The following is a 69431-nucleotide window of genomic DNA, read 5'->3' as shown; positions in this document are numbered from 1 at the left end:
CGATAGAATCTCGATTTGCGTATCTAACAACGCCTTCTGTCACAAATTTTCACACAAACTACTAAATCCAGTCTATAGAATTTTTCTAGAAATTTTTTGATATTTTTCTCTCTCTATTTTTTTTTCTTTCTCTTTTTCAAATCTCTCTCTCACTCTCAAATATTTCTTTCTTCCAATCTTTCTCTTTCTAATATAAGTTCTCAAACCTTTCAAATTTTCCCTATTTATAGAAGGTTAAATTAAGTTTAGCATAATTGTATTGACCCACTATCTTTAATTATTTTTCACTAAATCTCACTTAAAATATTTAATTATTTATCCACACCTTACTTTATCTCCCACATTTCTCAATTATTTCACCCATTATCTTTAATTATTTGTCCACACCCTACTTTGTCTCCCACATTTCTCAATTATTTCACCCATCATTTTTAATTATTTTGTCACATTTCTTAATTATTTTTCACTAAATTTCACTCATAATTTTTAATTATTTGTCCACATTCTACTTTTTCTCCAACATTTCTCAATTATTTCACACATTAGCTTTGATTATTTGTCCAGACCTTACTTTGTCTCCCACATTTCTCAATTATTTCACCAATTATCTTCAATTATTTTGTCACAAATCCCTGGGGCACACTACCGAATAATGTCGGGAACTGCGAAACTAGATTGAGCAGCTCATCCGAGAAGGGAAACTCGATCGATTCATACTGGACAAGCCAAAAGGCCAACAGGGCCGGAGAGAGGAACCTAGGAGAGAGAACCAGAGGAAGCCCCTTCGCCTAAGAAATGACGCCCCAAACAGAAGAGCAAATCAATCGCCCAGGCAGAGAGAAGAAGAGAAAAGCAATCAGATGAGGGAAGAAGCCAGACCAAGTGTAGAGGAAGATGGTAATGAACCTGTTATGGAGAGGATACACGTGATCTCAGGAGGAGAAAATTTGGCAGGTGATTCATCCTCTGCTAGAAAGGCCTACGCGCGCTAGGCACTACACGTGAATACGGTGGAAAAGGTTCAAGAAGATGAGGACCCCATTATTTTCACACCAGAAGACCAAGGGGATGTATTGCTCCCCCATGATGATCCTTTGGTTATTTCAGCCGTCATTGCCAAACACCCGATTGAAAGGATACTGGTGGATAGCGGAAGCTCCGTTAATCTCTTATATTGGAATTGCTTCGAGAAGATGCACGTTGCCCATAACCGGTTGAGAGCAGTCACCTCCCCCCTGTATAACTTCACGGGAGAAGCAGTTCTAGTGGTTGGATCAGTCCAGTTGCCCATTACGCTTGGGGATCACCCTCAAGTAATCACCCGACATGTGAACTTTATGGTAGTCAGAACTTTCTCAGCCTACAATGTGATCCTAGGACATTCGCTCATTAATGTTATGAGAGCTTCCATCTCTCCGGGATACCTATTGATGAAATTTCCCACCCCGCAAGGGACAGGACAAGTAAGAGGTGATCAGAAACAAGCCAGGGTATGCTATGTGAACTCCACCCAAGGTGCCAAGGGAAAAGAAAAAAGGATGATCGAAGAAACTTTACTAATCGCCGAGCAAACTCTTGAAGCTAACAAGCCCCAGCCAGTAAAGTCACTTGTAACAATCCCTTTAGACCCTGAGGATGAAAGCCGACAGGTGCGTGTGGGAAGCCAGCTAGAAAGTTAGGAGAAAGAGGAAATCATCAGATGTCTGCGTTCCTATGCGGACATATTCGCCTGGACGCCTGCCGACATGCCTGGGATCGACCCCGAAATTATGTCCACCGACTAAACGTCCGTTCCGAGGCTCGACTGGTCAAGCAGAAGAAGAGGCATATTGCCCCAGAAAGATTAAGGCACCTGGAAGAAGAAATAGACAAACTCTTGGAAGCAGGATTCATTAGGGAGGTCCAATATCCCGAATGGCTGGCAAATGTCGTAATGGTACCCAAAGCCAACGGGAAATGGCGGGTATGCATTGATTTTACTAACTTGAACAAGGCTTGCCCTAAGGATTCCTACCCGTTCCCTCGAATAGATAGGCTAGTTGATGATACTTCTGGATATGCTGTATTGAGCTTCTTGGACGCATTCTCAGGGTACCACCAGATCAGTATGTATCCGCCCGACGCCGAGAAAGCGGCTTTTATTACCGAAAAAGGGACGTATTGTTATAAGGTGATGCCCTTCGGCTTAAAAAATGTAGGAGCCACGTATCAGAGGATGGTCAATAAGATATTCAAAGATCTACTAGGGAAGGTGATGGAGGCCTATGTGAATGATATGATAATGAAGAGCAGGCAAGGGGAGTCGCACGCCAGTCAACTTGAAAAGGTTTTTGCAATGCTTAGAAAGAACAACATGCGTTTAAATCCGGACAAGTGTGCATTCGGAGTAAAGTCGGAAAAATTCTTGGGGTACATGATCACTCATAGAGGGATAGAAGCTAACCCTGAAAAGGTGCAAGCGGTGATTGACATGTAGTCACCCACCTCAATGAAGGAAGTGCAGAGGTTGAACGGTCGCCTGATAGCATTGGGCAGATTCCTTTCGAAACAAGCTGAGCGTAGCCTTCCTTTCTGCAAGGCCTTGAAAGGAGGGGAAAGCTTTCAGTGGACTCCCGAGTGCGAGAAAACCTTTCAGGAATTGAAAGAATACCTCAAGGAGATTCCCCTACTGACACGACCAGAAATGGGGGAAAAGCTATGCTTATATTTGGGAGTCAGCCATCAGGCGGTCAGCGCCATTCTCATCCGACAACTGGAACAAGTTGACAGTCCGGTATATTATGTGAGCAGGGTATTGCAAGGAGCAGAGATGCGGTACCCCTACGCTGAAAAGATAGCTCTGACACTAGTGATGGCAGCTCGAAAATTAAGACCATACTTTCAAGCCCACGCTGTGACAGTATTGATGGATCAGCCGTTAAGACAAATCCTACAGAGACTGGAATGCTCTGGAAGGCTGACCAAATGGGCAATTGAACTTAGTGAATATGACATCAGCTTTGAACCTAGAAAGGCAATAAAAGGGCAGGCATTGGCGGACTTCATAGTAGAATGCACTCGCTTACTAGGGGCAAAAGAGGTTTGCATGAATGAATGGATGTTGTTCGTAGATGGGTCGTCCAATACCAAAGGGAGTGGAGCAGGGGTGGTATTGATTTCTCCAAAGAAAGAAGTGCTAGAATATTCCCTACGCTTCACCTTTCCCAGATCGAACAACGCAGCAGAATACGAGGCCTTATTAGCTGGAATGAAATTGGCAGAAAAATTGGAGGTGAAAAATTTAATCGCCCATAGCGATTCTCAGCTGGTAGCGCAGCAATTTCAAGGAACCTTCGAAGTAAGAGAGCCGATCTTGGTCCACTATCTACAAAAAGTGGAAGAGCTCGCCCACAGGTTTGAACGCTTTGAACTTATTCAGATCAATAGATCCCTCAATCAGCACGCGAATGCATTGTCCAAGCTGGCCTCCGCTCGAGATACCCCGGGACGATCAATTCACATAGAGGTCCTATCCCGACCCAGTGTGGATGAGAGAGACAAAGGAGTTCTCTGCATTGATATGACTGATGATTGGAGAACCCTAATGTTGAAGTACTTGCTTAATCGAGAGCTCCCAATAACACCCTTGGAGGCAAAGAAATTGAAGGCCTATGCAGCTCGTTTTACCGTAATTGGACAAGAGTTATACAAGAGAGGATATTCATCGCCATTACTCAAGTGCTTGGGCAACCAAGAAGCAGAGTGGGCCCTGGAAGAGGTGCATGAAGGGGATTGCGGAGAGCACCTCGGTGGAAGAGCATTGGTTGGCAAGGTCCTATGCGCTGGTTTCTTTTGGCCCACCTTGAGGCAGTACGCAGCCCGGAAAGTGCGGACCTGCGATAAGTGCCAAAAGCATACCCCCTCGATAGCCCCCCCTCATCCATCCAACCAATATTTCAACCATTGCCATTTGCACAATGGGGGTTAGACATTCTGGGACCGTTTTCGATGGTGTCAGCGCAAAGAAAATTCCTATTGGTAGCTACTAATTACTTCACAAAGTGGGTCGAAGCCGAACCGCTAGCAACCATAACCGAGAAAAAAATGGAAGGAATGGTGTGGAAAGATATAATATGTTGATAACCAGAGTTCTTTTTAATTTCTCTATGTAATAATTCCCCCGTGAATGAAAGAGCATCCCCATGTATTCCCGTGGAGTAGGCAAAATTATAAGCAGAACCACGTAAAATTGTATGCGCCTTGGACATTTATATGCATGATAAAACATGATGCAGGTACAACAACTTGACGATGGCCCCTGACGAGATTAGGACGACCTTGTGTAGATCAGGCACATATGACCAACAAGCTGGCATGGGATCATCGGCTGCTCCGACGCCTGTGCCCGCAGACTCACCTAGATTCCTCGATTGAGCCCGGTGCTATGCTCTTAAGCTAGACCCGACTTCTCGATTGATCTGGAGCCTAGGTCTCCCGGCAAGCTCGGACACCTTGAGAGAATCCCGAACCGGACGGGTTATTGAACCTGAACTTACCCAGGACGAACTAATTCTCATTAGGGGACGAAAGGTAGTGGAATTGCCGGATGGTAAGTCGAAAAGTGCCCTCGCCGTGCGAGGTTTATATCGCCCAGGCACGATCTGGTGCTTATGACTTGAGACCAACTCGAAATTGCCGGGTGCTCTGACACCTGTGCCCGCAGACTCACCTAGATCCCTCGATTGAGCCCGGTGCTATGCTCTTAAGCTAGACCCGACTCCTCGATTGATCTGACGCCTAGGTCTCCCGGCAAGCTCGAACACCCAGAAGGAATCTTGGATTGAATCGTTGGTTAAAGCCAGATCTCTCGGGACAGACCTGAGCATAACTGCACATGACGATAGATCACGCGGGATCATCTGGGGCTCCGACGCCTACGCCCTCAGACTCACCTAGATCACCCGATGGAGTCCGGTGCTACGCTCCTAAGCTAGACCCGACTCCTCGTTCGATTTGGTGCCTAGGTCTCATGGTAAGCTCGGACACTAAGGAGAAATCCCACGTGGGATCTTTATCTCAATCTGGCTTTCCCGTGGCGAACGAAAGCTCCTCCAGGAAGTGTTCGCGGATGCGCGACAACCACCTAACTTGGTAAAAGCTGAGAGCTCGATGACTGTCGTACGAGTCTCACAATAATGCCAGGGGTGCGAGGCCTATCCCGAATTTCCTGGAGTTGAGAGGCCTTGAAGAGAAGGTAAAAGCCAAACTACCAAGGCAAATAAATAGAAGTTTAAAATTCACATAGCCAACAAGCAAATAAAGATAATATGACCGAATTACATAGTGATGTAAATAAGACAATTACATGAGGCACGTCGAGAGGGCCTCAAAAAAAAAAAGAAAAAAAGAGCTGCATTCACCCCAAATCCGATAATGAAAGAAGCAAAGGCGAATGAAGTACGTCAAAAAATTGTGAGCATGCTACTTTGAGATAAAACTGGCAAAAAGATCGTTCCTTACAAACAGTTTAAAGCACGAATTAAATTACAAAGTCTATACTAATCTTCGACTGGAGGACGGTCCACGTGGCCCGAACCCTCTCCGTGAGACAGACCTTGGGAAGCATTAGCAGCCGTATGCATCTCCAACTCTCTCTCAATCATTTGGGCGGTGTTAAATGAGCTGGCACCTACTTCGCCCTCCTCGAATTCTAAGACATAAGGGCTCCATGGACCTTGCAAATTGCTAAGGTCATCTTCCAGCGCCTGTCTTATGCATTCTTCAGGTCCAACATCATCCAGCTCGTACTTTCTCCAATTATGGGGGGTACCAGCAGACATGGCATTATCAAAGGTTACGTCTGAGAAAGAACCACCTTGGTGCCTAGTCTCCATATAATTTCGGCAAAGATAAAAGCCAAACTTTGAAAAACAGCTGGCATAGCTATCCTTCCGGCGAAAGTAATCCCTTGAAAGACGGTACTGCTTCATGGCATCCCTCGTCGCTTCATCAATCTCCCACCGCCTATTCTCACGCATCTTCTCCATTTCTACCTTGATATGAGCGACCCGCTCCTCGGCGTAGGCCAAGTCCCCTTTCAAGTGAGACACTTCCCCTTGAGCCTCTGCCAGAAAAGACGCCTTCTCTTCATAAGCCCGGTTGCAAACCTCCAGCGCCTCCTCCCACTTGCGGGCGTTGTCCTCTGCTGCCTGGTGACTTATAGAGAGGTCATGGAGTTGGGCTTCGAGACCAGTCTTATCCGACTCTAGATGGTGGATTGTCATGTTTAGAACTTGCTCGTCCTCTTTCCATTGAAAAGACTTCTGTGTTAAGTCATAAATTTGTGCCTCTTGACGAGTTAATCGAGCCCGATTCATGGCATTGGTCACCACAGCACCCTGAGCACCCTACGAAGAAGAGCATACGAGGGTAAAGGAAAACATGTAAATGAGTAAATGAAAAAGAAAATAAAAGACAAAGGGGTAAGGGAGCTTACAATTGTGAGATAACGTTCAAACTCATCCATATCTTGCGGAGAATTGCGAAAGTATCGACTCTCGTCGCTAGGGAGAATGGAAGAATAGAGAAGGCGGGCATCAACCCCAGGCATATCGATGGTATCTATGTTAAGAACCCCAGGTTGCATGTCGAATCTCTCGCCGCGGACCCAATAATTAGCATCCAAATGTATGGCCCCTTGATGAGGATCGGGTAACGCAGGCAAGATCGAAGCCAATCCTCTGGAGGTCGACCCCTTCTCCATATGTAATGTCCGACGATCGCCACGCTGAGGATTGATCACGGCCCGACGATACAACCCCCGACCGCTCACGTGAATCGCATCCACAGCAACCTGATCGAACCAAGAGGTAACTTCGCCCTCGAAACTCGCTCCATGCATGGCTGTCTCACGCAGAGTATGGTGGTGGGCCCCACTCATAGCAGCGGATGCCTCCATCTCAAGCGGGGAAAATGTAGGGATGCCAAGGATAGGCTCAACTGGCGAGTTGAAAGCTTGGGGATCATCAACAGGCTGGAATGTCGCGAGATCTTCCTCGGCTTCTTGGCGACGATTCCTCTTCCTCCTTCGATGGCGGTGGTGCGGGGGAGCCCAAGTCTGTCCTGCCCCCTCACCTTGTTCGGCGTTATGACCGCCGGGAATAGGAGTCCCATCTTGGGGATCAAGTTGGGGCGACCCTTCAACCGGTGTAACTCTAGGGGCCACCCGTTGGTTGGCAGCTCTCATTAGATGTTGCATGGCTGCAAGAAGAGGACATAACACAATTAGGTGTCATGAAAAAGCTTGAAAGCAAAGATTAAACCAAGAGAGAATCGCAGAGAGAGGGGGGGTCCACACCCTCAGGAGAAGGTTGCTCCTGGAGAAGGGCATCTTCCCCTCTCGTTGTGACATCAGGTGTTAGGTTGACTGGAGAATTGGGACGTAGGACCCTAGGCACCTGGCGACGAGATGACTCACCATACTCCGAAATCCAGCCTACCCTTGTTAATCTATCCACGGTCAAGAGGTCAATGAGATGCTTAGGACCACCTCTAATAATAACGCGACGGCTATCCTCGTATCTCTCCCTAAGTACAGAAATGAGAGTGCTCAATACAGGTTTTCCTACCCTCTCCGGGTTAGTGTGCCATTCGCGGGGAGCGTTCCACACCCTGTTCGGAGGTTGGACCAAAAACCATCGGGTGTCGAATGAAGCTTCTCGAGGAGGGGACTGAGAAAAAAGAGACTCACCCCGAACCCGCTACAGGGTGTACATATGGAAACGTTCTTTAACCAAGCGTAAGAGAAAGAGATAATAAAGGAAATCAACTGTAGGGTCTATGTCGTTCTCATGACAAACCACAAAAAAACTAGCTAATTGGGCCCAACCGTTAGGGTGTAGCTGACCCGGAGCTAGTCCACTAAGCCGAAGAAACTTAAGGCCAAAATTATGGAGAGGGAGATGATAACCTAAGCAAAAACTAGCCTCATGGACGCTCATCCAGCCCTTTTCTATGTCAACTGCACAATTTTCCTCAGGGCGGGGAAGCCTAGTTCGGTACTCCCTAGGGATATGGTGATTTTGGCGAATAACCGCGACATCGTTCTCATTCATACGGGAGCATTTACCCTTAAGAAAAAGTGTTCAACCCCATGAGAATTGATGTTGTGATGATATATTTTCCCACTAGCCATATATGAAGTGAAAAAAACTGAGTATGGAAGGAAAAGGCTAAAACAATTTGTTTTAAGCAAAAAGATAGTGTTTTTCGGAAGGCTGTCCTAGAGGTATTTTCCTTCAGAAGAGATGCTGGCTTCAGAAGTCGCGGAAGCTTCAGAAAGGAGATACAGGTTGTTTTAGAAACATCCCAAAGCTTCGGAAGAGAGGAAGCTTCGGAAGGCAAACAACTTCGGAAGAGAAGAAGCTTCCGAAGATGGGAAGCTTCCAAAGACAAGACAAGAAGAGAGCGTTTGAGAATGCTTTACGGATTACCTAGCAAGTAGCTTCAGAAGATTGGTTGCTTCGAAAGAAAAGTTTGCGAGAGAGAAATTGAAGGAAAATCAGCCGCATACATGAGGCATTTGCGGAAGTCATGATCTTATTTATAGTCTATTAACGGAAGCTTAAGAGCCTCGCGAGGTTGTTCAAAAAGGAATCTTTGGAAGCCTATCCCAGATACAATTTCGATTCTTGGTCCATTGTGTTTACTAAACTCTTCATTTTGCCGAGCAAAACAAAGACTGGGGGACAAATTGTTATGCCCCAAAAATTGAGAGGCTTCCAAAGCTGTCTTCAAAAGCTGGCTTCGGAGGCGCCCTTCGGAAGCGCTCTCTGGAGCTTGCTTCCGAAGCTACCTTCGAAAGTTCCATTCGAAAACTTGCTTCCGTAGTTTCCGAAGACGGTTTTGGAAGTACCACATTCGGGAAAGAAATTCATATTCCTCGACATCTATAAAAGGCCCAGTTCAACCCTTTGAGGAGTGGACACACATCGGTATTTTTTCTCAAAACCCTTATTCAGAAGATTTAATTTACTTTTCCATTCCTTGTGATTATCTACCTTCCATACTAACTTAGGCATCAGAGGGTCTTAGTGGGAGGAAATCCCATGAGCCTTCTGACTTTTGATTGCACCAGACAGCACCTGCTGAAGCATTGCATACCTTCGAAAGTCTCAAATACCTATGGAAGCATGAAGGGAAGTATTAAGATTCAAACGCCTTCAGGAACACCATTAACCTTTGGAACCATAGCTCGAGTTCGGAAGCATTAATTCCTTCGGAAGTCCCTGCTATCTTCGGAAGACTGAGCGACCTTCGGAAGTTTTCACTTTCTTTGAGAAGCCTGGTTCGGAAGCCTTGTTCTACCTTCGGAAGCACCACCTTCGGAAGCAGCACCTTGGAAGCACCCCAGAGTTCAACTGTTGACAGAAATCCCGACACCGACGGCATCCACAAGCATCCCATCTAGAAGAAATTTTAATTGTTATATTTTGGCAACAACAGTAGGTATGAAGAATGTGGGCTTGGAGATTCAAATTGGATTGAAAAATGAAGAATTCAAACTCAACCCATGAAGAATTAAAACCCAACACATGCTCATTAAATTGAAGGCCCAAGGCCCAACACATGTTCAAGGCCCAACTTGAGCAAGCTCATGGAAGACATCATTTGGAGAAGGCCCAAACATTTTTTTTTTAATCCTAATGAAGACCAAAAATCCAATTGTACAAATTTATTTTATTTTTTTTAAATATGTATTTTATGAGTGCTTTATTAGGTGTATTTTTTTAGCTAAAATCCATTTAACTATTAGGTGTGTATTATAGCTAAAATCTATTTAACTTTATGAGTGTTTTATTAGGTGTGTATTATAGCTAAAATCCATTTAACTTTATGAGTGCTTTATTAGGTGTGTATTATAGCTAAAATCCATTTAACTTTAAATGTGTGAGTGCCCATTAGATATAATTATGTCTAGTTGAATAATTGAAATTGTGTGGTTTGTGTTGCATCTTGTGGGCTATAAATAGCTCACTTGATTGCATTTGTAAGGGTAATTATTATTCTTGAATCAAAGTTTAGTTGTTTTCTTAGAGTTTCTCTTTGAGAATTGTTTTTGTTCTCTTTTATTTTCTCTTGCAATCTTATTTTTTTTCTTTCTTCTCTTGAATTCTCATGTCATTTATTTTTATTTTATTATTTACCGCCTAAATGGCCGATTAATTTATGCCTTTAAATTTCTGCAATTTTAATTCTTGTCATTTTATTATTCACCTTCTAAATTGCTGGTTAATTTCTGCTATTTTAATTCTTGTCATTTAAATTCCATCATTTAAATTACCCCATTTAAATTCCTGTCAATTAATTTACAAATAAAGATGAGTAGCTAAACCCAATATTGGGTTAAGGCAAAGACAGTGTCCAACGCCAATGATTCCCAAAGAAAGCTGCACTTTAAATGAGTGATGTTAATTTAAATTTCAATATGAGTGTGTAGTATTAATTGAGAAATCACTAGGTTTGAATTGGAGCGTAAGCCTAACTTAGAGCTTTCATGCCACGTATGAGAGTTATTAGAATTGGAAACCCTATCATACCCAAATCCGGATGATTAATTTTGTTGTTTTGTGTATTAATTACAATCGAATTTATGGTAGTTGCTTAAACTAGAATATCACATATCATGTATGGGGATTGCTTAAACTAAAACTATCATCATTTTTAATTGTATTTAAAAGTAGACCCTCATATCTGAAATTAAAAATTAATGTTGCTAATCTTTTTGCTAAAAATTGGGGATCAGCGGGTTAGTGCTGAAATTTCCTTAACTCAAGTCTTATCTAATTCTATATTTTTATATTTAGTGTTTATTTTAACTTTCGCCTTGCTTTATTTCCTAGTATTTATTATTTGAAAATCCATAAAAAAAAATCATGTTGCCAATTCATCCAAATGTGTGTGTGTGTTTGTGACATTCTTTTTCTTTTACCATAAATAAATCTCTCAGTGGACAATCTGGACTCATCAAAAAAATAAAAATTTAAATTTGGACTACAACTGCACTCGTATACTGACGAGTATAAACTTTTCACCTAAATAAAGAAAAAAATATAAAAGTTTTATTGTGTTTTTATTGCAGGGTGAGAGTGCAGCCACTTACAAACGAACCGGCTCGGGAGCTGTAACACCCCAATTCCCGGGAGCGTTAACGTAACGTAAGATTCTGGGGATAATTTTTTTTTAAACAAAAACCCATCACAAAAACCATTCCCCAAAAATCCCGTTACACCTTCTCAGTATATCAATTATGAACCACTAATAAACCAAGACAGGTTCACCAACACAAATGCGGAAGCTAGATCGAAACCTCAACAGGTCATAACCGAAACCACTTTATTTATATATAAAGTTGCACCAACGTTTACATGACGTTTTCAAAAATAAATAACATAACTGAAAAGACATAATGTAAACTATCCGCTAATCGCCGTCACTCCTCGACGATTCCTTTCCCTTTTGCACCGCTGCCTTCACCTGGAACGTTTGAATATTCCAGGGACAAAGTCCAAATTAGATGATGAATCATCTAAGTGAGAGTTCAAAACACATTTTTCATGAATAATGCAAGACATGAAATAAACCAATATACCCGGTAAGCCCTAGCTCAAGAGAATTCCCACGCGCTTAACCCTACCATGGGGAAAGAGCAATCTCTCTAAAAGCTATGCCACCACACCGACTCGACGACACGACGACGCGACGCGATTCTAGCTTAAATGGGGCTGCCAACGCATCTCACCAGAATACGTTCCCACCTTAAGCATCCAGGAACCACCATACAATCCCAACTCCAAAATTTCACATGGACCACCTAGTCGTCCTAGTGCAACTTCCCTGGCCAAACGGCCTGGCACGGAAATCAAGGCGGCTATCCTGACATGCACACCTAGCATCAGATACCCCTATTATTCCGTCACGCCCTTGGAGAATTACGGCTACACTATCCAGACAACATCCTAGGCTGACATCCCACATGAACAACACAGTATGGACCACCTAGTCGTCCTAGTGCAACTTCCCTGACCAAACGGTCTGGCACGGAAACCAAGGCGGCTATCCTGACATGCACACCAGCATCAGATACCCCTATTATTTCGTCACGCCCTTGGAGAATTATGGCTACACTATCCAGACAACATCCGAGGCTGACATTCCATACGTACACATAAAACCCAAGACAATGCCACAATTCACAATTCAATGCATCGTATAAACAACATTTATAAAATGCAATGCACAGTTCAAAACGTTTAGGGACAAACCTCCCTCATAAATCCAACCGTCACTGGTTACCATTTTAATGCACAAAACCATTTTGCATGAAATCACCATATGTTCAGATAGAACAAGCACAATAAATCAAGTTTTGGAGGAGAACCACTCACAAGAAAGCCAAATTTTGGTAGCGAACAACTCACCTTGAACGAAACTCAGAACACCTCGAATCTTGTGCCCAACCTCAATTTTCGTGCAACTCCTCAAGTCTTTTAACCAAACCACCTCCTTACAGGTCCTCACGCGCTGCCTAAGTGCTCTACGCGTGTGATGCCTCGCGTATGCTTTAAAAACCCTCTATCCACTAAACCCGAAGCACTCTCGTCTAGCACAAATGTATCACAACTTCGAATGAGAGAATCCTTAGCCTTGAGCCCCTATTTATATGTTTAGGAAACTTAGCCACCAAGAAATATATATTCTGCAATCATTTCAAATCTTTCAAAATCTTTTCCAATCATTCCAAATCTTCTAATATTTTCTATAATCATTCCAAATCTTTTGATATCTTTTGCAAATCATTCCAAAATCTTCTAAGATTCTCTACAATCATTGTAAATCTTCTATAATCATTCCAAATCTTCTAATATCTTTTGTAATCATTCCAAAATCTTCTAAGATTCTCTGCAATCATTGTAAATCTTCTATAATCATTCCAAATCTTCTAATATCTTTTGTAATCATTCCAAAATCTTCTAAGATTCTCTGCAATCATTGTAAATCTTCTATAATCATTCCAAATCTTCTAATATCTTTTGTAATCATTGTTATCTAAATCAAATATTTTCTTATCCAATCAAATCTTATACAAATCTTATCCTTAAAGTCATCATGAGCCTTCATCTTATCTCTAACGTCATCATGAGACTTCATCCTTATCTCTAAAGTTATTTATGAAGCTTTTTCCTGAATCTCCCAAATGCCCCTAGTAAAAAGATTTCAAGAATTACACTTTGGCCCGAACTTTTGGATAATTGCACTTAGACCCTTTTCAACATGGTCCCCGGGCTAATTTTTAATTGCATTTTAGTCCCTGAAAAATGGACTAATTGCGCTAATGCCCCTAATTTTTCGATAAATTACACTTTTACCCCAACCTCAAAAATTACGATTTTGCCCCCAGCTCAAAAACTGAACTTCTCTTTAAAGACCTTTATAACCCTTTGAAATATCCCAAAACACTCTCTTTAAAATTCCAAAAAAATATCGTTTCGATCTCCCTCCGTCAATTTCGAAAAAACTGCACTTAGGCCCGAATATTCGTTTTAGCTACAAACCCTTTTGTTTCTTCCAAAAACTACTGAAGGGTTACTCTATATGCCAAATATGAACTTCCTTGGGGTTCCATTGACTTCCCGGATGCCCCGTACGATAATTCGGTATTTCAGCCTAAATCACAATTGCCTTTTTTTAGCTGTACCGGGAATCGTTCTCGATCCAACTTCTTTTGATGCCTAAAATCATAACTCGTATTACTTGTCGATACTATACCATTTTCCTTGGCTATCTAGGGTCCAGGGTATTCCCTCTGACTAATTCGATCGTCCAAAGTTGCGTTAGTGTACCCTATAGTCTTATTTTCCACAAAGTCCATTTATGCCCTTCATCAAATATTATTTATGACCTCAAATCATTCTCGGGTATTACAGGAGCTAACAAGCCGAGCATTCAAACTTTAAATCCAAGCTCAACCTCAGCTCATTTAACTATTCAAACTTTAAATCTAGGCTCAACCTTGGCTCGTTTATGAATCGAGCCGAACACAAATTAGCTTTTTTTGAGCCGAATGTCGAGCCGGTTAGCTCATTTACAACCCTATTTGGAGTTAATTTATTATTTCTAAATGAATGAATAAGGGAATAAGTATTGCAATTCATTTCACAACAAGAAGAATAAGTAGGTTGTCCAAACACCTTAAAAGCTAACTTTTGAAGAAAAATAGCACACAAACTATAACATGCCCACCACTTTCTAAGTTCAGTGTCATATATACCTGCTTATGATAGAATTTGGATCTCCAAATGACCCACTTTTGAGAGAAAAATTAGCAAACTCATTATTAGCAATAGCACGTTTATTTTCATTAGAAAACAGTCTTCATTTTTTGGAGACTTTTCCATCCCTATATGAAGGCATTCTATCTTATCTCTATTGAAACCATTTATCATTATAATATCTTCAAAAGACAAAATTAACGAAATTTAAAAAAAAATAAGTAATACATAGAGTAATAAATTATAAAGAAATGGATATTGAATTTGAAAATTATCTGAATTCAATGAATGAGCTAGGCAATATAATAGAGTGTTAAGTTTTGTTCAATGAGAAAGAAAAATAATATGATCAATGACATGATAAAATGATGAAAAATCACTTAATAACTTTCATTCGTGATCGTAAATAACATTCTTCATATTGAAAATCATAGAATCCCATATCTCATAAACCAAATGAAGACATGGTTTGTTTGTATCACAAACTCTAATCATGTCATAAATAGATACTGTGAAAGTAAAAATGTAATTAATTTTTCCACCAATCCTCATTCATAACCAATTCACAAACAAATTGAGCTTTTCTTTTGTCATTATCTTGATATTGTGCCCATTTATAATTCATAACAATTGCTTCAAGTGCGTCTAAGAAGTTTAAATCTTTTAAGCATAACAATAATAAAAGCAAATCAAATGTCAACAATTACAAGTAACTTAAAAGAACTAAACTGATTGGACACAACCAATCTCATTGAATAATTCATTATAATTTTTTTGATGACCAAAGCATCTCGATGCAATGATCCAATGACATTCATCACATAATCTTGATTGCTTTCTAAATTTATAATTGCACATATATTCTTCAAAACAAGATTGAGTGTATAGACAATACAAGGAGTCCAAATGTGGAAACATACCTTGAATAATTTTTCCAACTCTCTTGCAATTAGCAACATTATCAATAATGATATGTAAAACTTTTTGGTGACCAACTTTATCTATTACCTTTTTCATCAAATTAGTAATAAATTGTTTATACTTTATTTCACTTGAACAACTCACAGATTTAACAAACATAAGACCATTTTTTAGAAACAATCATAAAACTAATCAAAGGTCTTATTTGTGGGTCACCCTAATAATCAATAACAATGTTAACACCATTTTCCTAATTAACCAAGTGTTTTTAATAGGTTCTAACAATTTTTCATTATTTGTCTTTTCTTATTGAAGTAATGTTGTCCTAAACTTATTATTACTCGAGGGGCACATAACTACCAAATGGATGTGTAGCATCAAATGAATAAGAATTCAAAAAATATGAATTTCTAGTAAGATTAAAAGCCAAACCCCTAGTATAGAACATTATAGCAATTTCAGAATCTAATTGTGTCATAGTTTGCATGTCAAAAGCTCTAACAATAGGTGAATGAATGGCTTTTCACTTCTTTTAATTGTTATAAAACTCTTGATTCATGTAAAGACAAAGAAAGTCTCAAAGAAACACTACTAGTAAGTAAATACACTTGCTTAGATTGTAAATTTGACAACCCTTCTACAACTTTTTCTTCAATTTTTTTTTTTCATTTTAGCTATAATTTCATGACTCACATTTTTACAACAAACAATCCATTTTCCATTAATATTTAATAGATGAGCCATAACTCTTGTGTATGTCCCAAAGCTGCTATTTGAACACACAACACTAACAGTCTGTGTAGTATTTCCATTCAAATATCATCCTGTTCCAATTACATTTTATGTTGGACAATTTCCCACTTTTTATTTAAACATCCAAAATATATATCAGGGGAGGGAGTAGATTATTTTGCATAAAATTCAGCTCGATCGATCTTGATGTGCAATTCAACACGATAAATACAAACGCAGTAGCCATATTTAGGTTGAGAATATATGGCATTCCCTCGAAATATTAACAGAAACACCTCTCACTTGAACATATATATATATATATATATATATATCTTGATCTTCAAGAATCGGTGGTGGCAAATAAAGAGATGTAAACCTTCTACCATGAACCTAATTCCCCTCCACAAGCAAAACATAAACTACATATCAAACAATCTCACGAGTAGTCGAATCTCACTTTAATATAAATCACAATGAAAAGCCTCCGAAAAGTTTGTAGGCACTTGAAGTTGTGCGGTTGTTCTATATATTAATCTTACTGCAGTTAGCGAAGTAGGGTTAAATGAGAAAGAAGAAAGTGCAGCTCAGAAGTCAGAAGATCTTTTGAAATATCGACCTAATCCAGACATGCTTATTAGGAAAATGAATCCAACTCTTGAGGTAAACAAAGGGTAAAAATAAAATTGGCAGTTTATTGTTTAGCTTTTTTTGTTTGTTTATTTGGGGGGTGGGGGTTGGGAATGGGTTGAACGTTGAGAAAGAGAAAGCCCAAGTTTAAACAAGTATGAAGTTTACATGTTGAAGTTAGTATCTTGTTCTGTTCCTCTTTGTTCAATTCTTTTCCTGCAAAAGTGGTTTGATAATAAGAGAATAAAATTAAAGTTTCTTCTTTTATTAAATCCACCTCATTGATCCATAGGATGGTATTGGGGTTTATCGACCACCAAAATTTGCTCCTAGCTCTATGGAGGAAGATAAGATCTCCAAACAGGAAAGAAATGCACTGAGAAAGGAGAAAGAAGCTCTCCGGCAAGCTAGGCAGAGTGCTTAATGTCAGAGAATTGATGGATGATATAGAGGGAAGACCTGAAGAGGTGAGTTTTTGCATTGATTTTGTTGGTAAATTCCAATGGCTACAAAAATATTCTGTCATTCTCAAATGAGATTACGAATGAAACACAGGTGAGAGAAATTGTTGGAACTGAAAGCAGGGAAGTTATTCGATATAAGGCTAAGATGGAAGAGCGTGCAAGGCGAGAAGAGGATCTATTTATCCGTGCGCCTCTAGCAAAGATAGAGAAAAAGAAAATGAAGCACTTGTCGAAGTCCAGAAATGGGTATGGGGAATGAGATATGAATGTCGATATAATGCTCCCTTTAAGTCTTTAATTGGAAGTCTGCAGTATCTTTTAATCCGATGACTGAGTTCCTCATCATTGTATCTTCCATTTAACTGATATATATATATATATTTTTTATATTTTATTCTTTATAGTATTCTGTACTTATTTGTTTTGGGTTGATGGTGCTTGATTTGTTTGTTATGCCAGGTTACTTGGTCTGACAGACAGTTTCTATGATGAAATTAAAAGTTTACCCTTGGAGGGTACTGATGGTGAGCAGGTAATAGGATTTGGCAGTGAAAGTGGTGAAGGACTAAAAATTAAGAAGCGCAAGGTGATTCAACGTATTTTTGTGGCATCCATTTCTTAAAAGGTAAAGCTTCTTTTTTTTTTTTTCCCCTCCAGCTATCCATTTCTTCAAAATTAAGGCTATAAGCTGTTTCTATATCTTTCCTGAATGTTTATGTGTTATCTTGTCTCTTTTATTTGCTTATCTATCATCCCTGTCATTGTTTAAAACTTAGTATTTCTGTTGGCTTCCATTCCTAAAATCAGTAGAAGAAATTGGTAGGTTTTTTTTCTGGGTACTTCAGTATAGATTCAATCATTGCTGATTTTATGTCTCAGAAAGAGTGTGTAGAGTATAATTCAAATGAAATAAGTTTAATATTTTAAATAATTATTCATGTTTTATATATTGGCTCATTGTCCCAATTTTGCCGTCCAACCAAACCACACCCCCCCCGGCTGATCTACACAGGATGACTTGGGCCTAAAAAACTGTGCGGCTGTCATTTTAGAGAGAGAAATGGTAGATGAAGAGTTGAAACCAACACACAATATCAAGTGATAAACAAGATGAAAAACCCTACCTATGAAGCAAATTGCCAGTGACTGATGATATTAGCTTAGGATGCATGGATTTTATTTTTGCAATCTGTTGTCTTCTGTTCCTGTTTTGGACAACCTTGATTTCCTTGTCAAAATGTCTTTACATTTAAAATACTTGGCGGGGACTTTTAGGTATGAGATAAATTTTAAAGGCCTTACAAAAAATATTAACTATAAATAGAAATGATTGGTGAGTTAGAATTTATGCAATCCACGTCACCTAGTGTGATTGAGACTTGATATGTTGTATAAAGAAATAATAAAGATATGGCCATGGATAGAGAGGATTGGAGAGTTAAAATTCATGTTGTTTACCTCACCTATAGTTTGAACAAGGCTTGTGATGATGTTGGTTTATAAAAGAAACAAAATAAATACAGTTGAAGCAAGAGCTTTAATCATAGCATTCACACTTCTGAAGGAACATGAAAGAAATGAACTGAGGAAGGAGAAAGAAGCTATTAGCTAGGAACTCAAGTGTTAAGAAGTATGCACCACTTGATTGTTATGATTAGAGCACGCCTTTACTTGTTAAAAAAAATTTAAAAAGAAAGAGAAGAAGAAGGCACTATTCTACAGAAAACCTTGTACCCCTATCAGACTTTGATATGCAGAGCTCTTGGGGGGAAAAAAAGAGCTTTCTGGTTTGGTTTAGCATAGAAAGTATTTCAATTCTTACTATAATGTGCAGCGTGTATGAGTATGAAAACCCTCAAGCTGTTTTATATTCCTTGTTTCAAGTTTATGTTGTTGAAGTGTTAATACATGTTTTTAACATCTCTCATTCTGTTGTTAGTTTTTCACATTGTGCAGAAACATGTAGATAAATTATGCTAACATAACATTTTTGAACCATTTACTCTTTTGCAGAGGAAGCATTGAAGGATCAGAAACTTGAATTTTTTGCTGTTAAATTAAAGCAGTTGAACACATGAAAGCATCATGGAAGTCCTGCACTTGTCCGGTATATAGAGGAACAGAAAGCTGATATTTGAACTATTTTGTCTGTTTTACAGAAGACACTTTGAAGAATAGAGAGGCCCATTGGGGCGTGAACTTAGGTTTTGTTGGATAGTTTTATTGTAATTTTCCTAAACTGCTCTAATTAATAATTAAAAGAGGAAGAATAGGTTGGTGATTTTAGTCATCATTTTTTGTTTATTTACCTTTGGAGGTCTTCTTTCTTCACCTTCTTTTATCCTTGGTCTGGTTGAAATGTGGTGTGCTAAGAGCAAGCAGCAGCAGCAGCAGCTCAAATGGACACTAAAAAAACATGCCTTTTTTGGGGGGGCAATCAAAGTCCGATGTGACTCCCTCCCTGTTACTAACTCTATGGATATGCTAAGTAAAATGAAAAATAAACTGCCATTTATATATTTGATCAAATAATTTTTAAAAAAATCTTACAATTCTTATAATTTATGATTTATGTCAAAACAATTTTTTTTAATTTAAATATTTTCTTTATTTTCATAATATATTTATATATATATCATCATTGTAAGTCTTAGGAGACATTTTATGACACTTCTAAATTGCATGAAAGTTTGTAAATTTAATTTAAAAACTTTTGGGATATTTTTTATTTACTGAGTGATGAAATTCCGGTTGAATATATAAATACATAATGGTAGTTAATTTAGAAAAAAAAGAGTAAAATACAAAATTAAAAATTAGAGAAGAAATTGAGAAAATGAGAAAATACTTGGTCAGAGAGTTGGATCCTTTATTTATGTTCCCAGATTCAATGCAAGTTTTTTTTATGATTTTTCTTCAAATTATTATTGAACCTATTTATTTTGAATGATTTATTCCTAAAATTAATTGTATTTCTCAATAAAAAAAAAAAAAAACTTGGAGGTCAGAATTGGTGTTCTGCCACCGACCCAACCCCATTCTCTCATTTGTTAAAGGGTTTCTTCTTCCTCAACTTCTCTCTATATTGCTCGTTGTCGCTTCTTCCTTCTAACCTTCAATTATGCCTCGCCGAAGCTCTACTCTCTCTTTCTCTCTAAAGATGAGCATATTAACGTATCCTAACTTGAAGATGTTTCATGTCGTGTCCTTGCTTTTCCATTAATTGTTATTATATTCTTGTGATATTTCTATCGTTTTCCACCTTTGTAGTATCGCAGGATGTTAATTTGTTGAAAAATGACTGAATAATGGGAATTAATTAATTCTTTTCCGTTATGATTAATATATAGAACAGTTGTAACCTTTGTAAGCTTCTGAATTTGATATTGCATCTTTTTGTCACTTGGACGAACATGCAAAAAAACAAAAGTAAGGGTGCGTTTGATTGTAAGGGGGGAATTTGATTGGAAAGAAAATCAATTCCAGAGAATTGAATTGTAAGGAAAATGAATTCTTGAAAATTAAGAGTTTAAGCTGTTTGATTGGTATAATTTTTTACTTAGAAAATGATGTAATTTTTCATTTTTTGCTGTTTGATTGGTAATATTTTCTATAGAATTTGATAATTTCTTTTTTCATTTCTATACATTTTATTTATAACAAAAAATTAAAAACAATAATAAACACTCTCTATTTATTAATTTGTGATGAAATATAGCAAAAACATAAAATAAAAATAAACCCAAAATTACAAAACCCACGATCTCACCTTTTCTCACCCCCAAACCCATTTTCTTACCCTCTTTGTCTCCCTCCCGCCACCGCCGTTGCTGGGCGTTTCTGAAAGTGCAGAAGATTGGGCCGACAACTCCATCGTCAATCTTCTGGGTCAGCGTCGATCTCCCGCGACCATGGCCAACAACCAGATCCTCGCCATCAGCTCCTCAAACCCCATCGTCGATCTTCTACACCATCGGCTCCTCCAACCCCATCATCGATTTTCTGCACCATCGGCTCCTCCAACCCCATCGTCGCCATCTGGGTCAGTCGCAACGTTGCCGCTGTCACTGTGAGTCTCTATCTTTTTCTCTCTCTCTCTTATGTGGAGATGGCGATGAAGCCGAATACGGGGCTCGACTTTGGCGATGGATGGCGACGAAAAGGAAGGGGACGAAGCCGGCTCGAATGGGAGAGGAACTAAAGAAATCGAGGTGGACAGAAGTGAATGTATTGTGTGTGCGGTGATTGAATTGCCTAGAAATGGAAAACAAGCCTTCCCTTAGGAAAATCATTTCCCGCAAAAGCTAGAAAAGAGCATCACGTGACTGAAAATAGGAACTTAATTTCCCTAGAAAATAAGTGTAATCAAACATTGCCAAAGTTAGAACTTGGATGGAAAATACTCATTTTCCATAGAAAATGAGTGCAATCAAACAGACCCTAAATTCTATTCGTTGCCATATTTTTCCACTTTTTAATATACTTAAAATAGTTTTGAACAAAAATTTAATTTTACCTTTTATTTTATTCAATGTTCAACTACCCACATTACTGATTATGCAACCACTTACCATCGTACTTTTTTTCTCACCAGCCAAATTCTATAATTCATTTCTTATTATTTTATGCTTGTCATTATAAAGTTATTTTCTCCTCACCATATCAGATAGGTCACTCATTCCTATTGTTTCATGTCCACCATTACTTAGTTATTTTCTCTCAACCAATCGAAGTTAGCCATAAATTACTATAATCAAATGTTGACGATAATGTGAGTAGAGTTTGATGAGGAAGATAACAACTACTCAAAAAAACACCACAAATCATTTGATAGACAAGTAAACGAGTTTTGAGAGTTATAGTAATATCTGTATGTATGTATTAGTGTCTATTGTAAGAGGTCGAAAAGTTAGATTCAAAAAACTTCAAGATTCCTGAACCCCAAGATTCGGCGAAGCTGGGCTTCCCCGAATCCTAGGGTTTGAGGAAATTCCCAACTTCGTTGAACCTTGGGGTTCAGGAAACATGGTATTTCTCGAACCCTAAGAATTTTTTTGTATATTAAATAAAATTTATGAAAAAAAATATGCATTTATTTTTTTTAGAAATTAAATTATTCAAGTCCAATACTTAGATAAAAAAATTAAGTATAAAAAAATATGTTAATATAAATATAAAATATGTTAATATAATGCATAAAATATGTTATATTAAAAAAATATGTTAATATAATTGTATAAAATATAAAAAAAATAAAAATAAAAGATGTGTTCCCTGAACCCGTGAGTTTGGGGAACTATGGATTTCTCGAACCCGTGGGTTCGGGACGAGTTCGGGAAATCCATAGTTAGATAAAAATAATTAAGTAAAAAAAATATGTATTTGTTTTTTTAGAAATTAAATTATTCGAATCCAATACTTAAATAAAAAAATTAATTATAAAAAAATATGTTAATATAAAATATAAAATATGTTATATTAAAAAATATGTCAATATAATTGCATAAAATATAAAATATAAAAAAAATAAAAGATATGATCCCTGAACCCGTGAGTTCGGGGAACTATGGATTCGTGGGTTCGGGAAATCCATAATTAAATTAAAAAAGTTAAGTAAAAAAATATGTATTTATTTTTTTAAATTAAATTATTCAAGTGAAATACTCAAATAAAAAAATTAAGTATAAAAAAATATGTTAATTAGCACTATTTAATTAAAAATTGGGTTTGCCAAATATTTGTATAAAAAATAAAATATAAAAAAATTAAAGATATAAGGTTCGGGAACCATGAATTTTTTCACCGTGCGTTGAAACCTCCGAACGTAGACCTGTTGCAAAATCGAAAATCCAAATTCATTACCTGAAAATTTCGATAAGACGAGGTAACTCCTGTAAGAACCCATATTTTTATGAGGTTACCATGTAATTTAAGTAAGTTTAGAATACCAAAAATTGGCTTGATAACAGTTATAAGTACCGAATCAACTGTAGGGAGTGCCCTGGAGCCGAAATATCTAAAGAAAATAATACAGAATTGATGAGCATTTTGAGGCATGATTTATGGTATCGGAAGAAATTGGACTAGGAACGATTTTCGGTACAACTAAAATACAGCTATGATTTGGGCTGAAAAACAGAATTATCGCAGAAGACTTTCGAAAGGTTAACGGAATCCCAAGGAGGTTCATATTTAATATGTAGAACAACCATTCCGTGGTTTCAGGAAGAAACAAAAGGATTTATGGCCAAAATGAAGATTCAGGCCTAAGTGTAATTTCTTGAATTTGCTCGAGGGAGGTCGAAATGAAATTTTTTTGGAATCTTAGAGGATGAAATGAAGATTTCTAAGATTGAGGGACTCAATGGAAGTTATAGAAAGCTCATGGGCTTCATGGAAAGGCCAAAACTTGGAAGCAGCCATGGTCGACCAAGCTTCTAGCCACTCTTCCTATCACCGAATTCGGTGGTGGAAGACTTGAGGTAAAGGTCCAAGGGACCCTTAAGCTTGGCCTAGGGTGATCAATGGCCGATCAAAGTGATCATTTTGGACAAAAATTGATCGAAAGAAACTAGAAAAATTAGCCACTGTAAATTGATTTTGGAGCCATTTTTCGGTGGATTTTGATAGATCTAAGTCACGAGAGAGCCTTAGTGACCTTGGTTGAAGCAAGAGTTGTCATTTTGGGGCTCGAATTTGTGTATAAATAGAGATCCAAAGTGGCCGAAAATTTCAAAATTTTAAGCTTCAAATTGACATAGTTTTTGAATAAATTGATGGACCAAACCATAGGGTTTTTGTTGCCCATGAGGTGAGAATCATTTCTGAAAATTTTGAGAAATTTTTGAATTCATTTGAGGGATGATAGGAGTTTTGCCGGAAAAATCGAATCTTACCGAACTCGAACTAAGTTTTGCTCAAAGAGAGGTATTCGGGGTGTTGTTTCAAACTTAAATTTGTCCAGAGTGATCAACTCAAGGTGGAATATTTTTTGGTATAGGAAGTTTTATTTTCTGATGTGCCAGCACCGGAGAAGACGACTAGAGATAATTTTTATTGTTTTTAAATATTTAAAATAAAGGAAAATAGAGTAAAAATAGAAATAAGAGGGATAAAATTATGAAAAACTAGAAATGCAGGAAAAATGAATAGTTACTTTTATGATTTTTTATTTGAGAAATTTTATGAGGAAATAATTATTTTAAATTTTTTAAAGAAAAATTAATTAGAAAAAAATAGTAAGAGGTTATGGAAAAATCTCCGAATATTTACAGAGATTAAAAATGTATTTTAGGAATTTTAATGAATAAAAATTGAATAAATTACTTTATTAGGTATTTATTTTGAATTTTGGAAGAATTTATGACTATAAAAAATAGAGAAAAATAAGAAAAAGTCTGAAAAAAATTATATTATTGATTTTCCTTGAAAATGATTGGCTAGAAAGTGATTTGGCCAAGGATCTTGACGATTTGCGTCATTTTTGAGGTTGCACACAAATCGAGACAAGTCGAATTTCTGTTTTAAGGTAAGTGGTTCGACCCAAAATCTAATTTTATGTAAATTATTTTGTTATGTCTTGATGTGAGCATGTCATGTAGATTGCATTTACATGTATTGATGATGAAATATGCATATGAGTATGATGAGATTCATGGTCATACGTTGCATAGGTTTGGGATTGGGTACTAGCGCCGTTGCTTTGCTAAGGGTGCACCCATACACTTTGGTCTAGCAGGGAGATTATAAAAATAGCGGGTAATCTTAAGGTGCAGTCGACCCAAACAGAGAGTTACGATGTTATGTGCATTGCATACATACATGAGCATTAAATATTTTGTTCTCTTACTTAGATGATTCATCATCTAACTTGGGTTTTGCCCCTGGAATATTCAAACATTCCAGATGGAGATTGTAGCAGAAACAAGGATGAATGAGGTATGAAATGACACTTAGCAAAGTGCATGATGAGTTGTATGATGAGTTGAATGTATATTATGTAGTAGCCAATGTATTTAAGTTCTGCTACTTTGAATTCTGAACGTTTTGAGAAATGATGATGTATAACCTTAATTATGGTTAATGAGGATATAAGAATTGATTTATGATTAATGTTAAGATGTTAGGTTCGATTCTACCTTCTGCATTTGATGTTTTTGATAATTCTCTTTCAAGATAGATGTATGAAAATTTTGAAATGGATATGAGAAATGATATGGTTTGACAATAATTTTTAAGAAAAAAAATTATTATCCCAAAATTGTCCTAAGTTATAACACGCTTGAGAAAATGGGATGTTACAACTCCGGCGACAAACAAACAGCAGGCGACATAGTAGAGAAGGTGATGTGTGGGTTGTGACTGTGTGCGAGGTATGAGATATGTGAGAGAGGGTAATTTTGGAATATAAGTGGCTGCGAGAAGTAATAAAAGTGGTTGTTAAGAGTAATTATATATATATATTTTATGGCTGCGAAGAGCAAAAACTTGGCTGCAAATAGAATTTCCCAAAACAAAATGATGAACAGTATGAAATCATTAATCATGCATAAAAATTGATAAGATAAAAAAAGAAAATGTGTATACCTTCTCCAAAAATAATCTTATCTCCACAAGGCTCCGAACAACACTATGTCCCTCAACTGACAAACCTTTTGCCTTGCGAAGCAAATAATATACAAGAAACTGGCAATAGTTAAGCAGCAGTAAATGCTTAGCCTCAAGATAACTTATTCCATCTGCAGTTGGAAAATGAATTGCCTTCACCTAATGGACAAGGCATATAATATTAAATTAACAAGATAATGAGTCAAATGGTTTCTCTACTATTGTAAGAGGTGGAAAGAAGAATGAACAAATGGAAGTGATATCACATCTATAAAGGAAAACCCTAACTAATATAAACCATGTAACTCTTTAGATATTGGAGTTATTAGGCATGTCAAACGAGCCGAGCCAGCCAGGCCTGGGCCTGTTGTTTAGCCTTGTTTAGCGAGTTGGGTCAGCCTAGCTCGCTAGTGGAATGGGCCGCACATAGACCCAACCCGTTAACCAAACCAAGGATCTGACTCAGCCCATGAGCCCACCTAGAGTAGGTCAAGCTAAGCCAAGTAAGCCCGTTGGGCTCTTAGACCGAGTTGGGCCCGAGCTCGCAAGCCTTAATGCGTTAAGCCCCTCGGAAGCCCACCAAGATAGCCCATTTTTAAAATAGTTTGAAGCTAATTCTAAAAAATATATTTACTTAATTAATATCTAAGATATAAAAATATTTTTAAAAACACAAATTCTACTTGTAAAATAAAAATCTAGAACATCAAATGTTAAAAGTCTAAATTGAAACTTTTAAAAGTTTCCAATTCCATTTTAAAAGTAGTATTAAATTTTATAAATATTTAAAAAGTTATAAAATTACTTCATATTTTGAATTTGAACTCCAATAGCTGTGTATGAAATATATATTTAGAATTTTTTTTAAGGTGATTATGGCTTTTTTTGTATGAGATATAAATTTTCTTGTAAAAAGTGTAAAATTGTGTGAGATAAAAATTATTTGAGATTTATTGATCGTCATTGTGAATTTGTGCCATTGTCTACATAATTTTGAAGTATCATAGTTATTAAATTAAATATAAAAAATTCATTACAGTTTTCAATTCTGTTTTCTATTTTTGTTAATTGTGATTGAATCGGGTGAGGGTGTGTTGTGTATTTGGCTCTGATTAGAGTGATCCTAGTGCTCCTAATTGTAATAGTATTAATTCTATTATAGATTGAATGGTATATTTATATTGGACTAATGCTACCATTTCTGTATCAATATTTTCCAAGTGATTATGTTGACAAATATTCATCATCACCACCCTAAATCTTAATCCCACCAAGTAGAGTCCGCCGCCATTTGGATTATAATTCTCCAATCATCTTTATCCATGGCTATATCTTTTACAAGGTTATTATATCACGCCATGCCTAAAAGTTTCACACCAAATTTTGTTAGTCTTCACCACCTCTTTTATTACAAGCTTCTTCTATTGCAACTCGCATCCATTCTCACATAGATTCATCTATTGGTTTTCTTTCTCATATGTTCAAACCATCTTAAGTGCATCATGCATCTTATCTTCAAGAAATCTCACATTACTCCAACCTTATTACTAATAATCTCATTTTTTTTAATTTTGTCCTTTTGTAGGACTGCACATCTATCATACTAACCTTATAAATGTAACATTTAATTATGTTCATTAACATTACTGAGGGCAATTTTTGGTAGCAACAATAAGGTTGCTCCTTCGTGACTAAAAGGTTACAGGCTCAAGTTATGGAAATTACATCTTGGAAAAATAAAAGTAAAGGAAAGATCACATACAAATATGACACTCCTCATCCTCATAAAGTGGGGAGCTTTCTACACTAGTGTCACGACCCTAGGGTTTGGCTAGGGTTTAGAAAGGAATTTGGAAGAATTTGAGAGAGAAATAGAGATAAATTTGAGGGAGAGACAAAACTGAACAGAGGTAGTTGAGGGAGAAGAGAAGAAGGAACGAGAGAGAGTTAGGAGAATTAGGAGAGAGAACATAATTATAATTCATTCATCAACAAAACATCCATCCTCCTACAAGTAGCCTTTTATAGGCATCAACTAACAACTAATCTGAAAGCATATTCTAGACTAACAACACCCATGTGCACTTCAACAAAATTAATAGCATCTCCTAACGAACATTTGTAACTAGTTACGATACTGCCCCCTACTTCCCCTTGGGTTGTGACAATCCCCCCTCCTTGAAAGATTTCTTATCCCCAAGAAATTGACAGCTGCTGACCTTGTTCTTCATCCTATTACAGTCTTCACAATCTGATTTCTTCTTTGCATTTCCTTGTTCTTTTCTTCTACATGCTTTGGCTTCTTTTTCTTTCTCCTCCTCAACTTTATCTGATGAATGAAAGAGGAAACAACATCTCTTTGTTCAGAAGGTATTTCGAACTCTCTTAAAGTAACTCATTTATTTTCTTCAGCTAAAATCAACACCAACTCCCCTGCATGTTCAACGGCTAAGAAATAGCCAACACTATCGGCTGCTTTGGTTTCCTTCGTGGTGCCTAAAAGACCAACAAAATCTTTTGCCACACTTTGACATTTTTTAACTTCTTTTTCCTCCTTCCCACTACCACTATTCTGTAGATCCTAAAAAATTAGCTATGTATTGTCATCAGGTAGTGGAGGAGTACCCTTTTCTTTAAGAGAAACAAACTTGAAGTTTGCAAAATCCCGAGTTGTTGTGATCATATCCTTTCTTGAGTTCTTAGCATCTTTGACTTCCTCATCTACCTTAGAAATCTCAGCTATCAGAGTATTGTTTACTTCCCGAATTTTCTCATCCATTGCAGGAAGTTCATCAACTTCTTGCTGAAAACTGAGCCCCAATTGCCTCTCTGATCCATAGTTAGCCCCTTAGCTGAGGTTGGGGCAAGTAAACTTCTCACTGTCAAACCATTTCGCTGATATGATTGATTGTTTCCCTTAGTCATTACCCCATTATTACCATAAGAATTATGCTTCAATTTATTGAATTCTTTGATAACATCAATTTTGGTCCTTTCTCCAAACCAGGTGCATAAGTCATTTACGAACTCTGGCTAGGTCCATTCCACCCTGCCTCTGCACTAATTTTGGAACCAAGCATCTGCAACATCATCCAAATAAGCTACAACCATGTTCACTTTCTCCCTTTCAGCTACTCGGTATTGGTAAAACACCCGTTCACATTGTCGAATCCACCATCGAGGTCTATTTCTTTCAAACTGGGGAATACCCATTTGTGGCCTTGGAGGATTGGAGTGGTTGTCTCCAATTCCTTCGGTTAGATTGTCTTCTTCTGCCTCCACCCTATCCCTTACTTCCATCTGATCGTTAGGCCACTGCTTCACCCTCGACGTTGTTAGGATTGGTGTCAATAAAGCCCGAGGAGTAAAGTCTATAGGGAGGCTGACATTAAGCTGTTGAGATTAAGCTGTTGAGCAAACTTGTTCAGGGCTGCACTCACTTGCTGGCTGATTTACTAGCTTAATCCAACAAATTCCTCTTGGAGCCCGTTAATGGCTCGATCCAAATTAGATGCATACTCTGATTGGCTCCGGTTGATCTATTTTTGAGCTTGTCGGATCCCCATCTCTAAGGTCTCCAAGCGATTTGTTACAATTAGGAGCATTAGGATCACTCTAGCCATAACTAATTACAACCACACACACACACACACACCCGAACGAATCCCAATAACAAAAATATAAATCAGTAATGAAAACAGTAATGGAAATAGGGTAAGAGACATGCAAGCCAAACAAGAGACATAACGATTTATCCAGGTTCAGATTGCAATTGTAATCCTACATCCAGCCTTTAGTTTCCCGAGAGCAATCCACTAAATCTTGAAGAAATCAGTACAAGAAACCCTCTCACACGAGTACAATACAACTGAGATTACAAAGTACTACTTCTCTACACTTTTCTCTCAATTCTCACAACACTCGATTTCAGAAAGTGAATGATGATTTCAACTACCCCTTTATGCCTCCTATTTATAGACAACAAGGGCGGAAAATACAAGGACCATTTAAATGACAACACAATCTCTAAAATACCCCTTATAATACTACATAAGTTAGACTCTCTCTTACTTAGTTAATTTCAGTCGCTTGATTCACCCGAGAGATCTCCTGATTTTTTCTAAATCTTCTAGGTTATACTCAATGCAAAACACAACAAATCTCCACTATTTTGCATAAGTAGTAGCCTAAACCCGATTCTAGCACTTGCTCTTCATCAAGACCTACAAAGAAACTGATCATTCACAAACACAAACTTGTAAAAGCCTTAAACAATGGTGTAATTTTGATATAGGGACTGTCTTAGTGAACATATTAGCTACATTTTCTTCACTTGCAACCTTAATCATATCTATTTCATTTCTTTCAAGTATTTCTCTTATAAAATGGTACCTTACACCAATGTGTTTAGTTCTCTCATGGTGGGCCTGGTTTTTGGCTAAGTGTATAGCACTTTGGCCATCACACTTTAGGATAGTCTTAACATTTTTCCCTAGTAGTTCACTTACTATTCCTTTCAACCATAGACCTTTTATAGCTTCTGTGACAACTATATACTCGGCCTTGATAGTTTAAGGTGCCACCACAGATTATAAATTTATTTTTCAACTAATGGTTGCATTCAATAGATTGAAAACATACCCTGTGGTTGACCTTTTTTTGGTCTAAATCTGCTGTATAGTCAACATCAGTGAACCCTAGAATGTTAGGCTCATATTCTACACTAGCTCCACCATAAACTAAAGCCATGTTCATATATCCTTTAAGGTATCTAAAGATCCACTTAACAACAACCTAATATTCTTTTCTCAAATTAGCCATAAACCTACTTGTAACACTCATAGCATGTGCTAAATCCGGCTTAGTGCACACCATGCAATAAGGCTTCCTACAACACTAGAATAGGGAATCTTGATCATTGCTCTAATTCCCTCTTCATCACTTGGTGATTACATATGAGATAATTTGAAATGCTGTGCAAAGGGAACACTAACTTCCTTTTCATCAAGCATATGGAATTTCCTAATCAATTTCTCTAGATAGGTCTTTTGGGATAGCTGATTCAACATTTTGTGCCTATTCCTTAATATTTCAATTCCTAAAATCTTTCTAGCCTCTCCTAACTCCTTCATTTCAAAAGCTAATTTTAATTTCAGCTTTAACTTTTGAATCTCCTCATCCAATTGACTTGCAATCAACACGTCATCAACAAAAAGGAGGAGATAAATTGAGATTTTAGCTGAAATATGTTTTACATAGACACACAACAATCGAAATCATTTCTCTTGAATCCTTGGTTGATCATGAATGTGTCAAACTTCCCATACCACTGCCTAGGGGATTGTTTAAGTCCATATAAGGACTTTTTCAACAAACACACTTGCTCTTTCTTACCCCTAATATCAAATCCTTTTGGTTGCTCCATTAGAATGTTCTATTCTAATTCACTATGTAGGAATGCAGTGGTCACATCTGTCTATTCTAGGCTTAAGTCTAAATGAGCAATCATAGCAAGCAAAATTCTAATAGATGTATGTCTCACTATTGGTGAGAATACCTCATTAAAATCCACCCTAAAAACTTGGGTAAATCATCTTTCTACTAACCTAGCTTTATACCTAGGTTTTTGATCCTTACCTGCCCCTTTTTGATTTTAAACAGCCATTTATAGCCTACCGCCCTCTTATCTAAGGGTTTATCAACCAAGATCCAAGTCTTATTTTTCTTAAGGGATTCCATTTCAAATTCCATGGCAGCAAGCCATTTCTTGGAATCTTTTGACCTAACAACCTCTTCATATGAGAGGCTCATCTCTAGCTATCTCCACAGCACTTGATAGTGCATAGGATACCAAATCCAAAAAAACATACCTTATAGGAGGTTTAACCACTCTTCTTTGCCTATCTCTTGCTACATTATACCTTCTTAGGCTAGGGTCACTGTCTAAACTAGAGGAACCATCACTGACACCTTGCTGCTCACTCCCTAAATTGGTGAAATTAGCATCATCACTGTGCTGGTCTGCTGCCTAATCCTCATACCTATCAATAGAGGCAGCTTCTTAGATTTCATCTTGCTGACAGCCTTAGATTTTCCCTTTATATCATCTATATTATCATCTTTTATGAAAGAATTCTCATTAAAGATTACATCCTTACTTACTATTGTTCTTGGCAATCTTGCTTCTAGGGTTCATACCTTATATCCCTTCACACATGTTGGGTAACAAATGAATATGCACCTTTTGGCTCTAGGCTCCAATTTGCCTTCCTTAACATGTGCATAAGCAACACATCCAAATACCCTTAGGTGATCAAAGCTTGGCTTATGGCCATTCCTCATTTCATAGGGTGATTTAAACCCTATTGCAGCCGAATGTGACTTATTAATTACATATGCAGCTGTTGAAACAACTTCTCCCCAAAATAACTTTGACAACCTAACATGGATTAACATGCATCTCACCCTGTCAAGTAGGGTTCTATTTATTCTCTCAGCTAGGCCATTCTATTTTGGGTTTTTAGGGACTATTAGGTGCCTAAGGATGCCATTTTCTTTACACATTAGGGAAGAATCCTTATTACAAAACTCAATGCCATTATCCGTCCTAATTACCTTGATTTTCATACCTTTTTGATTCTCCATCATGATTTTCCAGGTTCTAAAAGTCTCAAAAGTGTGATCTTTTGACTTTAAAACATAGACCAAACCATCCTACAATAATCATCTATGATTGAAAGAAAGTATCTTGCCCTCCATGTGAGTGAATAGGGCCCTACAAATTTGAATGAATATACTCTAAGGGGGCTTTAGAGGTGTGGTTTGCTTTCTTAGGGAATTTTACCTTTATAGACTTACCAAAAATGCAAGATTCACGTTGATATAATTTTGTTACACTTTCAGCACCTAGGATTCCTTGTTTGGATAGTTCTCTAAGACCTTGCTCACTTATGCGAGCCATTCTATAATGCCACAATTTTGTATGTTCATAGGTTCTATTTTCACTTATTGCTGCCTCACCACATAATGTGGATGCTTGTAGCATGTAAATACCATTGTGTAGGACAACTTTCATGCAAATAAGTGATCCCTTAGCTACCCTTAGAACTCTCTCATCCCCTCTATAGGAATATTCACTTTTATCCAATTCTCCTAGGGAAATCAAGTTCATTTTTGTTGATTATAGGACCGATTAAACACACAATAAACCCCACTTCTCACAACCAATTCACAATCAATAGAACAGAAACAGATATCAGAGAAAATCAAACCAATAATAGAAAATAAAAAAGGCAAGAAACTTGTCCTGGTTTAGGCATAAAATGCCTCATATCTAGACTACAGAAGCTTGACAGAATCCACTAGAAAGCTGTAATACCCAGTATTTAATATCAAAGGTATTTCTGAAAGTTATGGGGTCAAAATGGAGTTTATCAAAGTTTTAGGCCAATGTATAAATTCTAAAACTTGAACGAAAGGAAAGCGACCAAACCAAGATCAAACTTGGAGGGTAAATGTAATACCCCGAGAGCCCAGAGAAGTTAGTATATATCGAGGATAGTGTAAGAAAGGAAACAACACTAGCTGGATACCTTTTGGGCTGAATGTTGGCAAAGAACTCCCAAGTTAAGCGTGCTTGACTTGGGGTAATCCAGGGATGGGTGACCCCCCTGGGAAGTTCGTGTAGGCCCATCAGGGTAAGTTGTTCAGGTCCTTCCTATCGTTCGAACGGGATGTTACAAATGGTATCAGAGCCGACCCCCGAGCCTCTGAGCGCGGTGGTGGGGCAAACCTCAGCGAGGAGGCTGAGTCCCGAGGGGGGCGTGAGGCCCCTATGGGGGGTGCGTGTAGGCACCTTAGGCGAATCCCACATCAGCCATGCAAGGGGGGAGAGATCTGGGACCGGTTGTAAGGTCGCATGACGAGGACGTCATGTACTTAAGGGGGGGAGAATGTAATACCCCGAGAGCCCAGAGAAGTTAGTATATATCGAGGATAGTGCAAGAAAGGAAACAACACCAGCTGGATACCTTTTGGGCTGAATATTGGCAAAGAACTCCCAAGTTAAGCGTGCTTGACCTGGGGTAATCCAGGGATGGGTGACCCCCCTGGGAAGTTCGTGTAGGCCCATCAGGGTAAGTTGTTCCGGTCCTTCCTATCGTTCGAACGGGATGTTACAGTAAAAATGTTTAAAGAGTCATGGAATGTCAAAAACAAGAGATTTGCAAAGGTTTTGGGTCAAAATTACCTGATTAGGGGCATTCAGGTCAAAGTACAGAATTTAAAATTAGTGGATGGTGGTCAAAATGAGGGTTTTTCTAGACTTTCAAGGGTGTGTTGATACATTCTAAACTCGTGGGGTCTAAAGGAATAAGTGAAAAGTTTAGGGTTTGAGAGATAGGGGTAAAAGCATGAAATATAAAAAACTGAGTGGTGAAAGTGCGATTATCGAAAGTTAGGTGTGAAACCTGCAAATCACCAGCCAACTTTGTGGTGGCCGTCGTCGGAACTACCAAAGGGCATCAGAATGATCCCTAGGCCACAATGGTTTAATTGAACCTAGCCATTGGCCGAGATCTACGGTGTGTCGATAGGAATTGATTTTTAAAGAAAATCTGAATTTGGCTAGAAATTTTGAAGCAATTTGGTCACCATTTAGCTTGATTTCAAGGCTTGTAATGATCATATTCGAGGCTTAGGAGGTAGGAAAGCTTGTGAATGGTAAAAAATTTGGTCGAAATCGGGTATAAATAGGGGTCGAATGGCTAAGGGTTTCAAAACAAATCGAAGTAGATTGGTCGTGTTTTAGTAAGAATCGAGCATTGGGAATAAGGGGCTTTTGTTCCTCGAGTGCTAGGGAGTGTTTATGGAGAATTTGGGAGTATTTGGTATAGGTTTCAAGGGGTTTTGGGAGTTGGCCGGAAAATCGGGCCTCTTTGGAGCCGAGACCTGCAACCGTTCGTTTGCGGCTTTTTCGGTGACATTTTCGGCCATCAAAGGGTACCCCTAGGACTGACTTGAGGAGAGCTACAAGGAGGTAGGATCATATCAAGCATCGGAGCAAGGACACAGTTGCCGTTGCCGAAGAAGACAACCGGAGTAGACGACTGCACGTGGGCTTCACTCGCCGAGGCTGGGGGTGGCGCGTGAGGTGCTATTTTCTTCCAAAATTAATTTTAGTATTTTTGGAAAAATATTTTAAGATTTTTTGTGTAAAAATATTTGGTGAAATTGCATGATAGATAATTATTTTTGAATTTCGAAGGAAAAGAATTTATGGAAAAATAGATAAAAATATGAAAAATAAAGGAAAATATAGAAGAAATAGAAATGTTGATTTCCATAGATACGATGATGCATAGGAGATGATTTGACTGTTAGAGGAAACGATTGCATGATTTTCGAGGTGTGACGCATTTTTCGAGGAAAAATTTGATTTTTCCTGAATTAAGGTGAGTGGTTAGATTCTAGTCTTACCCATTATCTTGAAAATGGTTTAGTGTGTGTATAGTCGGTTCAAGTGAGTAGGTCTACCCTCCCGAGCTTAGGATTGCATGTGTTTGGACCAGTTCCAATGAGCAGTTATACCCTCCAGAACTTGAGATATATCGTATATGCGTTTTACTTACATATTTGTGGCATCGTATGCATATTGATCATGTTGAATATTTCATCAATTGTTTTACTTATGAAAACTCGGTGCATGGTACATGTTTTTCTCATATCATCGAGGTGTTGATTTTGTGTCATTGTTATCGAGATGGGGTCTTTTTGAGAATGGGGCAAGGTTAATCCCAGTGATCGAGTGACATGGTAGGGCACTCGGGGATTGAGTATGTAGCGGTAAGGTCAACTCTAAAGGTGTGTGGAATGGATTTTCCACGGGAGGTTGAGTATGCTAGGGAGATTTCTCAAGTTAGATGTGTTGCATGTGGTATTTGTCTATATATGCCATGTTCATGTGTTATTCATGCATTCAGTAAATTGTATCATACCATCACTTAGATGTTTTATCATCTAATTTGGGTTATGCCCCTGGAACATTCAACCTTCCAGCTAGGGACTGCTACAAGGGCAAGGACGTGGCCAGTTGAGGGCCAACGGAGTTTAGTGTGATAGATATTGCATCATTTTGGGGTGATGGTTTTTATTTTGATATATGTATGGACGGGCACATGATAGCGTTATTATCATTTTGTAGCATTGTAATACGTATCTTGTTATGTATGAACCCCGTGGTAGGCCACGGTATTTGATGTTATGATATTGTTTTTCACTGCGTAATTTTATTACTCATTTAGTTGAAGACTATGGATTTGGTTAACTAAACGGGCAAGATTGGGGTTTCCGGGATTTCATCTGCGTGTGTAGATTGTTCTTGAAATCACCGCGGATGCCGGTCATCGTATGTGTTGGACATGTTTTTCTGCACGTGACGATTGTTCTTGAAGCATCGCGCGTGATGGACTTGGAAAAAAAAATCCCCAGGAATTCACTTATAATGGCACGCCTTGCGAGGCCAGGTGTTACAAAAGCAATAGGATACAACACTCTTTCTCGCACACACTTGGCTATGAACAGTACCCTTCCTTCCTGAGAATACAAGGACCGAGCGAAGCTCTCTGTTAATTCGCTCCAGAAACCGTGCAAGAGAATAAAAAAGAATGACATAATGAACGCTTATTCCGAGAACCTATCCACCTCTATTTATAAGAGATAGATGCGATTACAACAGGGACTTAAATGCAATTAAAGAAATAACAGGGACTACCTGTACTAACCATGTGAAGTTAGTTTCATTACATATTAAACTCATAAAATATAAAAGACAAGATTATTTCTAACTACATTTGAAACCTTCTCCCGATAATTTGAATGATAACTAATGCAAATCCTAACATTTTTCTCCACCATTTGCATAGTTGAGCCTTCAATCTTTAATCTTCCAAGTTCTACTTCTGCTTCCTTTCTGTCATCTTCTGGCTTTCCTCTAAGCTTAATTGCTTAGACTTTCTCAAGCTATGTTGAGTAGCTTCATGCAGTGTTTCACCTTGGTTGCTGGAACTACCTTGGTGAACATGTTCGTTGCATTGTCTTCTCTTACCACATTTTCCAGCTTCAGCTCCCTTTTGTCAAGAATCTCCCTGATAAAATGCAATCGCACATCAATGTGTTTTGTGTGTTCATGGTATGCATGATTTCTTGCTAGGTGAATTTGCACTTTGACTGTTACATTTTAGGGTTGTATCTATCTCGCTTCCCAGCAATTCTCCTAGAAACCCCTTTAACCACATAACATCCTTTATTGCCTCTACTATGGCAATATATTCTGCCTCAATGGTTAATAAGGCTACAACATGTTGTAAACTTTCCTTCCAACTCGCTTTGGCATCCCAAACCTTAAAGACATAACCTGTGGTTGATCTTCTCCTATCCTTTTCCGCTGTATAGTCTGCATCGAAATATCCTAGGATTTTAGCTTCTATTTCCTTTTCTGCTCCACCATAAACCAAACCAATGCCTAATGACCCTCTTAGGTACTTGAACATCCACCTAACAACACTCCAATGAGCCTTTCTTGGGTTTGCCATAAACTGGCAAACCACACTCATGGCATGAGCAAAGACCTGGTCGAGTACATACCATGTTGTACATCAAGCTTCCTACAACACTTGAATATGGGACATTACTCATTTTTGTCTTATCTTCCTCATTTGTTGGAGATTGACTTGTTGATAGCTTAAAATGTTGAGCAAACGGTGTGCTTGGTGTGACACCCCGCCTTCCAGGGCATTAATATATGCTAGGATTTTTTTCTTTTTATACATCAAACATAAACCGACAATAAATCCTCAACATAACTTTTATTTAATAACACTCCCAACCATAGAAAACGGAATGATACACGTTAAACATAAGCGGAAGTAAGATCAGAACCTGTAAGAAATCTCGAAAACATAACATATGTGGGTACATACATATCGTTCACCCATCATAACATTACCACCAATATAAAAATCTAAACAATACACCCGAATAAAATAGATGGTCCTAGTCCCACATGAGACCCACAAAATTTCCATCACGATCATGCCTCGATCACTTCCTTGCCCTTCCGGCCGCTTGCCTTGCCTAGAACGTGAAATATTCCAGGGACATAATCCAATATCAGAAGATGAAATCTTCTAAGTGAGGGTTAGATAAGCATGAATGATTGAATGAGTGATGCATGGACACTTATAAACAGATACCCTTAATGTAACTTCTCAAACCAACCAGCCCGACATGGAATCCTAGGCAGAATCCCGAACCTCTGCAGAATAAGCCTAACGTTGTTCCATTAATTGCCCTAGGGGAATTTCAGCTACACTCTTAGGGTAACATCTCACCCATGCATGCCAACTTTGACATTCGCACCAAATGGTTCACCTCACTTCCCAAAGCGCCCTAGGTAAGATATTTATTTAAATAATCAATAAAGATTATTTTTCCTCAATTTTCTTGCCTTTTTCTCCATCTTTCTTCAATTTTTCCTTACTAATATTCCAAAATAAATACCTACACCTATTTTTCTCCAAATATTTTTACATGGAAAATCATAAAATAATTTTCTAAACATTTTAAAAAAAATTCAGAAAATAACAAGGCTGCACGCGCCGGTCATCTTCTCCGGCGAGCCCCTTACCGAAAAAATACAAATTTTATACCAAATGAAAGCCCATGCTTAATCGATCACAATGGTACCTGAATGGGCTCGAAAGGAGGCCGGAAAGTGGCTCAACGAAGGCCTTAAAGTCTCGGCCAGGCGGTCCACCTAGGGTTCCGGTGAGGCTTCGATTCTCCTTCGATTCTGCTCCATTGCTCACCAAATGCTCCAGATATGGCCTTCGACCTATGGGCAACAAAAGCCTTCTATCCTTGCCTCTCAATTTGTTCAAAAATGCCCTTGATTTGAAGCTCCAACTTCTAAAAATTTTAGCTTGTTCATGCTCTATTTATAGGCAATGTTGAACCCCGATTTGCCTTTAGCCGTCTTACCCACTGCCTTAGGCGTTCATACCTTCCCTAGATCGACCTTGAGGCGGCCTCGAGTGACCAAAAAACTGAGTTGCAGGTGCCGACATCGGGATCAGCTTTTCTTGGTCGAATTTCTTAAAAATTCGGCCACCTTGACGCGCAATGACGACTCATGAGTGCTCCTTGGTCTCCCTCGACCACTACCCGTGCGATCCCCGTGCTTGAAATGGCCAGTCAGAGGCCGTGCGTTCCATAGTCGGAATCCATGGCTATGGAGTTTTCGAAATTGTAGTTTTACCTCATCAGATTCGGTTTTCCCTTTTTGGCCCCTTTTTCTCATACCCCTGGACTTTTGATTATTTCCATTGAGTCCCTTAAGCTCCAATCTTACGATTTCCTTTTTGCAACTTTTGGAAAAAATATCGTTTTGACCCCCCTCGGGCAAGTTTGGAAAATTGTACTTAGGCTTGATTCTCTGTTTTGGCTTTAAATCTACTCGTTTCTTCTTGAAACTTATGAAAGGTTGTTCTACTCGAAAAACCAAAGCTTCTCGAGGCTTCCGTTATCATTTAAAGAGTCTCCTATGAGAATTCAGTTTTGCGGCCCAAATGACAGTTGCATTTTTTTGCTGTACCAAAAATCGTTCCTGATTCCATTTCTTTCGGTCCTAAAAATCATGCCTCGATATGCTCATTAGAGGTGTTCCTATTTCCTCAATCATTTAAGCCTTAGGGTACTCCCTTCGACTGATTCGGGAAGTTTTTCGGGCTTTTTAGATACCAAATTTTCCCGAATTTTTATTTTTCCTTTAAAATAATAACCCAACGGTTTTGGGTATTACATTCTCTCCCCCTTAAAGAAATTTTGTCCTCCAAATTTTTGGCATTTTACCTACTAAATCATCAATATCAACTCGTAATAACGACCTTTCTCTCTTAGTCATGCACTATCGTTAATCATTTCATAAACACATCAATTGCATTACTTAAACAAATAATGCCTATCGAGTATATTAGGTTTTTGTTCAGAATATCCCGTTGTAACTCTCTACCGTTGGCCACATACATAAAAAATGTCGATAGTACCACAAATACTAATGTACTATTCGCAATCATCTCTTTATTTCACAACATTTTTTATAACATTACCTTGAAAACCACAAAAATTTGCTACTTTCATTCTATTTCCTCGAACAACAAGGGATATTTTTCCCTAATCGCATCCTCAAGCTCCCACGTAGCTTCTTTCTCAGTATGATTTCTCCACTGAATATTTATCAACAGGATGACTTTATTCCTCAGAGCTTGGTCGCGCCGATCTAAGATTCGCTCGGGCGACTCTGGATAAGTCAGATCGTCTCTTAGCTCGATTACTTCCACTCGAATTTCCTGTGTTGGATCCTGTATATGCTTCCAAAGCTGAGACACATGGAAGACATCATGGATGTTGGATAGGCTAATAGGAAGTTCTAGACGGTAAACCAACGGTCTAGCTCGTTCTTTGACTGGATAAGGTCCAATAAATCGGGGTCTTAACTTACCTTTCTTCTTTCCCTGCATTGCCAAATGCTGAGGCGATACCTTTAGTTACACACGATCTCCTACCTCAAATTCTAAGTCTCGCCTCCTTTTGTCCGCAAAGACTTTTGACGACTTTGTACGGTTCGGATTCTCTCTTGGATCTTTTGAATCTTTTCTGTAGTTTGCTGAACCAGCTCTGGTCCCAATATTTGTCTTTCTCCTACCTCCGTCCAACAGATAGATGATCGACATTTTCTTTCATATAGAGCCTCATAGGGTTCCATTCCTATACTGCTGTGGTAATTATTGTTGTAAGCGAACTATACTAAGGGCAGATGCTCTTCCCAATTACCCTCAAAATCTAAGGCACATGACCTTAGCATATCTTCTAACATTTGAATGGTCCGCTTAGACTATCCATCGATCGGCGGTTGATAAGCCGTATTGAGATTTAACTGCGTCCCCATGCATTCTTGCAACCTTCCCCAAAATCTTGAGGTAAACCTTGGATCTCGATCGAAGACTATGCTTGCTGGCGTGCCATGAAGTTTAATTATCTCTCCAATATACTGTTATGCAAACTTTCATACTGGCCTATCCATCCGTGTAGGTAAGAAGTGTGATGACTTCGTTAGCCTATCTACGACGACCCAAATTGCATCGTTGCCTTTCTAACCCCTGGGAAACCCTGTCATAAAATCCATCGTGACATGTTCCCATTTCCACTCTGAAATATCTAAGGGTCTCATGGGTCCAGCTGGTCTCTGGTGCTCGATCTTTACCCTCTGGCACGTATCGCACTACGCCACCTTCCTTGCTACACTTATTTTCATTCCCGACCACCAATAGAGCTCTTGGAGATCTCTATACATCTTCGTGGCCCCTAGGTGTACTGTGTAATGAGTTATGTGGGCTTCATTTGAAACTCTTTGCCTTAAGTCTTTCAAGTTTGGCACGTAAATCCTTCCCCGAAACCTCAGTATGCCATCATGCATTTCAAAATCAGATCTCTTAGGCTGGCCATGCTCGTCCACCCATAGACACATCCGTTTATCATCCACATATGCCTCTCGTATTTCGTTCACCAAATCCAGCTGAACTATCATGCTAGCGATAAGGATAGACGATTCCTTGGGCACTACACTCATCGTTAATGGCTAAAAGCCTCTAACATTTTCCACTCACAAGCCATCATTCCGGCCATAGAGATAGGCACATTCCTACTCAGTGCATCAACCACCACATTGGCACGCCCTGAGTGATATCGTATGGTACAGTCGTAGTCCTTCAGAAACTCCATCCACTGTCGCTGCCTAAGGTTCAACTCATTTTGCAAGAACGCGTACTTCAGGCTCTTGTGGTCTGTGAACACCTCAAAGGTTTCACCACACAAGTAATGTCTCCATAGCTTCAGAGCATATATCACGGCCGCAAATTCCAGATCATGCGTCGGGTAGTTTATTTCGTGCCTCTTTAGTTATCGCAATCCATATGTGATCACTTGGTCGTGTTGCATCAACACGCAACCTAGACCTATCTTAGAGGCATCCGTATACACAACAAATCCTCCTGGCCCACCTGGAATTGCTAGAACAGGTGCTAAGGTTAATCTGTCTTCAAGTTCTTGGAAACTTTCCTCACACTTAGCAGTTCATTCGAACTTAACATCCTTTCGAATGAGCTTTGTTATGTATGTAGCTATCTTTGAAAATCCCTCCACGAATCTTCGATAGTAACCTGTCAATCCTAAAAAACTTCTTACTTCAGTCACGTTCGTTGGCTACTTCCATCCCTGAACAGCCTCAATTTTTGCTGGATCTACCGAGATTCCTTCGGCAGAGATTACGTGTCCAAGAAACGCGACTTGGGGTAGCCAGAACTCGCATTTTGAGAACTTGGCATACAACTGGTGTTTCTTGAGAGTTCCTAGCACCACTCTTAAGTGTTCTTCATGATCGCTCTCATTTGAGGAATATATCAATATATTGTCTATAAACACTATTACAAACTAATTTAAATAGGGTCTGAACACCCTGTTTATGAGATCCATAAACGCCGCTAGAGCATTCGTTAACCCAAATGGCATCGTGAAATACTCAAAATGGCCATACCTTGACCGAAAAACTATTTTTGAAATATCTTCAGGCTTGATCCTCAATTGGTAGTATCCAGACCTTAAGTCAATCTTTGAAAATATCTTTGCTCCCTGTAATTGATCGAACAACTCATCGATCCTCGGAAGTGGATACTTATTCTTTATCGTAGCTTTATTCAACTGACGGTAGTCAATACACATCCTCAAACTTCCATCTTTCTTTTTTACAAATAGCACTGGCGCACCCCATGGCGACGTGCTTGGCCTAATGAATCCTTTATCGGTCAATTCCTGCAGCTGACTCCTTAGTTCCCTCATTTCTTCCGGAGCCATTAGATATGGAGGAATTGATATCGGTTTGATTCCTGGCACTAGTTCAACTGAGAACTCGATCTCTCAAGGTGGTGGTAGTCCTGGTAGATCTTTTGGAAACATATCCTCATACTCTCGTACTATCCGCACCTCCTTGAGCATCGATACTTCTTTCTCTTCCAAATGAGCATAGGCTATGCATCCATGAGCTCCTTGGCTTATCAATTTTTCTACCTTCCCTGCCAAAATCATTTTTCTATTCCCGGGGTTACCCTGCCCTCGAAATTTAACCCATTCCCCTTCGGTTTCCTTATGGTCATTACTTTCCTTCGACAATCTATGCTGGCGTCGTATCTGGACAAGAAATCAATTCCTAAGATTATGTCGAAGTCATACACTTCTAGCAAAATTAGATTAACTTGAAATTTAGTAAAACTTAACCTAATTTTGTATCCTTCTATCATTTTTGAGGACCTTGCACTTTTACCCATGGGCGTCGAAATTATTATCGGAGATTCCATAGGCTTAGTCTCTACCCCTAAACTCCCAGCCAAAGCATAAGACATGAATGAATGCGTTAACCCAGGGTCTATCAATGCATGAACATGGGTATCCAATATAAAGAGCGTACCTTGTACGACTACCAGATCTGTCCCTACATCTTCCTTAGTGAGGTTGTAGACACGTCCCTAACGAGTCCCACGAGCCTCTCTTGCTTTTTCAGCTGGCCCATCTGCTTATCCGATTCTTGGCCTCTTCGGATAGCTATTTGAATAGTGCCCTGATTGATTGCACTGGAAACACACCACCTTTGATAGGTCTTTCACTTGAGGTGTTTCCATTCTCTTGCGGCAATCCCTACTTATGTGCCCTTGCTTTCCGTAAGAGTAGTAGATAGATGTTCCTACTAAGCATTTCCTCCCCAAATGGCTCTTTTTGCATTTGTAGCATTGCTTATTGCCCTGGGGATTCTTATTTCCCAATTTTTGATTTGAGTCCCCTTTTGCTTCTCCAGACCTAATCTACTTCACTTGCAGAAGGTTCCTCTCCATCGTCAAAGCTTTACTTAAAGCTTCCTCGTATGATTCAATCAACCAGGTACTCAAAGCTTGCAGCAGATCTACTTGGAGTCCTGACATAAACTTTTGTGCCTTCTGCCACTCATCGGTATCATACATTGGCACATATTTAATGAGCTGATGGAACTTGGTGTCATATTGGGCCACCGACATTTCTCTGGTTTGCTTAAGATTTGCAAACTCCTAGCTCTTCTCCTGCCTCCAACTAAGAGGGAAATACTTATCATTGAAGGCCTCCCAGACTTATGCTAGGGTCTCATCAGTTTCGGATCCTTGCCTCGAGCAGGATCTTTGCAAAGCTCGTTCTGCAGTCTGCCACCATCTCCCAGCTTCATCCTCCAACATGAAAGTGGCACAGTTTAATTTGTCCTCGTTGTTGTATTGGAGATGTCGGAGCAACTTCACGGTTTGCTCCAACCAGTACTCGGCCATGCTGGGGTCATCATTGGGTTTCCCTTTGAAAATTGGCGGTCGTTGCCGCCGGTATTGTTCTAGCACATTTTTAGTAGGCCTGGCTGGTTCTCCTCTGGTTGTGTGGGTTAAGAGATTTTCTATAACCCTTTCGATGCTATCCAAATGTCCTTCGGGAGCTGTCGACTCCGTCTCTTGTTCCCCCGTCCTGATGCTACTATTGTAGCGACGATTCCCACTGCTTCTTACAACCTCTATTCCCCGATTGGGGCTGACAGGAGTCATTTTCCTTTGTTGTCTCGTGGTTACCATATGAAAGACAAGACAAAAATCTCATTCCACGAGAACTTCTTCAAAAGGGAAATTTTGTTTTATAACATGATATATATAACATCTTTTAAGAGAAACACAAAGCACACATTTGATACACTAACAAACGAAAATAAAATCGTCCATGATTCTTTTCTATGGGCTGGCCGACTTCTAAACCCAAGCCTCATCGCTTGTCATGTCGTCCTCGGACTCGACCTCGGGTCCATCGAGGTCATCGTGCATAGTTGTTCCTTCATCTTCATCGTTTGAGCTAAGGTAGCCAGCGCCTATCATATTGGCATCGACTACATCGACGTTGTCCCAATCTCCGTCGGAGTCGGACATTTCCTCTCATTCTAGTCCAATCCCTTCGTACATGTTGGTGGCATGGTCGTGGAACTGTTGGCAGTAGAAGAACAAGGATGCGTAGTTGCCTTGGAAGCGGAGTCCTTCTGCCAGGTCTCTCCAAATCCCTTCCAAGTGATCTATCAGAAAATCGAATTGGGCATGCATTAGGCTTGGCTGCACGAAACTGCTTGGCGGCACATCCCTTAGAATTCCTTCGAGGAGGTCAAGGCGACCGAAGATGTCCATCATAATTGGCTCGTTATCTGCCTATCGGCTGATCCAGTGGGTCACCCAAAACTGCTTGAGATAATCATCTCCCATGCTGACATTGAAAAACCAGTTAGATTTCTACTATTCACCGGGAACAGTAGCCATTTAGTGTTTGTACATGAATAGTATACTAGGTAAGTTCACAGGAAAGAGAGGTGGGTCACAATGGACACACTTAAATACCAAATATTTCCTTAGCCAGAACTTTCCTAGACATGTACTTTCACTACAACACACTTAAGATCATAATCTCTAAAACTTCGATCATCAATCTCCTATTCTATAGATAGGGATTTCTTAATCTAAGTTTTCTAAACACCAAGTTCGTAGATCCTTAAAGATCTACCCTAATCTCCAAATAGAACTTTGGTTCTGATACCAACTATAACACCCCACCTTCCAGGGCACTAATATATGCTAGAATTTTTTCTTTTTTTTATATATCAAACATAAACCGATAATAAATTCTCAACATAACTTTTATTTAATAACACTCCCAACCATAGAAAAGGTAATGATACACTTTAAACATAAGCGGAAGCAAGATCAGAACCTATAAGAAACCTCGAAAACATAACATATGTGGGTACATACATATCGTTCACCCATCATAACATTACCACCAATATAAAAATCTAAACAATACAGCCGAATAAAATAGATGGTCCTAGTCCCACATGGGACCCATAAAATTTCCATCACGATTATGCCTTGATCACTTCCTTGCCTTTCCGATTGCTTGCCTCGCCTGGAACGTGGAATATTCCAGGGACATAATCCAATATCAAAAGATGAAATCTTCTAAGTGAGGGTTAGATAAGCATGAATGATTGAATGAATGATGCATGGACACTTATAAATATATACCATTAATGTAACTTCCTAGGCCTACCAGCCCGGCACGGAACCTTAGGCAGAATCCCAAACCTCTACAAGATAAGCCTAACGTTATTCCATTAATTGCCCTAGGGGAATTTCGGCTACACTCTTAGGGAAACATCTCACCCCATACACGAGTTTCAATATGTCAAAAAGATCGTGTCATGCATATATCACGTTTTTCCATGCAACAGTATATGAACAAATATGACGAAAATGATCATATCATACGATAATATCATGCATGGAATGAAAATCATATCATATATGGGATATAGAGACAAAACCACTCACCTTACACAATTTTTGGGATACCTAAAAAAATGTGCAAACTACCTCGATTTGCGTGCCAACTTTGAAATTCACACCAAATGTTTCACCTCACTTCCCAAAGCACCCTAGGTAAGATATTTATTTAAATAATCAATAAAGACTATTTTTCCTCAATTTTCTTGCCTTTTTCTCTATCTTTCTTCAATTTTTCCTTACTATATTCCAAAATAAATACCTACACCTATTTTTCTCCAAATATTTTTACATGGGAAATCATAAAATAATTTTCTAAACATTTTAAAAAAAATTTAGAAAACAACAAGGCTGCACGTGCCAGCGCATATTAGGGCGTGTGAGACTGGCGCATGGGGCCCACGCGCTGGTCATCTTTTCCAGCGAGCCCCTTGCCAAAAAAATGCAATTTTTATACCAAATGAAAACCCATGCTTAATCGATCATGATGGTACTTGAATGGGCTCGAAAGGAGGCTGGAAAGTGGCTCAACGGAGGCCTTGAAGTCTCGGCCAGGCGGTCTGCCTAGGGTTTCAGCGAGGCTTCAATTCTCCTTCGATTCTACTCCGTTGCTCACCAAATGCTCCAGTTATGGCCTTCGACCATTGTTGGTTCCTAATGATGGCAAATTTATCCCAAAAGGGGGTGAATTGGGATTAGGTAGATTTTCGATAATTTAAAACTTTGATTGTTGGTAGAATACTAGGTTTCGAAATATAAGCTATATGTTTCGAAATAAACCTTTCTGTTAAGTAGGTTTCGAAACCTACTATATGTGTTTCGAAATATACCTTACTGTTATAGCTAGTTTCGAAATCTACTTCATTGTTTTGCTTGGTTTGAAATGTTTTAACTTGTATTTCAAACTAATGATCTTTGGAAAATATGATATACATGAATAAGAGTATACCAAAGATATTTGTATATCAAAGATATGTTTTGTATGTATGTGTATAAGTTTATACTCAAGAAAACTATTTTAGCCTTTGATAACAAATCTTATGATAACATGTGCAATAGGCAATAATGATAAGCAAAAGCTAAAAAACAATTGCACATAAGATATATAGTGGTTCGGCACCTACCTACTCCACTACCTTCAAGCTTACCCACTTGAAGGATTTGCAATTCCAATCACTTTTACTAGTGATCACCACAACAAGGGTTTTACCACGGCTCACCCCAAAACCTTATAATGTAAGTTTTTACGGGCTTAATTCAAACCTAGCACCAAGTGAGTTTTTACGGGCTTAACTCAAACCTTACACTAAGTGAGTTTTAAGGTTAAACTCGAACCTTCGACACAATGAGTTTTAGGCTCAACTCAAACCTTTACACCAAATGAGTTTTAGGCTAAACTCAAACCTTACAACATTAACAAGATAATCAAATTTATCTTTACAACCCAAAGAGCAATAAATGCCTTACCACATGGTTGTACAAACCTCTTAACTTGAGGTGAGGAGAGCTGGAGGATGATACTCGTTGTTTGCACTTGCTTCTCCTTTTTCACATCACAATGCACATCTAGGAATGGATGAATGGATCCTCTTTGAAAGCTTGTCAAACGAATTTAGATCATTTGTGCTTGTGTGTGTGTCTCTAGTGTGTGCTCACTTGTTCTTGCTTGTTGTCTCTCAATCAATCTCTTCTTGTCTTCAAATACCTGCTATTTATACCAAGAGATAGAAATTTGGCCGTTTATAGCCGTTAGAGACAAGACAGAAAAGTAGGTTTCGAAACATACAAAGTGTGTTTCGAAACATCATATAAATAGACCAAGGTTTTGAAACATAGACAACAGGTTTCGAAACATACAAGCTTCCAGCTAGACAAAGCACTTAGAGATAGCAGACAAGTGGGAGACAAACTCTTCAGCCCACTTTGAATAATTAAAAAGCACTAGCATTCAAATTTGAATTTGAATCTCTTAGCATGGAGAATGCATTAAACAAATGATATGAGAAGCATACAAAAATGCAACACACATGCATCTCGATTTTCAAATGATCTACTGATAGAATGTCAGAGGTTTCGAAACATGACATAATAGGTTTCAAAACATTCCTATCTGGAAATGATGTTTTGAAACATGATGCATATAAGTTTCGAAACAGACCTCTCTAGAAATGAGGTTTCGAAACATGATATGGAGGTTTCGAAACATGTTCAAAACCTGAATTGAAAACACATACATTGCATAGATATTTCGAAATAGGATACACTGAAAACATTGAAAACCATTTCAAAGGGGTTTCGAAACATGCATAGGAACATGACAGATATTCAGAAACATTTGCATGAAAGCACAATCCACAACATGTATACATCACAGCTTATTTACATTTCTTTAGTAAATAACGGAGTACCCCCTATTTGGATTCAATAAAAATACTTAGAAAATCAAAATCCAAATCAATAAGAAAGTAGATTTTGGGTTTTAGTACAAACTCAAGTTTTAGCAATAATAACACCTCCAAAATATATACTTTCTATTTAATGAAAAATTCATTAAAAATCGTTTTAGCACTAATGAATGTTAGATATCAAATTACCGGGAGTTAGTTTTCTAAAAAGAAAACATTATCTTATACTTCTCCTTATAAGGTGCTAACCTTCTAGACTTAGTCAAAACAGGGTTTTTATTTTCACAAAGTGATACTTGATATTGAAATTGATATATATTGAAAACCACATACTTGACTCATGACTTAGGGATTAAACCAATATATGTTTTTCATCATTAAAACTATTGTACAAAAAGTACAACAACACGACCTATGGGCAACAAAAGCCCTCTATCCTTGCCTCTCAATTTATTCAAAAATGCCCTTGATTTGAAGCTCCAACTTCTGAAAATTTTGGCTTGTTCATGCTCTATTTATAGGCAATGTTGAACCCCGATTTTCCTTTGGCCGTCTTACCCATTTCCTTAGGTGTTCATACCTTCCCCGGATCGGCCTTGAGACGGCCTCGAGTGACCAGAAAATTGAGTTGCAGGTGCCAACATCACGGCCAGCTTTTCTTGGTCGAATTTCTTGAAAATCCGGCCACCCCGACACCCAATGACGGCTCATGAGTGCTTCTTGGTCTCCCCCAACCACTGCCCATGTGATCCCCGTGCTTGAAATGGCCGGTCAGTGGCCGTGCGTGCCATGGTCGGAATCCATGGCTATGGAGTTTTCGAAATTATAGTTTTACCCCATCAGATTCGGTTTTCCCTTTTTGGCCCCTTTTTCTCATACCCCTAGACTTTTGATTATTTCCATTGAGTCCCTTAAGCTCCAATCTTTCGATTTCCTTTTTGCAACTTTTGGAAAAAAATGTCGTTTTGACCCCCCTTCGGGTAAGTTTGGAAAATTGCACTTAGGCTCGATTCTCCGTTTTGGCTTTAAATCTACTCGTTTCTTCCTAAAACATATGAAGGGTTGTTCTAATCGACAAACTGAAGCTTCCCGAGGCTTCCGTTATCATTTTTGGAGTCTCCTACAAGAATTCAATTTTGCGGCCCAAATGGCAACTGCATTTTTTTGCTGTATCGAAAATCGTTCCTGATTCTATTTTTTTCGGTCCTAAAAATTATGCCTCGCTATGCTCGTTAGAGGTGTTCCTATTTCCTCAATCATTTAAGCCTTAGGGTACTCCTTTCGATTGATTCGATAAGTTTTTTGGGCTTTTCAGATACCAAATTTTCTCGAATTTTCATCTTTCCTTTAAAATAATAACCCAACGGTTTTGGGTATTACACTTACAGCTTTTGCTTCAGCCATCCTAAATCTTTGGATTAATTTCCTTAGATAATTTTCTTATGACAATCCCAGGGTTCTTATCTGTTTATCCCTCTTAATTTCAATTCCCAATATCTTCCTTGCTTCTCCTAGGTCTTTCATTTCAAATGTTGACTTTAAGTCCAGCTTTAATTGTTGGATTTCCTCCCTTGATTGACTTGCAATCAACATATCGTCAACATACAATAGGAGGTACAAGGATATGTTGTTTGATACTTGCTTAAAGTATACACAACAATCATATAAACTCCTAACAAACCCATTTTCAATCATAAAAAGGTCAAATCTTTTATACCATTGACGTGGGGATTGTTTTAGACTCGAACCCCTTAGGCTATTCCATGAGAATCTTTTCATCTAATTCTCCATGTAAGAAAGCAGTTGTGACATCCATTTGTTCCAACACCGAGTCCATATGGGTTGTCATTGCAAGGAGTATTCTAATTGAGGTGTGTCTAACCACGGGGGGAAAAACCTCATTATAATCAACTCCGACAACTTGTGTGAATCCTTTTGCAACCAGCCTAGCTTTATATCTAGGCTTAGAATCCTTCCCAGCTTATTCCTTTATCTTATAGAGCCATTTACAACCCATTATTCTTTGTCCTTTAAGCCTCTCAACTAAGTTCCAAGTCTCATTCTTTCTTAATGAGTTGATTTCTGATTTCATAGCAATCCATTTACTTGAATCCTTAGAGACTATAGCCTCCTCATAAGTTAGGGGTTCCTCCCTTACTACCTCTGATGCACTTGTAAATGCAAAGGAAACTAGGTCTGAAAAACCATATCTCTTAGGAGGTTTGGATTGCCTTTTCTGCCTGTCTCGAGCAGCATTATACCTATGCTAGTCAGATTCATCTTTTGCATTCAATCCCTCATTTCTTTCTACATGAGGGTAAAAGTCTAGTCAGTTATGGGCTCCTCTAAATTTACCTGATGATCCAAATCCTGGCTTTGAGAGCTAGATATTTCTACACCAAGTACATTTTCTATTGTAGATGTCGACTCCTTACTACCATTATCATGCAGTCCTTTAGCTACAAATTTCTCATCAAATATGACATCCCTTGTAACTATAATCCTTTGGTTTTTAGGTTCTAGACTCCATATCTTATATCATTTTACCCTAGTTGGATATCCTATAAAAAAACATTTTTGTGCCCTAGGTTCCAGCTTTCCTTGTTTTACATGGGCATATGCAATACACTCGAATACCCTTAGGTGTTTTAGGCTAGGTTTATGCCCTGCTCATTTTTCGTAAGGGATCTTAAACTCAATAGCTGCTGAAGGAAACCTATTTAGAACATAGGTTACAGTGTTCATAACCTCTCCCCAAAATGCCTTTGATAGGTTGGCATAAAATAGCATACACTTAACTTTCTCTAGAAGTGTCCTATTCATCCTCTTGGCAAGGCTATTTTGTCTAAGGTTTCCTAGGGCAGTCAAATGCCGAACTATCCCACTATCTTTACATAGGTCTGAGAATTGCTTGTTGATAAATTCAAGGCCATTGTTAGTCCTAATGGTCTTTATCTTTGTACCCTTTTGATTCTCTACCATAGTTTTCCATGTCTTGAATGCCTCAAAAGTATGTTCTTTTGTTTTCAAAACATAAATCCATGCCATTCTTGAGAAATCATCCATTATGGACAAAAAAATACCTAGCTCCACCATAAGTAATAGTCTAGCCAAGTCCCCATAAATCACTATGGATATAATCTAGGGGTCCCTTATATGAGTGTATAGTTGTTTTATTAAATTTTACCTTAGTGGCCTTTCCATATATACAGGATTCACACTTATCTAGACCTGCCACTTGGTTCCCTTTTTAACATCCCTTGTTTGGCTAATTCTTTCAGGCTAAGCTCACTAATATGGGCCATAATCTTGATATAGTGGTTATCTTTTTCCCTGTCATTGTTGCTTCCCCATTTAATGCAGTAGTTTACGTATATTCCATTCTGCTGGCTGGCCTTCATACACACTAGGGATCCTTTGGATACCTTAAGTGTATCTCCCTCTCCCTTAAAACTATAGCCATACCTCGTTAATTTACCAAGGGAGATTAAGTTTTTTTTTTTTTTTTTTAATTCTGGGGTGTGTCTTATAGCTTAAAGAGTTCTATAGGTGTTGTCATGCATCTTAAGCCTTACATCTCCTATTCCAAGGACCTTACACTCATGATCATTCCCTAGTAGGACCATTGTCTATTGGGTGTCATGTGGAATGAACAACCGAAATCCATAATCCACATTTCCTTCACTGAGTTTTCACACACTGTTAGTGCATCAGAACTATCATACCCAAACTCACAAACTGATGCTTCACCATCCGAGACATTTTTCTCCTTGAAATCTTTTTTTTTTCTCTTTGGACAATTTCTCTTAAAATGCCCTTCTTCTTGGCAATGGTAACATTTAACAGGATTCCTCCCATTTCTTGACTTAGATTTAGATTTGCTTCTCCCTTTATGATCCTTCTTGGAACTCCTAGACCTAGCAGTCAATACATCACCACTGGAGGATTTTTCTTCCTGGTTATACTTAAAGTCTTTTGAATTTAGAGCTCCGATTACATTTTCTAAAGATAGTTTATCCCTACCATGTTGCAAAATATCAACAAAGTGTTCATACGACTGAGGCAAAGAGCGTAATAATACTAATGCCCTATCTTTATCATCATACTTAACATTGATGTTTCTAAGTCTAGGCAAAGTTTATTGAACTCATCTATATTATTTTGCAACATTTGATTTTCTTTCATTCTAAATGTAAAGAATTTTGTCTTTAGATATAACCTACTTGACAAAGTTTTTGTTAGATAGAGACAATCCAAATTTTTCCAAATTTCTAAGGCTGTAGTTATCTTAAATACTTCCCTTAATACCTTATCTCCTAAACTAAGAATCAAAGTATTAACTGCTTTATCCTCTATATCCATTCTCTGTTCTGTCGAGAGTGACTTAGCCCCATCCCCTCATTTTTCTTTATCCTTTGATTCCTCTTTTACCGCCTCTTTTAATCCAAGATTACTGAGGAGGGCTTGCATCTTTATTTTCCATAAAGAAAAATCATTTGAACCATTAATTTTTTCAATATCGTATCTTGATGCGGATCCGAATAGAGCCATTTCCTTAGGTTTCTAAGACTGTTCTAAGGGTTCTTGGATGAATATTGAAAGTGATTGTGTGTGATCCTAAGCTCTGATACCAAATTGTTGATTATAGGACTGATTAAATACACAATAAACCCCACTTCTCACAACCAATTCACAATCAATAGAACAAAAACAAATATCAGAGAAAATAAAAGCGACAAGAAACTTATCCTAGTTCAGGCATAAAATGCCCTACATCCAGACTATCGAAGCTTGACATAATCCACTAGAAAGTAATAGGATACAACACTTCCTCTCATATGCACTTGGCTATGAACAATAGCCTTCCCTCCCGAGAATACAAGGACCGAGCGAAGCTCTTTCTTAATTCTCTCTAGAGACCATGCAAGAGAATAAAAAAGAATGAATGAATGAATGCCTATTTCGAGAACCTATCCACCTCTATTTATAAGAGATAGAGGAGGTTACAACAAGGGCTTAAATGCAATTAAAGAAATAACAAGGACTACCGATACTAACTATGTAAAGTTAGTTATGTTACATTTTAAACTCATAAAATATAAAAGACAAGATTATTTCTAACTACATTTGAAATCCTCTCCTGATAATTTGAATGTTAACTAATGCAAATCCTAACACTTTTCAATTCTAGAACATACCTCACAGAAGTTAAGAGTTTTAATCAATCCATCATGCATTTTTAGTTTTATGTCTCCTACTCCCTTAATGATGCACTCATGGTTGTTTCCTAAAATCACTTTACCACCTCCAATGTCTCTATAGTTTAGAAACCATTCTCTATGTGGTGTCACGTGGAATGAACAACCCGAGTCTAGCACCCACACCTCCTTATCTTTCTTACAATTTGCAACCAATGCATTTGCACTATCATGGTCATACTCACATAAGAAGGATCAAATTTCAAGATTTAACTTTTCTTAGAATTCCTTCTTTCTCCTAGGGCAATTTTTTTTTATTTGCCCTTCTTCATGGCAGTGGTAGCACTTAATGGCTTTCCTGCCACTCCTAGATTTTGACAGAGACTTCCCCCTATTTCTTAATTCTCTTCTTTCTATCCCACTTCTAATAGTAAGGACATCTCCAGCTGAAACCTTTCCCTATATTTTCTATTGTAATTCTTTAGTTCAACGCACCAATTACATCCTCTTAAGGTCAGTGTGTCTCTATCATGCTTTAGAATATACACAAAAGTTTCATATGACTTGGGAAAAGAATGCAATAAAACTAGGGCTTTATCTTCATCATCATATGATACATCTATGTCTTATAAATTAAGATAATTTATTAAAGTCATGTATATGGCTTTGAAGTTTCTGCCCCTTCTTGCATCTTAGCCTTCAAGAATAACCAACTTGAAAGACATTTATTCATATATAAGCTTTCTAATTTTAGCTACAATTCTGCCTTGATTTCCATTTTTGAAACCTCTCTCAACATGTTATCCCCTAAACTCAAGATTAGGGTAGTATAGGCTTTCTTTGTAATTTCTTTCTTTCTTCTTCCGAATATGATTTTGGCATTTTAGACTCTCCATTGAGAGCTACTTCCAGTCCTAAGTTACCCAATAAGGCCCTCATTTTCATTTTCCAGAGGCCAAAATCATTTAAGCCATTGAATTTCTAAATGTCATACCTAGCGGCAGAGGTCGTAGAAGCCATAGCAGTGGATATATCTACCGATTTCTAAGGTTCTTGGCATTTCTTGATTGAGTTTTCTCGGCTCTAATACCAATTTGTTACAATTAGGAGCACTAGGATCAATCTAATCACAACAAATTACAACCTCACACACACCCGAACCAATCCCAACAACAGAAATATAAATCAGCAATGAAAATTAGGAATGGAAATAAGGTAAGAAACATGCAAGCCAAACAAAAGACATAGCGATTTATCCTGGTTCAGATTGCAATTGCAATCCTACATCCAGCCTTCAGTTTCCCGAGAGTAATCCACTAAATCTTGAAGAAATCAGTACAAGAAACCCTCTCACACGAATACAATACAACTAAGATTACAAAGCACTATTTCTCTACATTTTTCTCTCAATTCTGACAACACTCGATTCCAAAAAGTGAATGGTGATTTTGACTGCCCCCATATGCCTCCTATTTATATACAATTAGGGCAGAAAATATAAAGACTATTTAAAAGACAACACAATCTCTAAAATACCCCTTATAATACTACATAAGTTAGACTCTTTCATCGAGAATGTAGAAAAGTCAGCTCTAGGAAGTGAATCAACTCTGAAAAAGGGTTTTCGGGAGGTGAACACATCCCCAGAGAGAAGGTAACGTCCCGCAGAGAATTGTAACTCCGAAGAAGATTGTGTCTCTAGAGAGAATAGTGATCCCTAAAAGAAAATAGGCCCGGAGAAAGAAGTGAGTCCGGAGATGATGGTCTTTCCGGATAGGGTCGGCCTTGGGTACTTGGCTCCCGGGAAGAATATGGCTTATTTTGGGAAAAATGATTTTGGCTTCCAAAAAGACGATAAGTTCTTCCAGGAAGGATGATTCTAGCTTCTGGGAAGAATTAGGCTCTTTCAGGAAGCATGCGAACGACTTCCGGGAAGAAGGATGTGAACGGTTTCTGGAGAGAAACATTTTTTTTCGGAGAGAATCCTTTTCTGGAGACAAACTTTTTCAGAGAGAAGTTGCTCGCCTGAAGAGAATCTCTCTCTAGAGAGAAGTTGCTTACCCAAAGAGAAGCTCTCTCCAAAGAGAAATGGCTTACTCAAAGAGATCTTTCTTCCTGGAGAAATTTTGTATCCTTCCCCCAATTTTGAGTGGCACAACACATTTATAATCTTTCATGGTGATGGTTCTTTAGATTATAGACACATTTCTTGCTTAGGGTTGTTTATATTGAGGCTACCGATGTTATTTCCCTCCACCCCCCTTCTACATAGGTCATTTGGCTCATTCAACTTCAAGTTCAGGATCTAGCAACAGTGTTGCATCAAAAAATAAGGATGAAGAAAATAGTTTGTTATGGAAATATATGACTAGAATTGAGAAAATAGGAGAATAAGGGGGTAGTTGGAAGTGAACTTGTAACTTTTGTGGTTTACAAAAATTTGGGACATACGCAAGAGTTAGGGCTCACCTATTAAATATTAATGAAAAATGGATTATTTGTTGTAAAAATGTGAGTCATGAAATTATAGCTGAAAGGAAAAAAATTGAAGGTAAAGTTGCAGAAGGATTGTCAAATTTACAATCTAAGCAAGTGTCTTTACCTACAAGTAGTGTTTCTTTGAGACCTTCTTTGTCTTTACATGAATCAAGAGTTTATAACAGTTAAAGAAGTGAAAAACCATTGATTCACCTATTGCTAGAGCTTTTGACATGCAAACTATGACACAATTAGATTATGAAATTGCTATAATGTTCTATACTGGGGGTTTGGTTTTTAATCTTGCTAGAAACTAATATTTTTTTAGTTCTTATTCATTTGCTGCTACATATCCATTTGGTGGTTATGTGCCTCCGGGTTATAATAAGTTGAGAACCACATTACTTCAATAAGAAAAGACAAATGATAAAAAATTGTTGGATCCTATTAAAAACACTTGGTTAGGAAAATGGTGTTAGCATTGTTACAGATTGTTGGAGTGACCCACAAATAAGACCTTTGATTAGTTTTATGATTGTTTCTAAAAATGGTCTTATGTTTGTTAAATATGTGAATTGATCAAGTGAAGTAAAGGATAAATAATTTATTGCTAATTTGATAAAAAAGGTAATAGATAAAGTTGGTCACCAAAAAGTTGTACATATCATTATTGATAATGATGCTAATTGCAAGAGAGTTGGAAAAATCATTAAAGGTATGTTTTCACATATTTATTGGACTCCCTATGTTGTCCATACACTCAATCTTATTTTGAAGAATATATGTGTAGTTAGAAATTTAGAAAGCAATCAAGAGACATGTGATGAGTTTGTATCAAGGTCATAGTATCTATTTATGACATGATTAGAGTTTGTGATACAATAACAACCCAATGGTGTTAGCCTATAAAAGGCATTGTACAAGAGGATGGGATCTATCAATGAAAGCATTCGGATCTTTCCCTCTCTTTCTTTCTCCCTCTCTAATTCAAACTCTATGTCTTTTCTTCTCTAAAAACCCACTATCTCTCATAATTGCCCAAGTCTCAGATCCAAGACTTGACAATAATGATGATAAAACTTTTTACATATTGTTGATGGTTGTTTAAATGCATCGTGAGCTTTTTGTTTATATTTATTTGAATGCATTATGAAACTTATATTTATTGTTTATGTTTGTTTGTATTATATTTGAATTATTTTTTTTTATAATTTTATATATTAAAAATTATATTTACAAAAAAACACTATATATATATTTTTTAATTTACACTTTATCTCGCACTTCTATTTTCTACCTTTTTAAAAAAAAAAATATTAGTTTCCCCTTTTCTATTTTGTATCGAAAACATTTCTCGTTTCCGTTTCTATACAACCTAGTATTTAGATTCATTCAAACCCTCAATCAAGGTTCAAGCAAACCGTATATTTTGTTTGGTTTTTAGTGTGGCTTCAATAAAACCCCCATAAATAGTGATAGTTTTACCAAAAACTTGTTTCATTTTTATTCTTTCATTATTTTTCTTAGTTCTAATTCCATCGAACTTATATCTTGGTTCGATTTAGTTCCCAATAAGGTTTCAACAAAAACTCCATTGGTGACTATAGTGTTTTTGGTAACTCTTTATCATGAAAACTTGATTTCATATATCCTTGTGTGTGTTCTAGGTCCGATGTAATTGATAGACTCAGTTGTTCGATCAATTCTATCACAGATTCCAGAAACACCTACTCACTTAGTCAGTTCCGCAATCTATCACTTGAACTCGCATACTGTTATCAAATTTCGTCGTTGCCTTCAATTTCCGAGAATCAACCTCTGTTGGAATTTGCTACACGTAATCGCATTGGTCAATTGCTAACACTTCCGAATCATAGCCGAGAATTGTCAGATTTGATACCAAATGTCACAGCCCTATGGTTTGGCTAGGGTTTAGAAAGGAATTTGGAAGAATTCGGGAGAAAAATAAAGAAGAATTGGAGTGAGACAGAATTGAATACAGATAATTGAGGGAGAAGAAAAGAAGGAACAAGAGAGTGTTAGGAGAATTAGGAGAGAGAACAGAATTACAATTCATTCATCAACATAACATCCATCCTTCTACGAGTAGCCTTTTATAGGCATCAACTAACAGCTAATCTGAAAGCATATTCTAGACTAACAACACCCATGTGCACTTCAACAAAATTAACAGCATCTCCTAACAAACATTTGTAAACTACTTACAATACTGCCCCTAATTCCCCTTGGATCATGACAATTAGGAACTCCCTTTTAAGTTCTTAAATGCTCATTTTAACTGGATTTCCTAAAAGAAACGGACAATGAAACACTTCCCAAAGAACAAAGGAACAAAGTATAAGTGGTGATTATCTCAACAATGATTTTTAAGCAATTTAACTATAACTCTACAGTATCTTAACTTGAGGGATTTTGTTCTAACAAACATTCGTAACTACTTACACAATACTACCCCCCTAATTCCCATCCCTTGGGTCGTGACAACTAGGAACTCCCTTTTAAGTTCTTAAATGGTCATTTCAGCTGGATTTCTTAAAAGAAACAGACAATGGAACACTTCCCAAAGAACAAAGGAACAAAGTATAAGTGGTGATTATCTCAACAATGATTTTTAAGCAATTTAACTATAACTCTACAGTATCTTAACTTGAGGGATTTTGTTCTAACAAACATTCATAACTACTTACACAATACTACCCCCCTAATTCCCCTTGGTCGTGACAATTAGGAACTCCCTTTTTAAGTTCTTAAATGGTCATTTCAGCTGGATTTCTTAAAAGAAACAGACAATGGAACACTTCCCAAAGAACAAAGGAACAAAGTATAAGTGGCGATCATCTCAACAGTGACTTTTAAGCAATTTAACTATAACTCTACAGTATCTTAACTTGAGGGGTTTGGTTCTTACCTGGATTCTATAATCAACTGGGATGAACCTTAAAAAAATATTAATCCAGAACAGAAGTGATCTACTAAAAAAAAATAAGCAAATTAAACTGAATCGGTCATATATAGTATTTAGACTATGATTTTTTGATAGGGTACAATGAGCATCTCCAGTACAACCTACACCCCCACCCCACCAAGAAAAAGGAAAAGAAAAATAGGAGCAAAAGAAGTTTACTGTAGCAAATGGAGGGAACTCAGGTCTATCAATCAAAACTCAAGAAGGCCTCAAAACCTTTTATTCATTCTGTGTATTGCTTCCCAAACAATATTTTCAACACAGATTGCGAAATAAAACTTATCACTTTCAATACCCATATAGGCATGCGCACAATTCAAAAGCATTGTTATACGCAATGGCTGGGAGATTTTAAATTTTTAGCTTCTTTTGCTGTTGAACAAGGAGATTCAGCAAAGAATGAACTGTTTTGGTTGCCTTTTATCTGTTAAGAATAACAGTTGGCTACACTATTAAGACTATATTTTGGCTAACAAAATATCAATATGCAAAAATTAATAAAAAAAAAATCATAACTCAAAATTGTGATTCCTACCTTTGCGGTCAATGCGTGCACTTTACTCCTCAATGTATCCAGCCCGCCCTTCATGTCTTCCAACAATGCAGCCAACTGAGGGGCTTCTCTGAATCAATCGATGGTAAAACAAAATTAATATCCTGAATCCATAACAAAACAAGAAGAAAAAGTGCAGAGTTCAATTAATAATGGCGAAAATTAGTATCCATAATGCTCATTATAAATTTATACATTTAATCAAGCTTACTTGCTGATTCTCTCATTGTAACCCTCTACGCTTCGTGTCTCCTCCATCACAACTTAACTACAGCTACCTGCAGGTCCCCAATGAGCCTCATTCATATAATAGATGCATTAGTTAAATAACAAAATGCTCAAACAGATTGAATTTTGAAAAGAGAGTTTATCTGAATTGGTGATGATGGGGTTAAACATGGATGGCACGAAGATGGTGGATTTTACAGCATAAAGAAACATAGAGGGGGGTTGCAGAGAAGGGAGGCAAGGTGAGAATATGGAATACTAAAGAAAGCATGGAGTACCAAAGGGAGTGTTGCAAATAGAGCAAAAAGGAGATTTTACAATCGTTCAGAAAGAAGATATAAGCCAATGTGAAATAAAGGGCTAAGCTTGAAGACATGGTATGGTGCTTTATGCATTGAGAAAAAGGTGGGTACAAAACATAGTTACCGGGACCAAATGGGTAACCAAACCAATTAAAGAAAATTGGTTCAATGGTTCACTAACCCGATTGCAGTACAAAGCTCGAACAGTGATAAAATTAACAAATAATAAAATTTTTATCTCAAATAAAAAGAAAAACAAATTGGTAGATGCACAATGAAAAATCTAACAAATTAATAACTTAGTATGGTGCTTTATGCATTGAGAAAAAGGTGGGTACAAAGCATAGTTACCAGAACCAAATGGGTAACCAAACCAATTAAAGAAAATTGGTTCAGTGGTTCACTGGCCCAACTGTGGTACAAAACTCGAACAGTGATAAAATTAAAAAATAATAAAAATTTTGCCTCAAATAAGAAGAAAAACAAATTAGTAGAGCACAATAAAAAAACTAACAAATTAATAACTTGTAACCACCACAAAACAATTTGGTTCTTTGACAAGTAAGTACAACTGCAAAGACTTATGTAATAGCTACATCACTTACGAGCATGGTCATAACATATGGCTAACATTATTCCATTAATTGCCTAATATTGTTCCATTAATTGCCCTTGGAGAATTACGGCTACACTCTCAGGGTGACATCCTAATTCCATGCACGAGTTTTAATATGTCAATAATATCGTGTCATGCATACATCACGACTTCCCATGCAACAATATATGAACAAATATGATAAAAATGATCATAACATACGTAAATATCATGCATAGAAAAGTAATCATATCGTATATGAGTTATAGGGACAAAACCACTCACCTAAGCACGAAGTTCGATCTACCTCGAAAAATGTGCATCGCCTCGATTTGCGTGCCCGACCTCGATTTTCATGCACAATCTCAAAAGTTACACCAATCACTTTATCTTGAGTACAACAATCCTAAAAATCATATTTTTCCAAAAAATATCTCAATATTCCAATTTCTTCATTTTTCCCATTTTCCTTTCTAAAAATTCAAATAAATATCTCCCAAACTATTTTCTCCAATCTTTCTTCACAACAAATCATAATAACCTATGAACATCAAAGAAAAATTACTGGACTTACCTCAAACCCTCATTTGCACGCAAAACGAGACTGATCGGTGTGAAAACTTAGACATCAAGATGGAAAACACCAAAACTTTTTGCACAAACCCCTACAACTTATTTTTCCAGATTTTTCTACATTCTTTTACACAATTTTCTAGGCCTTCACATGCATTCACGCACTGGTGCATGGGTTGCACGTGAGATCCACACGTGCAACTCATGCGCGTCATCTTCTCAAGCGATTTCTTCACTGCCGGCCACCTGCAACAAGCCCCGATGCTCATTTTGACTCCACCATCTTGAAGAACTCATTGATTTGATCACCATGGCACAATTTGGTGGCCAAAAAACATGTCGGAACCGGCCCAAATGGCCGATAAACAGACCGTCTCTAGCACCTTTCGCGTTTTCCAGCTAGTGTTCGAAACCCATTCAAATGGCCACCAAAACTCACCAAATTTTCCAGAAATCATCTACTCCCCATGGGGCAACAAAAGCTCCTTATTTTGGTCGCTCAATTCGTTCAAAAACGGCCTCGATTTGAAGCCAAATACCTCTCCAGGTTCGACCTTCATTGACACATATTTATGGGCCATTTCGATCATTCAAAAGCTCGAGCTCAACCAACCCAAGTCGCCTAGAGCCTCTACCTCCCCCAAGTCGGTCCAAAAATCCATCGAAAGGCTCCAATTTTACCATCTCAGTGGCCTAACTTTCAGCCAAAAGTTAGCCCGATTTCAACGCAATTTTGGCCATTTCTTGGCCAAGAGGCTTGTCTTGGCCTTGGCCCAAGGCCCCTCAGCCACTTCCTTGGGTCTCCCGTTGTAATACCCAAGAAATTAGGATTATTTGAAAATAAGCATTTCATTAAAAAAATGAAATTTCGAGAAAGATTGGTATCTAAATAGCCCAAAAAATTGACCGAATCGACTGTAGGGAGTGCTTTGGAGCCGAGATTCTAATGAAAAATGATATGGTGGTGATGATTATTTCGAAATATGATTTATGGCATCAAAAGAAATGAAATCAGGAACGATTTTTGGTATAGCTAAAATACAGCTGCCATTTAGGCTGCAAAATCGAATTGATATAAACGACTTCCAGGAAGTCAATGGAAGCTTGAGGGGGCTTCGTTTTTTCATAAGGAACAACCCTTCAATGGTTTCAGGAAGAAACAAAAGGGTTTACAGCCAAAACGAAGATTCAGGCCTAAGTGTAATTTCTTAATTTTGCCAAAGGGAGGTCGAAATAACGTTTTTCCAAAATTTTTGGGGATGCAATGAAGATTATAGAACTTTTAGGTTGCAATAGCGCTATTGAGAAGCTCAGGGGCTTCAAGGAAAGGACCAAAAGTGCAAAATGGAAAGAAGTTAGGGTCAAAGTGTAATTTTACAAAATTGCACAAAGAGCAAATCTGCCATGGCCGACCAAGCTTCCTCCACCACCTCCCATCACCGAATTCGGTGGTGAAAAACTAGAGAAAAATATCATAGGATGCTCTTGGGTCGAGCCTAGGCCAACAATTGGCCTTGGCATCGACCGAAATGGCTAACTTTCAACCGAAAGTGGCTAAAAAATTGGCCACTTTAATCAAGATTTTGAGGGCTATTTTGGTGGGTTTTGGATGAATATATGGCAAGGGGAGACATCAAAGGCCTTGGGTTGCTCGAGATCTGTCGTTTTGGGGTTCGAATTTGGCTATAAATAAAGGATAAATTGGCCGAGGGTTTTACAAGATTTGAGGTTCAAATCGACGTTGTTTTTGAATAAATTGAGGCACCAAACCATAGGGTTTTTGTTTCCCATGAGGTGAGGATCATTTTTTAAAATTTTGAGGAATTTTGGAGTTCATTTGAAGGGTGATCGGAGTTTCGCCGGAAAAGTCGAATCTCGCCGGAGTCGAACTGATTTTTGCTCGGAATGAGGTCTTCCGAGTGTTGTTTGAAGCTCAAATTTGACCAGGCTGATTGACTCAAGGTGGGCTATCTTTTGGTATACTTAGTTTGATTTTTCGGTATGCCGACGCCGAAGAAGATGACCAGAGGTAATATTTATTATTTTTAAATACTAAAAATAAAGGAAAATAGAGTAAAAATAGAAATAAGAAGGATAAAATTCTGTAAAAATATCCATAAATACAGGAAAAAAGAATAGTTTAGTTTTATGAATTTTTATTTGGGAAATTTCATGAGGAAGTAATTATTTTGAATTTTTGAAAGGAAACATACTTAGAAAAAAATATGAAGAGGTTTCGAAAAATTCTCAGAAAATGTCTAGAGATTAAAAATGTTATTTTAGAAATTTTTATGAATAAATATTCAATAAATGACTTGATTAGGTATTTATTTTGAATATTAAAAGAATTTATGACTATAAAAAATAGAGAAAAAATAAGAAAAAGTCTGAAAAAAATTAGATGAAATGATTGGCCAGGAAGTGATTTGGTCAAATATCTTGACGATTTGCGTTATTTTTTATGTTGGCACGCAAATTGAGGTGATGCGCGCTTTTCAAAGAAATTAGAGTTTACGTCTAAAGGTGAGTGGTTTTATCCCGAAAACCTATATATGACACGTTTGCTTCATTATGCATGATATTTATTGAAGTTATGATCATTTTATCATATTGCATGAAAAGACGTGATTTTTGCATGGCACGATATTATTAGCATATTAATACTCGTGCATGGGATTGGGATGTTGTCCTAAGAGTGTAGCCGTAATTTTCCAAGGGAAATGATGGAACAACGTTAGGATTATCCTGCAGAGGTTCGAGATTCTGCCTAGGATTCCGTGCCAGGCTGGTGGGCTAGGAAAGTTACACTAGGGCATAAGATTATTTATGTTATTGTATCATGCATTCATGTGTCATGTTTTTAAACCCTCACTAGAAGATTCATCTTCTAATTAGGTTATGCCCCTGGAACATTCAAACGTTCCAGTTAGGATTTGCAGCTGTGATAAGGGATGATTGATGACGTGGCCGATGGGTTCGGTGAGATGTTCCGGTATATGCTCCTTCATGAGGATCCAGGATATATTTTTGGTCATGTTTAGAAGATTATGCTATATTGAAGATCATGTATAATTGTTACGATTGAATGTATTTCTGAGGAATCGTCAAATTGTATAGATAAGTCTCAATGTATTTAAGTATTTGATGATATGATGGTACATTTTCTTATATTATCATTAAGTGAATTCAGTTATGTACCATATCAGGTTTCGATTTTAAGCTTCCGCATTTATGATGATTACCTGTCTTAGCTTATTGATTCATGTTTGGTATGCTGGGAAGGTAGAACGGAATTGTCGGGAAATGATTTATATAAGAAAAATATTCCCAAAATTCCTAGATTATTTAACGCTCGAAAAAACAGAGCGTTATAGTTGGTATCAGAGCTTAACCCTATTTAGAGATTTAGAGAAAAATAATTTGGAGACTTAAGGGTATCAAATTGACTAATGGTAGCTTAAAGGAAAATACAGTTGGTATCAGAGCTTAAAAGAAAATAGACTGATGGTATCAGAGCTTACAGTTGGTATCAGAGCTTAACCTCAAGTGGTGGCTTAAAGGAAAATAGACTAATGGTTCGTAAGAAATCCCTATTTAGAAATTGGGGATTATCGGTTGAAGTCTTAAAGATTACTGGATTTAAGTGTGGTGTAGTGGAAGTGCATGTCTAGGAAAGTTTTGGCTAAGGAAAGACTTGATATTTAAGTGTGTCCATTTGTAACCCACCTTTCTTTCCTGGGAACTTACCTGGTATACTATTCACGTACAAACACTATTTCACTATACGATTACTATTCTCGGTGAATAGTGGAAGACTGATGGAAGCTAGTACCAGCAGAATGATCTAACTATTGAAGTTAAGATTCGATGATATGATTCAGGTGTAAGGTTAACTCGGTAACCATGATTATGGATCCGAGAGATTTAGAGATTGATGATTTGAGGTCATTAGTCGAAACCCTTAGGATGAAAGATAGGATAATTGTGGTTATCAAGGATGAACGAATCATGGATAATTAGTCTGATGTGACAGGGCCTAGCTGATGAGTTAATGATAGAATAATAAGAATTTTTGAGGATCATTTAGTGTCTCGGAAATAAGATGAGTAGATCAGGGATCCAACGGATTGGGTCAAACGAGGCACCAAAGATGGCCAAGTGATGGCATATGAGTTACGTTAATTGATAAGGCAACAGTTGTGCAAACGATATGACTCGCAGAGACGGGATAAGGAACCCTAGCAACGTAACGACACTACTGGTTTGGTGTTCGCAGTGACAGATCTGGATCTAGGGACCCACGAGCAGATGGCTAAGGGATGGCTTGTGGTAAGGTACGAGATACCCGTCGACCAAAGCATTATAGCAGACTGCCAGGGAGATGATCAGATGCTGAAGATCTAAGACAACCCAGTAGGGTCTATACCTTGTGTGGAGTTCGAATTCCAATGATTTAGGATGCAAGGTGTACCATTAACTTGTCGATTAAGGCTGGGAGCCTAGAGAATCGACCCAACGTAAGATGGATCATATTGAAGAGACACGATCTATGGAAGAAGAAACATGTAATGTCTTGAGTGAGAACTGTGTGTCCTATTCAAGGAATTGTATCTAGGTTCATGGTCACAAATTGGTAAAGAGGCGAGCATCATGAGGCTCGAGGGGAAGATTAACCTCGGTGTCTAGTGTGGCAATGGGATCGTGAGATGGTCGTGTTTGCAATTGTCTCAAAAAAAGTGTTGGGTTGCAAAGGAAAAGCTACCCGACGTATGAAATGGACATGAAAGATGCATGCTCGTGAGTCGTTTAGACGCTACCTATGAGGTAAGAAAATCATCGGCCGTGAGAAGGGCCTAGAATGAATGTTCTTCCAGAATGAGCTAGACTCATGGCAGTGACAACGAATGATAGTTCTTAGAGGACTACGACGAGACCGTGCGGTTTTCACCAGGGCGTACCCGTTTGAGCGTCGACGCTTAGTATAGGGGTAAGCCTACCATGTGATCGGGGTGATGGTGACAGCTTGTATGCTGGCTGACGGTAAGTGTATTGTCTAGGAAGAACTAATTTGATGGTCGTGTGCCAGTAGTCAGCTGGATCCGAAGAACGAAGTACGAGAAGTAGTAGATTCTCAATAAATGAGATTTCAGGTAGTGGAGCATAGCTAGTCAAAAACCTTGATGGTGAGTTGTGAGAAGACAATCTCGGTTCAAAGTAGAGTTCGTGTACTGAAAAGAAAGAGTTGCTTAGTAGGTCGTATCAACCCTAAGGGAATGATGAGAAGACCTAGTCAACAGAGGTTGTGACTAAGGTTCAGTGTGTCAGATGGACTGCAAAATTAGGTAAAGTTGTTGGTGGTTAACCCGACAAGGTGAACTTGAAAGCACCATAACGAATGGTGGATTGGGAGCCATGATTGCAAAGAAATTGAATCCATGGGAGATAATTGGAATCAGATATCGTAATTTGATTCGAGATTTTTGGAGATAAATCGGTTTGAGATTCTTGAGAAATTTCTTGAAAGAACTGATTGAGGATCTAGGGATTCGTGATGAAACTTTAGAGTTTTCAGGAAGAAAATCCAGCGAGGATTGGAGTACCGTAGGTGACATAAGTACCTACACGCTCTAGCTGGTAGTATAGTTATGGATTGTCATCTTGAAGATCATGCAAATCTTCAGTGTGATTGAGAGAATCAAGTGATAGCAGATGTGCCAGGATGACAGGTCGCAGTAGGGGAAGCTGCAGACCTAAATCGATTAAGAGATCCGAGATTTTCAATTTTTGAGAATAGAACTATCATATGGCTAGACGATTAGTCTAGGTAGGCAAATTGAGAGATGTATAGTTGGACAATCATTAAAATTATGTTAGCAAGTTATGAAGATAAGTAGCCTATTAATATGAGGTATAAGCACTTGCGGTCAGTGAAAAGCCGTAAGAAAAATGGAAAATATCAGGATATATTCTCGAAAGATTTAACTGGATTATTTCTTAATGATGAAATTGCCAATGATAGCTTGAGGTTATTGGATGCTTAACTATGTGTGACTTGATTGAGGACGTGAATTATCAGGTGATAATTAAGAGCCAATATTTTTACCTCCATTTTTGTGAATTATTAAACAGTTGCAAGAGGCTGAGATATTTTATGATCAATATACAATCGAGGGTAAGACAAGAGAATGAAACTTTGAAAGTACCAAAACATAATATTCATTCCATATGTTCAAAACAATTACAAGAGATCAAGCCATACAATTATTCAAAAGAAAAAGGCAAATCATAGAACTGATAATGATGTCAATGCTCAATGACGACGATGGTTACCAAACACGATAGATCCCAACTCATCGATGTCATCTGGGGGTGGCATCTGGCTACTGCTAGTGTCATCAGGGTGAGGTAGAGAAGTAGCATCAGGGAAACTAGGGAGTGAGATGTTCTCTGGGATGATGGGAAGTTCAAAACTCCAGTTTGGGTTTGGATCAGGTTGAGGAACAGGTTGGGGATGTGAAGAATAATATGCAAAGAGTAAATCCTGCAAATAAGCTCGATAAGCTTGCAAATCACTAACCTGCTGTTGAAGGGCAAGAATGAGGGATACACATCCATAGACGGGATCCTGAAGCCTAGCTTGAGCTTCAAAAATGAGTGTATCGGCAGCCCAAAATCGGTCATTGACCGAAAGCAAAGCTAGGAGACTGACGGCATTTCTGATAGTAAAAACATCGTGGATAGCGACAAAACAAGTAATAACATCCTCACAATAGAAGTAAAGAGCAAAGATGCACTATGGATTGCATCCTCTATTTAAGACTACGCAGACACTGCATTGAGACCAGGGTCTTGGTATGTTGCACGTTGGCATCATAGATCTAGGTTCTGGCCAAATCTAAGCAAATTAGATATGGGTCAGATCTAATCAGATGGGTCAAATCAAATATGGGTCAGATCTAATAGGTCGAATCAATGATGGGTCAAACCTGAATCGAGTCGGGTTGGGTCGGATCGACCCAGATCTGGCAGCAACGACAGGGACGACGATGGTTGTTGTAGCGGTCAGGAAAGCGAGGCAGTGGCTGCGCGAGAGAGCAGGCAGCGGCGGTGGCATAGCCGGATCTAGCCGACGTAAGGCCCGATTGTGCCGGTGATGATGAGCGGGAAGAGCTGTGATCGGCGACGATGGCGCGGAGAAGCCACGCAGTGGCTCGCGGCCGATGGCGGAGCAGGCACTGGAGGCAGTTACAGAGGGGGTAGCAGTGGTGGCGACACTGGAAGGCAACGGCGGCCAGTGGTTGTTTGTGCACAGGGTCTGTGCGCTGAAGAGGAAGGAAGGAAGAAGAAGAAGAATGAAGAAGAAATAAGGAAGAAAAAGAAAAAAAGAAAGAAAAAAAAAAGAATAGAAAAATATTTTTCTATTCTTTATGGGAAAAATGTGTTTTATTATTCCGGAGATTTTGGCAAGAAGAAAAAAATTATCCGGACACGCGAAAGTTGAGTTCGGGGCTTTTCGGGTATTTATAGTCCCGACCCTATGATTCAAAACATGGAGCAACGTAAGGTTCAAAATAAAATTATGGAAATCAAGTTTCAAGATAAGATGCTAAGATGTTTCGAAATAAGATGTTTTGGCAAGCTGTTTTCAGAAGGTTGTGATGAGACACTTCGGAATAGTTGTGTCCATAATAGGAACTCGTAAGAAGAGTCTAATGAGAATGATCTACCAGATACAGTAAGAGCTCGTGATAGCTCAAAGGATCGGATTTAGTGTTAGTGCAACATGAGCAAATGATTACGTATGGATTACACCAAGCCACAAGGAGAAATACCCGATATATGATTTGGAGCTGGCAACTAGGGTATGTGCTCTAGAGGTTATAGAGACACTACCGAAATGGTGGGACATTTGATGTGCTCACAAACCATGAGGAGCCTAAGGTGTGGGTTCACGCAGAAAA

The 69431-nt window shown here is 38.2% G+C and overlaps 2 protein-coding genes and 1 pseudogene across 2 annotated transcripts; 2 read left to right on the top strand and 1 right to left on the bottom strand.

Moving 5' to 3' along the window:
- The first annotated feature begins 2488 nt into the window (after positions 1-2488).
- LOC127787632 (uncharacterized) lies at positions 2489-3967 on the top strand. Its single transcript, XM_052315692.1, has one exon. It carries the CDS (start codon positions 2489-2491, stop codon positions 3965-3967), a length of 1479 nt encoding a protein of 492 aa, XP_052171652.1.
- Positions 3968-16349: 12382 nt separating this feature from the next.
- On the top strand, positions 16350-17678 carry LOC127787631 (uncharacterized; annotated as a pseudogene).
- A 1349-nt stretch (positions 17679-19027) lies between these two features.
- On the bottom strand, positions 19028-60323 carry LOC127787630 (uncharacterized). The gene is made up of 5 exons (XM_052315690.1): positions 59984-60323; positions 59755-59842; positions 25643-25822; positions 20419-20469; positions 19028-19105 (listed from the first exon to the last, which is right to left on the bottom strand). Exons 1-5 carry the CDS (start codon positions 60028-60030, stop codon positions 19028-19030), a joined length of 444 nt encoding a protein of 147 aa, XP_052171650.1. The 5' UTR covers positions 60031-60323.
- Positions 60324-69431: the final 9108 nt, after the last annotated feature.

This window comes from Diospyros lotus, chromosome 12 (assembly GCF_014633365.1).
Source record: "Diospyros lotus cultivar Yz01 chromosome 12, ASM1463336v1, whole genome shotgun sequence".
NCBI lineage: Eukaryota > Viridiplantae > Streptophyta > Magnoliopsida > Ericales > Ebenaceae > Diospyros > Diospyros lotus.
The sequence above is the reverse complement of the archived record's forward strand: the minus strand, read 5'-3'. Positions and strand labels throughout refer to the sequence as shown.

What these genes read in the sequence shown, in the direction of transcription:
- LOC127787632 (XM_052315692.1), top strand. Translation starts at nt 2,489, where the DNA reads ATGAAGGAAGTGCAGAGGTTGAACGGTCGCCTGATAGCATTGGGCAGA.
- LOC127787630 (XM_052315690.1), bottom strand. Translation starts at nt 60,030, where the DNA reads ATGGAGGAGACACGAAGCGTAGAGGGTTACAATGAGAGAATCAGCAA. An exon ending in TACAATGAGAGAATCAGCAA is followed by an intron (nt 59,843 to 59,983) that starts GTAAGCTTGATT and finishes CGATTGATTCAG; the next exon opens with AGAAGCCCCTCAGTTGGCTG. An exon ending in AAATTCAGAAGCTTACAAAG is followed by an intron (nt 19,106 to 20,418) that starts GTTACAACTGTT and finishes TTAATTTAACAG; the next exon opens with CAAAAAATTCAAGTTTCTGA.